Source organism: Micromys minutus (genome assembly GCF_963924665.1).
Source record: "Micromys minutus genome assembly, chromosome: 12".
Lineage (NCBI taxonomy): Eukaryota > Metazoa > Chordata > Mammalia > Rodentia > Muridae > Micromys > Micromys minutus.
Genome location: NC_137981.1, coordinates 666,901 through 738,989, shown reverse-complemented (window position 1 = coordinate 738,989; position 72,089 = coordinate 666,901). Strand labels below are relative to the sequence as shown.

General features: G+C 46.6%; 1 protein-coding gene across 1 annotated transcript; it reads left to right on the top strand.

The window, feature by feature from the left end:
* Nucleotides 1–27,015: 27,015 nt before the first annotated feature.
* FAM3D (FAM3 metabolism regulating signaling molecule D) lies at nucleotides 27,016–45,117 on the top strand (the record flags this gene model as incomplete). The annotated part of the gene is made up of 9 exons (XM_080926312.1): nucleotides 27,016–27,028; nucleotides 30,090–30,197; nucleotides 33,722–33,742; nucleotides 35,693–35,810; nucleotides 37,022–37,080; nucleotides 37,969–38,019; nucleotides 39,516–39,600; nucleotides 41,382–41,508; nucleotides 45,028–45,117. The coding sequence occupies 9 exons, from the start codon at nucleotides 27,016–27,018 to the stop codon at nucleotides 45,115–45,117; spliced, it is 672 nt and encodes a 223-aa protein (XP_080782438.1).
* Nucleotides 45,118–72,089: the final 26,972 nt, after the last annotated feature.

Sequence of the window (72,089 nt, the reverse complement as noted above, 5' to 3'; positions counted from 1 at the left end):
ACCTAGCCTTTAAAGACCTGAAGTGCCAGGGTGCGGGGGATACCCGTGGGGAGCTCCACCTGCTCAGAGGAGGAGAGGGAAGAAGAATTATGAGGAGGAAGTGACGGGGTAGGGGCAGTGAGTAGAATGCAAACTCAATGAGTAAAACGTAAATAAATAAAAATTAGTTAAATATAAAAAAATTATAATAATGGCTGCCTGGTCTGGCCTCAGCGGCACCTCGTCTGGCAAAGACTTGATGTGCCAGGGTAGGGAAATACTCAAGGGGACCCCACTCTCAGAGGGGAAGGGGTTGGGGCGAGAAACTCAGTGAGGGAGGGACTAGGAGGGGGGAAAATAGCATTTGGGAAATAAAAGAAAGGAAGGAAGGAAGGAACGAAGGGAGGAAGGAAGGAAGGAAGGAAGGAAGGAAGGAAGGAAGGAAGGAAGGAAGGAGAAGTAAGGAAGGAAAGAAGGAAGGAAGGAAAGAGAAGGAAGGAAGGAAAGAAAGAGAAGGAAAGAAGGAAGGAAAGAAGGATAACACAGCATCCCTCACCACTGCAGCTCTGTAAACACCCTTTTTCTGCTCAGAGCCAAGGGCTAAGTTTGTATATTCACACTGGTCTGTCAGACCTTGACAGAAAATCTACCTGCTCAACAGCCTGGGGAAGCGAAGCTGCGACTGACAGACCAGTCAGTGCTGAGGCAGTGGTGGGATGAGGGAAGTTTCATGAAAACTTGGAGACTCAGACATGCTCTCCCTGCGCTGTGCTGCTTGTCAGCCAGCTGAGGGGACCAGCTGTCTTACCAAGCTGCTTCGGAAACAAACTGAATGGGCTTCTCAGAACGGATGCTGCTGAGCCAGGATGTGTTTGTACATGAGCTGCAGGTGGAATTTGTTCCAAGGCTGACACTGGGAAGGTTTGACCAGGATGGCCCTGAAAGGAAAAGGCAAACACTGTGGTTAAGGCATTAAGAACTATCTCACAAAGGTCAGGCAGATTTATTATGGTCCTTGATATGAGAGTGAAAGGGAAGGTTTACCTTGCCAGCTGCACCCAACTGCCTGCCAAGGTGGCTTTCCATACCCACAGCATGGAAGTTAGTGCAAGCAGCCACTGTATGTGGGCCCCTGGGCAGGGTTTACAGACAAGCTAATGGATGGATGAATGTCTACTCAGTGAAATCACCCAGCAAGTAGAGTTTGTCTCCACTCACAGGCTGGCTGGTTGTTGATCATTCTTCAGTCTCCTTGCCATAGAAACACTGCCTTTGGGCAAAAAAGATGCCTCAGTGGGTAAGTGTTGATTGCACAAGTATGAAAGCCCAAGTTCAGGTCTCCAGAGCCCATATAAAACCTGGCTGGGTGTAGCAGCGACCTGTAATTCTGGCCCTCAGAAGGCAGAGACTAAAGATCAGAGGGACACCCTGGTTACCTAGACCAGCTGGGATTGGTGAGCTCCAGACTCAGTGAGAGGTCCTGCCTCAATAAATGAGATGGATGACAATAGCTGTGGATTTCAGGCCTTCACACATGTGCACACATGCATTTACACAGTGCATTTACAGTGTAAACATACATACACAGACACACATGAAAATAAAGATTATCTTCACCTGGAATGGGGAGATCCAAAAACACAGATTTTCAGAGCACACTGACAGGTCTGACTTAGAACACCTTGAAACTGAGGTCTCAAAATGGCATCAGCTGATGGAATCAGGAGGGTAAGCTGTGCAAAGACAACGTGTGAGCTACTCTCTGCTTACTCTACTGGGCTGAATTGCATTCTTTTCTGCTTCAGGTTCTGCTAGACATGCAGTCTAGATTAAGGTTTCTTATGACAGGCTGGTTTTCTGAATGATTTATAAAGACCAATCAATGTCATTGATATATCTATCAGCTTAGAGTGAGCTCTTAAGAAATAATTACACAACGGTCATTAAGCCTATGGAACAGTAAGCCCTAAGAACAGTCAGCAGAGGGAGGCTGGGTTTCCCCTTGTGGCTTCCACCTGAGGTGGCTTGTGGGATGGGCTAGAGAAGAAGCACTCAAGTGTCAGTGCCACCCTCTAGCCAGTGATCCCAAGACAGGATGTGCTGAGACCTTGTGATGGCTTTCTGTACGGGAGAGAGATCCTCTACTAGCTCACAATAACTGACTCCTCGGTATCATTGAGAATTGATCAGTGGCTTGGTATTGGCCACATGGAGAGTAATGGCAACAGAGGAATCAATAAATGCTACCAACAGGGCCTTTGAGAGAAATGAACAGGAGCTTACTTGTCAGCAAGCTGCTGGTTCTTACCAAAGGAAGGTTCTGGGGACATAAGGGTTTGCAGGCCATTCCAGTACCTGGAGGTTCTAGCCAGCTCTCAGGAGGTTATCTGAGTCATTTTTGATCAATAACTACCTTCCCTCATCTTCCCGGATCAGTTAACCAAATCTGAGCTCCTTCTCCCAAAGTCTACATGGTGACCCCTGGCCTCTTTCCTCATGGCTATGCCAGAACCAAGAATTTTCACAGTCTGTGATTTGGCATACTTTATCTTTGGTTCTAGAATGTTCTCTCTCTGCTCCATTAAGAGTAGCAGGAATCTTCGTATCTTTAGTTTCCAACCTCAAAGTTACTGCTTTTGAAGTCTTCCCTAAACTTTACTCTCTTTTGTGTGAGAGATCTGTGGAAGTAGATAAGGAGCCTCCTGCCTGCCCAGTACTACAGTGCGTACCGGAGAAGATCTGGACAAGCTCCTCTGTCTTGCACTGTGCCATCCTCCCACAACCTCCTCTTATCCCCAGATGAATCAAGAGGAATCAGCTGCCATTTGATCTTCGCTCCTGCCCTGAGACATATTTTTTAATCTCTCCTTTTCTATGGCTTCAAGAGGTCATAGAACACTCACTTTTGACTTGTCCAAAGAACAGAAAAGGCTTTTGGCCCTGCCAGACATTCTGGGCACCAGGGAAACCACTTGGCCTCTAGCATCAGGGTCAGAGAGACACTAGCACAGAGATCCCTCATCTAAGAACACATGGACATGCCTAGGAGGCTCTGCCAAGAACTAAACTACTGAGACCAAGTAATATGGCAGGTCTCAAGGTGTCTTCCTAAAGATTTCCATCACCTATCAAACATAATCCCCTCTTTTGAGCACAAGTGGAAACTTTGCTTTTAGTATAGGACAAAGTTGAAAGGATTTTTCTTATTAATACCTCATTTCAGCTTATTTGTATTTAACCATAAAAAGATATCATTCAGTGAGTATGAAATAATGTACTGAGTGCCCTTAAATATGGAACTTCACCTTCCCTAAGTTAAAAGATGTTTCTTATTGTTGGGTGAAGTGAACAGCCATGCCTCAGAGCCTACCTGTCAAAGAGTTATAGTCCCAGCCTCTCCGACCTGAACATAGTTTCCAGCTGACAGCAAGTAGACATCTGGGACCTTCAGTCACAGTGCAAGATATATGTTAGCCTGTCAGTAAATATGAATGAATTTGGAAATGAACTCTCCTCCAGGTGAGCCACCAGTGGGAGCTCAACCTAACTAATGCCGTGATTGCAACCTCGAGAGATGCTAAGTATAAGATCCAGTGAGAATGTGCCAGCCTGAAGAAACTGTGATGTGATAAATGTGTGACCCTCTGGACCACTGAGAACCATATATACATGAAATAGTTAAAAGAAGAAATAGTAAGTAATAGACTTGCTTTGTAACATCTTATTTGTGGTAGTGTGAAGCCGTCTCTGCTGCCATACAGAGAATTTTGGTTACTCCCTATACTATAAAACTTAGCCATTCATGAGTACATGAACAATCTACTATGTGGCAGGCCCTATGTTGAAGACTAAAAACTCACAACTGTGATGAAGCCCTTTAAGAGGTTACAAATGAGGAGGCAGACACCACACGGCAATGAACTGTTCTTCATTAGATATTAATTATTTGTCTGCAACTGGCTCTTCCATGGCCCCTGATTTTTCCATGAGTAGTTTGTGTGTGTAGAATGGTACTTCTCGTCTCTCTCTTGCCAACATGCTATGAATATGTTCTGTCTGAGGAATGGTGCCTCCCATCTCTTCCCAACTGGATGTGTAGAAACGTGACAATGGCAGCTGGAAACCATCTGCACTGTGTGTGTCTTCTGTGAGAACTGAGACTGGAACTCTGAGCTGGGCCCATTGCTGAGTGGTGGTCTGAACCTTCACACACCCGTAATCACAGAACTTGGGAGGTGGGAATAAGTAAGTAGAGTGATGAATTTGAACCCATTGTGGGATACACAGTGAAATCCTGTCTCTGAAAATGATGGCAAGAAAATTCAAAATCTGTTAACATGATTCAGCAAATGTCACTAGTGTCCTTGAGGATGAGATTTTGGCATATATACTGCTTTACTGTCCCCTGACTCATTAACATGAAAATAGCAATGTGTCAAGCATTAGATTCAGTCATTTTGGTGACTTGATAGATTTTGCTGAGTCAGAAACTAAGTTTGTACACGTTGGTGAAGATGAGAGAACAGCAAAGGGTCAGTTGTGAGTCAATTGGCTGTGTGCGGTTTACAGTGGAGAGTGTGAAGCTATAAATGTCACCTTTCATCATCTCTAAGGATGCGAGCTTCCCGTCTGCCATTTTTCACTGTGTATAGAAGACTGAGGCTCAGAGAGAGGAATTTTCAGACTCTGTGTCCCCAGATGACAGGTGAGGCCGAGGTCTTCCTGGGCATCTTGGGGAAGATGAAATGTGAGCACGGAGGGCTCCTGGAGAGTAAGTCCTCCTCCAAATGCTCACCAGAAACAAAGCCCTTCTTCATTTTTATATTTCCTAGGAAATAGACTATTTCCTTCAACTCTCAGGGAAATTTTGTTTTCAGAAAAATCTGAGTACCTATTATAGAAACCCCCTCTTATCTAGCAGAGTGACTTTCCAGGACCATCAGAGATTCCTAAATCATAGAGAGTAGCCCACCCTATCTATTGGGTTTTTGTCCCATAAGTGCATAGTATCCGGGCACAGATACTAAGAACAAGGAACAGTTATAATACACTATGATAAAATGTTATTTAAATGTGGTTCCTCTGTCCCTCTGCTCTAGTTCTTCTCTCTCCGTTCTTCTAGGCTTCCATGTAATATTTCAAGTTCAAGGTTGACTGTGGGTAACTGAAACCTCAGAAATAGAAACCACTGATGCAGGGGAAATAAAATACTATCAGCCTAAGTATGAAACCGAAGAGGAAAGGAGGGAGGGGAAGAAAAGAAACAAATAGCAGAGCCATCTGGTGGTGTCTACCCTGAGCAGTATCAGGAAATTGATGGTTATATTTTTCCTTTCCTCTGTGTTTTTATAGGCCCAGCCTGGTTTCTAGCCATGGGAACGTGCCCATTAAATATGTTTTATTGATAGTCAGACAGATGAATACTGTAGGGATTGGTCAAACCCGAGGGCTAGCCTCCTCTCCCAATTACTAGGGTGCCGAGAGAGAGCCAGAGAAGTAAACCTCAAATGGTGTGGTGTGGTACTTTCTCTCGGGTGCCCTGAAACAAGGCCTGCTGACCACATCCCTGATGGAGTCTCTACTCCAGGCCCGGTTTCTGAAACAGAAATTCTAGCTCATCCACCCTGTACCTCTGCCTACTGTAGGTTAGACTCCATTGCCTGAGGTTTAGATTCCAGCCAACCTAGCCACCTAGAAGCTAGGAAGGGCAAACACTCCCTGGTGCAATGAAAGAACAACAGTCATAAACTCCAATTTTAAAAAGCTATGTCGGTCATAAAGATGAGCTGTTTCCTCTTCAGGGCTTCAGGATGCCTGCCCTGCCCAGGGGCTCCCAACCCTGGAAAGGCACTGGTGACGTGGGAAGATCTTAGTTCAGTCCACACTCAAATAACATCTCTGCATGTTAAACTACATTCACACACAGGAGGACGTAGCCAATGGGGAGCCCGGAAGAGAGAGACAGGAGGGTAGAGAGGGAGCACAGTGCTGACAGCGATCTGATTATAACCTGATGTTTGTTAACTTAGCAGAGGGGAGAGAAATGTAAGAAAGAAAAGTAACAGTTCTGCCAGGGTATAGCAATAGGACACTTGTATACCAGCCACAGGACACTGGGTTCCACGCCCAGCATGAGAGAGAAGGCAGACACAAGAGCAGGTGGGAGAGAAAGAGAAGACACTGGCTAGACAGAAAAGATAAAATCACAACTCCACCTCCAAGAGACAATGATTTATGAACTGAGGTTCTCGGAGCTGGGAGGTCACAGGTCCAGAGATAAATTATATTGGGTCATCCAAGCCCCCTAGATAGCCACGTATTACCCACATCTGTGTTTGACCTGATAGCCTTGTGACCAACAGGTAAAAATTATCTTGAAATATGCTGACAGACCCCTAACCAGGCTAATGATATCTTCAGGTAAAATCCAAGGTTTATACAAGAGACTTTCCAGCTTTGCTGTAACCACAATTTTTTTTTCTTCAAACATGGTGCTTTCTCCTCATGGATTGGTCCAATGTGATAGTTTCTCTGCACTGTTGCTAACAGGTTTCAGAGCATTTAGCTTAAGGTATTGTTTTATTTTATTCTGTCTTACATGTATGGGTATTTTGTCTGCCTGTACCTGGTGAAGAAGAAGACACTGGATGCCCTGGAACTGGAGTTACAGGTGATTGTGAAACACTTGATGCAGGTGCTGGGAATCAAACCTCGGTTCTCTGGAAGAATGACTTGACACTCTCAACTGCTGAGTCATCTCTTCAGCCTGAAAGGTATCCATTCCATTTGCTCTCAACAAACAGTTTCAAAGAGTTTGGACGTCTTTGTGTGTGTGTGTGTGTGTGTGTGTGTGTGTTTTTGTGTGTGTGTGTGTTTATGTGTGTGTGTGTGTCTGTCTGTGTGTGTGTTTGTGTGTGTGTGTTTGTGTGCTTGTGTGTGTGTGTTTGTGTGTTTGTGCTTGTGTGTGTGTGTGTGTGTGTGTGTGTGTGTGTGTTGTGTGGTGGGGGGTTGTTTGTGTGTTCCTTTGTTTCCAGACTACCCAGTTGGTTAAACTGCAATCACTTGGCTTTTTCCTCTTGCCACTCACTCATTATTTATTTCAAGGAAGGAGGAAATGTTTAAACAACAACAGAAGTCTGCCATTTGATACTCCAACCAGCCTTGTGTTTGATAATGGCATTAAATAAGCTTATAAATATTTAGTATGGACAAGTCTAACTAAAGATAATTTGGCTTTACAATTCTCTCAGTGGAGAACATTTGATTCTAAATAGATTCTTCTTTGCACACCAAGTCTTTTATGACTTAGGCAACAGATTTAAAAAAGAAAAGAATTAAAAATGAATAGGTAACCTTTACCACAGTACATCTTGTAGGCGGTACAAATTGTAGGTCAGAGGTTTTGAGACTGTGTTGGTGTTTCAAACCCTCCACAGCAAGTCTTGCCCGGTTATAAAGATGGCCAGTTCAGGCTCTGTATCCTTTATTAGGCATATTAGTTAGGGTCACCCTAGTAGATTCCATGGAGTTTCCATTGCACTAGGTTTCTGGTGTGCCCTTAAGGTGCCCCCAATTCCAGCAGTCTCTTCCAGTATTTTCTCCCTCAGTCCTCCCCTAACCTAATCCCTCCTGTTCCCATCCCCACCAGTCCACCAGTGTTATCTATTTTATCTCTGCGTCCAAGGGAGATTCATGTGTCCCCTCTGAGCTCTCCTTGTTACTTAGCCTCTCTGGGTCTGTGGGTTGTAACATGGTTACCCTTTACTTGACAGATACTATCCACTTATAAGTGAATACACATGATATTTGTCTTTCTGGGTCTGGGTCACCTCACTCAGGATTATTTTTTCTAGTTCCATCAGTCTGCCTGAAAATTTGAGGCTGTTATTTTTTAACAGCTGAGCAATGAATATTCCATTGGTTATTTAACGATTTTTCAGTTTAGAGACATCTAGGTTGTTTCCAGTTTCTGGCTATTATGAATAAAGCTGCTGTAAACACGGGTGAGCAAGTGTCCTTGTGATAGGATGAGGCACCCTTTTGGTATATGCCCAGGAGTGGCATAGCCAGGTCTTGAGACAGATAGATTCCCAATTTTCTGAGAAACCTCAGAAATTAATGGAATGGCCAACCAATGACCAGTCCATATTGAGACCCATGCCATGAGAGGGAGTCAACCACCTGGCACTGCCTTGGAGAGTCAGGAGAGGGACAGCCCAGACGCCTTAGGGCAGAAGCAAACATCACTAGCAAAAGAAACCAATAAAACAAAATGATTCCTAATAATATTATGCTATACTTATAGACAGGAGCCTAGCATAATTCATGAGAAGAAACTGATACAGAGAACCACAGCCAAACATTAGGCAGAGATCAGAAAATCCTGAGGAAGAAGAGAAGAGAAGGATTGTAGTAAGAGCCAGAGAGGACAAGGACAGCACAAGAAAACCTACAGAATCAACTAAGCTGGGTCACAGGGGCTCACAGAGACTGACGCGACCATCACAGAGCCTGCATGGGACTGTCCTAAGCTCTTGCATATACACTAATGGTTGGGTAGCTTGGCCTTCTTGTGGGACACCCAACAGTGGAGTATGGCTTGTCTCTGACTCTCTTGCCTGCTTCTGGAACTCTTTTTCTCCTCCTGGACCACGTCTTCAGCCTTGATGTGAGAAATACCTACTTCATTGCAACTCGATATGCCATGTTTGGTTGATACGCCTGGGAAGCTTGTCCTTTTCTAAAGGGAAATGGAGGAAGAGTGGATAAGGGAGGGAAGGAGAAGAACTGGGAGGAGAGGAGGGAACTGTAGTCAGGATGTACTATATGAGAGAAAAAATGAAAAATGAAAAATACAAATATGCTGCCTACTTTGATTTTAAAATTTTGAACATCTAAAGAAAAATGAGAAAACTGATCATTTAAAAAATTACTAAGACTCAAGAAACTACATCTAAGTTAAAAGGAGATGTTAAAATGAATCGAAAAATTTAGAGATCATGTCAGAAGAAAGATAAACTACACACATGTGGACATGCATGCACATATGAACACACACATGCGCACATACACACACACACACACACACACACACACACACACACACCTATATTAGCTTTTCCCAACACTTCTACTCTCATCTTACATTGCCTCTTCCTTCTTTATCTCCAAAAGAAAACTCCATGTCAGGGGGGAATATTGCATGACCTTCTTCTGGAATAAAACTTAGAGGAAAAAAAGATCCTATACTGTATTAGCATTTCCCATCTGTGAACACAGTCTCTGTTCACTGTTAAGCCAGGTACAGTAGTGATCTAATTTCACATACCATGCTTCATCGTTGACCTTCCCTTTCATTAGCTCTTGCTTACATCTCAAAGATACTGACATGTGACATTTCTTTGTTTTACTGAGATGTAAACCCTGGTTGTATTATATGTACCTGTGATAGCTGTATTCATGTAAAACAAAACTCAGCCTGTACCTACAATCCCTAAAAGTAACCAAGAAACAAAACACAGAGTCATCCAACTGTAAATGTTTTTAAACTGGCTACTTACTACAACCACTCTCCTTGGCCTAATTTAAGACATGTATATATGAAATTACAGACATTGTAGGCTACATTTTACCAATACATTTAAATATCTGATAAGTTTGACTGTGCCATAAGCTTTTTAAGCATTTTTAATTTGTTGTATCTTAACATTTTCATATCAACAGAAGCATGGTAATAAACTGGTTGGGCCTAGTCAATATTTTCCCTCTTGTTCTTAGGGGAGAAAGTTCATTTGTTTTTTGGCTTTAAAAGTATAGGTTTAAAATATAGTTGCCCCTTGCCTCCGGTGAAATACATTTTGGTCTTCCTAATACTATATGTCATAAAACAATATTTGGCCTCCCATGTACAAAGTAGGTTGTGTGGTCAACAGAAGACACTGAACTAAAATACCCCCCCCAAATGAATTAAACCATGTCTCGGATAAATATTCTACAAAGCTAAATGGCTGATTAGAACTTCTGTGCTTAGAATGTCTTTGAATCCACCTGTTTCAGGCCCAGAGACAAATTCTCTTAGGCTATCTCAGCCCCCTACACAGTCATTCATTGTCCACCACTATCTATCCAAACATCCTGTGACTATCAAGAAAAAGTTGGAGTACACAAATAGACTGCACGTTTCCACCAATTCAAAGGCTAAGAATGTCATCAGATAGCATCTGAGACCTGTAACAGAGATGTCTCCATTTTGAAGTCACCTGTCTCTCTGATGTTTCCACCAATTTTATTTGAAAAGTGTCTTGATTCATGATTTTTTTTTTCAGTTCCCATGAAAACTTCATAAAACTGTTACATTGGAACATGGTATTTGAGAGAACCCAAATCTGTGTCCCTAGGTCGTGATCGCTTATGTTTTTAGAACTTGTCATTTTCTCAAAGAATTTTCTCACTGCATGTGTCATTTGCATTGCTCTAATTCTAATCCACAGATACTCTTCTGAAATTACTTTCTGTGTCAAAATGAAATACCAGTTCCCATTTCCACATCTCTAAGCCCCTCCCATTACACTTCCTTAACCAACCCCAGGAGATGGTGAGTTCTGATTGACATCTGAGTTTCTTCTAGAGAATAGAGACATTCTAGACACCCAGAAAAATGTAGTTCAAAGTGAAAATTATTTGATAAAGTTAAAGGAAAGCCAGGCTCTTAGATAGGTATTTCCCATGTGCTGCTCTGAATATTTCACTATAAACAATATTATTTCCATAATCCTTGAAACATCTGAAATGGTTTTTCCACTTCATATATTATGAATAGGTAATTGTTCCTGGGCAAAGGAGAATTACAGCTGTGTTAGTTTTAATCATCACTGTGTCAAACTCCTGAGAAAATTAACTTTAAATAGGAAAGAATTGCTGTGCTCATGTTTCCACCATGAGGAGGGCATGCTAGAGAAAAGCAGTTCACATCAACAGGCCTTAGCTTCAAAACTATGCAACAACTTCCTTAATGGCAAGAACCAACAGCCAATCCTGCAGGGACCACCTCATATTCAAACCATAACAAAGCCACAGATCAAGTCAAGATTGTTCCCCAGCTAATTTGAAGATAGGATGAGTACAGTATGCTTGGTTAGTGTGGGTAGGAAGGAGGGGGAATTGAGGAAGAATGGTCAGAAAGGCAACCATGTTTGGTTTAAAGATGAAGAAAGGATATTGATGCAAGCCTACATAGCATCTAGACATCATCTCAAAGCCAGAAAGCAACATCTTCCCCAGAGCTCCCAGAAAAGACTTGCAGCCTTAGTTCAGTGAGTTCTGTGTCAGACCTGGGATGTAAGCCATCTTCTCTCTTCCCTAGAGAGAACAGGACACTCACAACCTCTTGTTGAAAGGCTCTAGTCCTACCCTTCACTGTTGTCAAAGGTGCTGCAGGATCAGTGGGAGGGAGAATGTCACTGATCCTTTTAAGAGAAATTGCTAACTAGATTGGTAGTCTATCTCTGACAACGACTTTCATACCGAGTCACTGATTTAATTACAAAGATCATGGCATAAGACACCTGTGACCATACTAGATTCAATTAGTGAGGGTAAAGAAGTGTAAATCGTTGGCTTACTGGTGGTTCCATGTGGGGAGGCGGTGCTTTATATCTTCCCACACCTGGCTCCCCTTTGTTACCAAAGCCCACGGGTACTGTGAAAAATGATGCCAATTTGATGCTAAAGTGATCACAAAGAAACCCTGGCATAGATCCTGGCGATGTCCTCTCAAAGATTAGAATTAAAGTGACTGATCTAACAGACATTTACTTTATCGGTGAGCCAACTCCCCTTGCCTGTGCGCCCAGAAGGTCAGACACGGTCTGTAGACTCCCACACGTGTTCCTCCCTTGCATACACCCTAATGCTCAAGCACAAGTGCACACACACTATTCACTCCGTAAGCAGATACGCACAGAGTAACTGCTCTGTATTTGCTCTCTGACTAGCCAGGGGAGGGTGCGTTTGGTCCTCTGTGCTTTTCCCACGGAATGAAGCATTCTAATTCTAAAACACACCAGCTCTGGGGAAATAAACTTAATCTTCAGATTAGTGTTGCTGCTTTTCAGGAATGCGGGAATGCACAGGATTTTTTTTAAGCCCTCAATTCAGAAAATGCCTTGTGTATTCTGGGGCTCCAAGAAAGCATCTGTTAAAGGGGTCCTGACTGCTGGTGTCTACGATCTCAGAGAAGGGTTTATATGTAAGTGTTCACTGCTCCTACTTGTGAGCTGTCTCAACATGGTCAAATTGTCTTTAACTACTCTGTGCCTCAGGTTTTTCATTGCAAGTTATAGGTAACAACAGTTTTATGTAGAGGTTTTTAAGATGAATTACAAATATGTGTGTATTTAATTTAATAATGTCCTTTTGTTGCTATTTTCTTGGGACTGGGTTTCTGTCGTGAAGGCTAGCCTTTCGCTCACTGTGTAACCGAGGAAGACTGAATTCATTATCGTGATTACACCTCCAAGGGCTGGGATTATAAGCATGTACCACTACACTCAACTCTACAATACTGTTACTCCTGTTTCCACATGCATCTATCACCCACATCATCCACATTTGCACACACACACACTGGCATACTCATATACTCACACACTTGCACACTTACACATTCACATACTTACACCCTTACACAATCATACACTCATACACACATGCTCACACACTCACACTCACAAACATACAAACACTCACTCACCTACTCACTCATACTAACACACTGACACACTCACATACACATTCACATACTCAAACACTCACACACACTAACACTCATACACTCACACACTCACACACTTACACACATACTCACACTCACAAACACACATACACTCACTCACATACTCACACTAGCTCACTGACACACTCATATACTCACACACACTCACATACTCACACACACTCACAATCACACACTTACACACTCACACACTCACACATTCACATACTCATGCACAGGAGAGCTGTAAATACCTAGCTTTGGAGAGAGTAAATCAGGCATGACACTTTGTACAGTGCACACCGAGAAATCATCTGCACAGATTCCCATGGATGGAGGAAGTGACCAGAGACAATACAAACCCACACCACAACAGGGACAGGAAGCAAGCTAAACCTGTCCCAGTCCCGGGGGCATTGCTGGGTCATTTTCCTTCACACTAGTGCTGGGACTGTGTCTGCTTTATCAATGAAAAACAAGTGCATTTTTGCCCTGGAATAGCTTCCCTGAGACATGGGCTGCTGGTAACACTAAGGGATGTGACTTTTCTCACCGTCTTCTCACCACTGACAGCATTTTGGCAATAAGCAAGCAAGGCAGGAATGGGGAGTAAACACCCGAACGCCAATTGTTACCTTTTCAATATTTCCAGTTCTGAAAAACGTCATATCCAGACTTACACACAGACCCTGCTTACTCAATGTTGTCCTCCTCTGAAAGGGCGGTGGAGATGAAAATAAGCAGCTGCCTCTGTCCCTGGAAAAACCAAATGCATTAATGATATCGTGCCATGATCCCAAGTTGGGATTGACTGAGCATTTCAGTTCAGGTTGCAGACTTGGCCAACCTTTTGGCATTGCTATACAACCTTGGCATCTTCAAAGTTCATGCTTGAGAACCAATCAATCAAACCATAAAAATAAAAAAAGCAGATCAGAAGAATTTAAGGAAACATGGGATTTTATGTTGGGCTGTGTTCATGGCCATCTAGGGCTGCATGCAGCATGCGACCTGCAGCTGCAACTCACTAACCGGACACCCCGGGAAGGGTGTAATGTGGCCTCTGACTCTATCTCACAGCAACCTTTTAACAAAGGGATTGTCCTACTCATAGAAGACAATGTCACTATGAAAATTCATAGGATAAGCCCTAAAACCATGCAACTCCACAGGGTCACAGTTGGCGACCGCCCTGGTTCTCGCTAGTGCCAGCTGTGTGACCAGAATTCATGCTTCATTTGTTACTTGCAGTCGTCACCAGGCACTGAGGCCCAGACACTGTCAGTATCCCATGACTGTGTGTGTTGGCATCAGAAATCAGCTTTATGGTTGCAGATAGCCTCAATCCAGCAATGACGGTGATGTCACCCATAGGCAACAGGGACCTGAGCACCTGTTGCCATGGCAATCACCATATATCCCCAGAGTCCACTTCTGTGACCTCACCTGTGAGCCTAAATAAAAGGCAGACCTTTCCTGACCTTCGCCCCCTTTTTCCTCTCTGTGTCCTCTCCATCCCCCAATAACCCTCGCTCTCATGGAACTGAACTGGCCTAGTGTGGTCTGTCCAGATGTAGTTCGAGATTCCAACACAGCAGTGTGGAATACACTTTCCAGTACCACAGGACGGACAAGTGAAACCAGTGTTGGAGTCAGAAAACTGTACCCCAAAATGTAGCAGTCTTGCTGAGCTGAAGAGCAGCCTTAGAAACTGGATCCCTTTGACCTTGCTTCTTCCTGAAATACAGTGTGGCACCTCACTGGTATTCCCCTTCTGACACCGCTGCTTCTAAAGGAAACACGTCTACCTTAAACTCCTTGGGACTCTATCCCATAAAGGAATAATGCACCCTGGGAGAGGAGGCCAAAAGTTATCACTAAATCCAGCCTAGTGTTTCATGGACTCCTCATAGGACAGCATGCCTCAGGAGATTGCCTGGCAGACTATCTGTGTCTACAGGGCGGCCCCTCTTCATCTGTACCATCTGCCCCACCCCCATTTCCCTCTTCCCTGTGAGAACAGAACATTACATTCTGACCCTGCAATTTTTCAAATTGTGGCTAGCTTTGGTATGCATGTGCATGTTAATAAATGTTTTCTCTTGATAATCTGTCTTTGTTAAAAGGTGCCATGTCTTTTTATGAAGGGCAGGAAAGAGATTGCCCCCTTTTCTGCCCATACAATAGTTATATTTTCAGGATGTTGCAAAGGCAATACACAAAGTAAATTATGACTGTGCTTGTGTAGAATGGTTCCATAGATGCCCTTGCCTTAATTCTGCCACCCATAAATATGTAATGATTCCAAGAAAGTCATAGGTTAAATTTACTTATTCATCTGCTGGTCTAAGAGAGCCAGAATTATTCAGACTACCTATGTGGGCCAAGTATAATCCCAGGGGTAGTCCTCAACATGGAAGAGGGGACAGAGGGTGGCTGAGGAGAGAGAAGGAAGAAAGAATGCTCAGTGAGAGGCAACAGCTGGGGAGAAAGAAAAAAGTCCCCCTGCATAAGCCCCTGCCTGCTGGCACCTTGATCCTAGGTGAGCACTAAATACATGTTTGAATCCACCAGGCTTGCAAAAAGTCACTTGTCATAGCACCTCAAAGGCTTGGACCTTAAAGAAGCTGCCTCATATGTCACCTCTTGCTAGAAGAGTTTCCCAAGGTCACTGAAGCCAGAGCTTCCTGAATGCTAAACAAGTTTATAACTTTCCACCATTTTAAATGATTTGCTTGTTTGCTTTGGGGAAGGTGTCCCCACCCCCACCCCTGAGCTGTCTGGAGCAACAACATTCAGAACATGAACACACATAGCTTGCCCTACTCCACTGGACTCAGATACAACTCCCTCACCCCCAGGGACTGCTCCCTGCTTTTTCCTGCCACTATCTCCTGACCAACTGCTGTACCTTATGTCCCAAGATACTCATCCCAAAGGGTCTCACATCCTTGTGGGGAGAAATTGTGGTCAACTAATAGGGAAGTCCCAGCCCCACCTTGGTCCAGTTATATAAGGACCAAAAGTCCTTCTAGACGATAATGCATCTTAACAAGATATATAAAGAATGTAATTCTACATTGGTGACAAAAATGTTAACTCCCAATGAACCTGGGTGGCATATATTTCTTTCACTGTGCTTTTTCCTGCTTGCTCCATCCACCTCCAGCTTTAACCTACAATTCATTGTGCCTCAACCCAAAGCCAGAGTCATTCTCCTGTGTCTCCTCCTCTCCCTGTTGACCCTCGTTTTTAACCCGAGTCCCCCTTTCCCTAAGTGTCACCTGGGAAGGCTGGAGCAGCTGTATTCGGAAGAAAACAAGCACAGCCCTGCCCGTGCCCCTACCCAGCTTTAGCCTCATTTCCTCTGCAAAGAGCTCTAAATTAAACTTCCTCCTTCCTGGTAAGAATGTTTAATGAGGCAGGGAGGGTTTATGACAAATCTCTTCCAAGCAAAGTACAGCATGGGTAGGGCTGGGAGCAGCTACCCTCCCAAGGAGCCCAAGACCTTGCCTGTCACTCCCTCTAGGCAGCTGCATCCACAACTGGCTAGGGAGGGCCACAACACCCCCAGCTCCAGAAGCAGAAGGCCGCTCTTTAACATTCAGGCCAGGGAAGCAGTTGGCTGGGTCAAGACTCAAGACATCAACAGTTGATTCATCACCTCTTCAACAGGAAGGTAGTAAAGACTGAGCCTCAGGTATGTCTCTGCCAGACCAGAGGGGGCTTTACTTCTCTGTCCACATTTTTGAACTAATGATAGAGGCAGGGAGGGTGGGAGAAAAAGGAGCAACATGCCTAAGAAAGAAAGCAAGAGAAGAAAAGGGAAACTGCTTAACTGAAGAAACTTCTAAGGGTGCAGTGAGGAGACTTCATCTGAGGGGATCAAGTCCAACTGACTGAGGGTAAGGCTGGTTTATCACTCAGTGCGGATCATGCTGTGGTTGATTAGTTATGTCTTCTGTGGGAACAAAAATTAAATCTAAGGTTCAAAGGCCTGAGATTTGAGAATCTCCACATGTATTAATTCACCTGAGCACACGTGCTTTGAAACATATACACATTCTAGATGAACATCAAGTTCCATGAATATTTAAATAAAAAATAAATAAGGGCAGGATAATCTCTGGCCACAAATTTCATTTATCTTTGCAAAGGTTGAGCTGAAATGTTATGGCAAAGGTATGTAGTCTTGAGAGATTTCCTGATAACGTACTGTCCAGCTAGTTCCTCTCACCTGGAAAATAGAAATAAGGGGCGACCATCTGACTCAGTGTTGAAACATAGATAGTAACCGCTCCTAAGCAGTCTCCACGGTGGGGGGGGGGGGGGGTTCTCACCATTACTCTCCTCCTGAGAAGGGAAGCCAGAGGCTAGAGAGACTTCATTCTCCTGGGGACTATGCTACAATGAATGTCTGGTGACACAGCTGGCTCTGAAGTGTCACTCATGGAATATATATTAACTGAGCACTTCCTATGGAAACACAGGTAAACACGCCATTGTTTTGTCCAGAAAGCCAAAAGCAACCCGAGGAGGACCATCATTATCAAATCAGTTTTGTTGCGTGCTGTGCAGATGACCTCAGACTTAGAGACAACAGACTTCTCTCGAGAGGGTAAATTGGCTAAGACAGTGTAGAATTAGGTGGAAAGACAGGGGGTGAGCAGGATGGAGCTGGGAGGGTCCAGGAGGAACGATAGGAGTCCTGCAACCAGAGGTGAGATGGGATTTGTCACACCCACGTTCAGCACAGCTATAGGGAGAGTTTGGCTTTTCCAGTTGATTCACCCGTGTCTGCTGACCTACACCTAGAGACCTGGAGTCTGCTCTCTCCTATTTATCATTTGAACAGCCCTTTTTGATCTATGACTTGTCAGCAAGCAGCCCAGTTACTTACTGTATTCCAGTAGGACTTTGGGATCTACAGAGCTAAGTAGCCTGACCTGCTCGCTGACTCTGGTACTTTTCCATGATGGAGGATATTTGAAGTCACTGCTTGGCAACACTTCCTTAGGCTGAAGCAGCTACTTCTCCAGGGATCAAAGCAGTCTGTCTAATGGAGGTTCAGACAGCCAGTAGGAGGACTGTTCTGTGGAGAAGATTATAAAACCTCCAATGACTGATACTAATCTTTTTTTTTTAGAAGGCAGGTGGGAACTTTGGGGCTTTCCTCCCCATAAACCAGACAAGACATCCAAAGTCTGAGAGAGCGCCCATGCCCTCAGCACTTGGGTCACAGCTCTGCCTTTTGTTCAGCTGCATCTCTTTGGGCCAGTTGCTTGTCTTGTCTGTATTTGTCTAAGCCTCTCTCTCTCTCTCTCTCTCTCTCTCTCTCTCTCTCTCTCTCTCTCTCTCTCTCTCTCTCTCTCTCTCTCTCTCTAGTTTTGAGCACCTCCCACGGGGCTGGCATGAAGCAGGCAAACTCACAGGTCAGTGCTCTTGTCAGTGTTCAGCACCTGCTGTACCCTAGGTACTGTGCAAGCTGCCAGGCTTTTAGAAATGACAAAATGCTATCTCAGGAAGTTCACAGTCCATCAGAAGAGTCATACAGAAGACTGGGAGTAAAATAAGCCATGACCCTACAAGAGATGTTTTGTATGGGTCAGTTTTCTGTCCATGTAACAAAATAGCCAAGAAAGTCAACGTAGAAGAGACGTTTCTTTGGGTTGATGTTTCATCCCACTGTTATCCGTTGGACAGGGCCCGTGGTGTGGAGCATACAGAGAAGCACAGATGCTGGTTTTGTGGGGACTAGAAAGTGAAGCCAAAGCATGGCATTGGGGATTCAAACACCATGAACCCTTCAAGATTGACCTCCATTAACTGCACCTTGCAACTAGGCTCCACCTCTTACAGTAAATACTACTTTGTAATAGCTCATTAAACTATGAACTCAAAAGATTAGTCCAGGCCTGAGGTTAGAACTCTCATGCTCCATTCACTCCCAGAGGACCCACCTCTGAACACTACTACATAGGACCCAAGCCTTCAACACATGAGCTTTTGGAGGATATCTCACAGGCAAACCACATCAGATCGGTGCAGATTCTGTGTGATAACACAAGCAACAATCACAGAATGACAGGTGTGCACACAGTAGGTTGACTCCCTCGCCCAGCATGGCCTTGAGCATTACATACAACTTTTCATGGTGGGTCTTAGTTCCATTTTACAGGAGAACTATTGAAGTCTAAAGAGAAAAGGCATCTGCCAAAGGTGGAAAGGCTGGGGATGGTGGTGACAGACATCACAGAGGTGGAAGATTCTCAAAGACTGAAAAAATGGGAGACTACACATAGGAGGCTACATTCCACAGATCAGAGGGTCCCAAGCAAAAGGAAGTTGAGGCACCTGAAAGACACCACTGCAAAGTGAAATGTGGTGACAGGAGCTAGAGTCAACACAGGCAGCCTGCCTGCCCATGGTCACCATGCCAAGGACTTAGTTCTTACATAGTCTTCCAGTGAAGGTAGTGGCAGCAAGGTGGCTTCAGTAGAAATGACAGCAGGAAGGAAGCTGTTTCTGAAGACACCAGGATCTGGCCTGATTCATTAGCCCTGTTGGGGATTATAGTGATCAAACTCTGGAGGGAACAGACAGAGAAGGAGTTTAACTTGAAACTTTCCCAACTATATAAATGGGAAACCTTTGTGTTTCAGACAGGTAGAATAAAATGAGACATATTTGGCATGTAGAATAGAGAAGTCTGGGGATGACTGTGAGACTTCTAGGATTCTGTCTCCAGGTTGCCTTATTCTCCTGGAGCTGTCCATTCAGGAGAGTTGTCCCTACAGGGGAGCAGAGAGGTCCTCAAACCCTCTAGTTCCAGGCTGGGTGTGATAGGCAAACCTTTAATCCCCAGCACTTGGTAGATACAGGCAGGTAGGTCTGTGAGTTCAAGGCCAGCTTGGCCCAGGACAGCCAGGGATGTTATACAAAGAAACCTTTGGGGGCCAGTTGTGGGACCTTACCAAGTTTCCTGAAGTATCAGGGACCCAGACCTCTACCTTACCAAGTTTCCTGAGGTCCATTGTACCACAGAAACCCCATCTTGAAGACAACAGCAACCAAAACACACACACACACACACACACACACACACACACACACACACACACACACACCAAAAAAACAAAAACAAAAACCAAAAAACAAAAAAACAAAAAAAAACACCTCTAATTCATCTGGACTCAAAACCAAGAGAAAGGCAGCTTTTATTTTATTTGCTGGAACATTCTTCATGGAACTCTGATCTGCCCATGGATGATCTCATTTCTGTGACCAATGGATGGCATATACTACCTTCGTCAAGGCCTGGACCATATGGCCATAATGGAGTCATAAATTAGGGTCAAGCCTATCCAAATGAGTAGAAAACACAGATCTTTTCCCAAATGATCATCAGAATGCTCATCAGTAAAACAGAGACTAGATTCTGGGTGTTAGGCAGATGGCCATGGCAACAGATGTCCAACACTACCTCACTTCCACAACGCTGTGCTGCCCAGGCATTCTACCTAACTGTCACCAGGCATATGCTTAAACCTGGAAGGTCACAACTTCTTAACTGGTATAAATGTAGTTCATAAAAACGAAAACTGACAAGATAGTTGGGAAGTTAAGTGGTGACATGAAGTTCAAAATTGGCAAAGCGATTGTGCTTATTAAAATGAGTGTCATGATTATGTCTTCTTTGGTCAGATACCTTACACCTTTCTAGATAAAATATATCCAAGCCCATTCCCAAGTGACAGCCATTTTGAATGATCTGCCTTTACAGAAACTGCCTATGAATGAGTAAATTCATCATGCTTGATCTGAAATGACTCACATTATTGGCAGGCCAGCTGTGACGAGGGAATGAACCCTGGCAGTCCAGGCAGCCCCACCCTGACTCAGACTGTCAGCAGAGAGAATTCTAGTGACTCAAACTGCCTACCAGAAGATGTCCAGCCCTGGAAGTTGCCCCTGGTCACTCAGCCAGCTGAGGAAAAGGGAAGGAGTGTGTGAGCAGATGCCTTCACTTTCCTCCTGCTGCTCAGAGGAGATCTGAGCCCTGGGATTATAGGGTCCTGGGGAGTTGGGAGTACATGTGGCATTCCCAGAGACAAGAGGGAAGAGGCACTTCATCACCTACACTGTACTGACTCAGATGTCTGGGTGCATCCTTGTACTTAATTCCCATTAGGTTAGGCATGACGATGAAATGTACAGACAGAAAAATAGAGGTTGAGAGATGGTTATAAGAGAGATACCATGGTGAAGCCCAAAGCAGTCTCCACCATGACCCATACATTAACCATGCTGCATTACAGACTTCCGGCTTTATTGGAGTGAATGGGACTAAAGCAGCCATTTTACTGACGGCCTTCCCGGGCAGACATCAGGGGGAGGAAGTACTGAGCAAAGAGCACCATGACCTCAGTCAGGTGAGGGGAATGACCTCCAAAAAGCCGTGTAAGGAGACACAGCTAGCAGCTGGCTACCAAAGTGACCAGGCTCTCACGGATCTGCTTCCTGGAGAGACTAGCCTGCCAGTCAGGAAAAGGAAGGTAAAGACAGAACCTTAGAAGCTTCCCTTCATCCCAAACACATCTCCATTCTCCATCACCTCAGCTGAGCCAAACTTCAGCCCAGGGAGCTCCCAAGCTCATGTGCAAACTTTAGCTAACAGAACTACACATAGAGAAAACTGGCTAACTAGGCCCACATGCAGCAGCCCAACATCTTTTACTGGCACACATCCATGTTCACGTCCACATCCACGTCCACGTCGTGTCCACGTCCACATTCATGTCCACGTCCACGTCATGTCCACGTCATGTCCACAGTCACTTCCACATCCACATCCATGTCCACATTCATGTCTATGTCCACGACCACATCCACAGTCACATCCACGTCCACGTTCATGTCCACGTCATGTCCACATCCACACCCACAGTCACTTCCACATCCACACCCACATCCACACCCATGTCCATATCCACGTCCACAGTCACATCCACATCCACATCCACGTTCATGTCCACATCCACAGTCACATCCATGGTCACATACATCCACAGTCACATCCACGATCACATACATCCACTGTCACATCCACAGTCACATACATCCACGGTCACATCCACAGTCACATCCACGTCCACATCCACGGTCACATCCACAATCACATACATCCACAGTCACATCCACGATCACATACATCCACTGTCACATCCACGCTCACATACATCCACGATCACATCCACAGTCACATCCATGTCCACATCCACGGTCACATCCACAGTCACATTCACCTACATCTGCAGTTTCCATCCTATTCATGCAGCAAGACTGAATTGCCATCTCTGGGGATAAACATCCTGTCGAACTGGTCCAATCTACAAGAGCTAATTAAGCAGGGGGCTCCCAGAAGGGCATAGTGGCTCCTGCCTGTAATCCAAGCCTTCCAGGGGTTGAGGCAGGAGGACTGTAAGACCATCCTAGGCTGTGTATAAAGTTAGAGGCCAATCTGGGACCTTGCCTTAAGTTTGAAGAAGAAAAAGTGGCCTCTTGAGACAAAAGTCCTCATCTGAAATCTTTTCTTGCTACGACTCTTAGCTATATCACATGAATACTCTGTGACTCGGTTTCCCCAGAATCATCACTAAACTGAAGCACAGGCCATAGTTATGCTCTTTGCCTTCTTTATGTGCCCCAGGACCACCTGCCCTACTGTAGCAAGAGCCACTATGGACAGGGGTCTTTCCTATCAATCACTAATTAAGAAAAAGCCCCCATAGGCTTGCCTACAGGCTGATCTTAGGGACACCTCTTCTGAATCATGGTTCCCTCTTCTCAGACATGTTTAGGTTTGTGTCAGTTTGATAGAAATCAGCCAGTACCTACGTAATTTTAAAAAATACAATGCTGAATATAAGATATTATGAGAACAAACTATTTCCTTTTTAAAATAAATGTCACTAAAACAGTTTTCTCTCTAGCAGCCTATTTATGGACTTATTCGATGTGTATCTCTCTGTTTTGTGATATCATTAATAATGTCTTTTAGATACCAGGGCTTTGGGGGCAGATCCCAGGGATGAGTGGGAAGCTCACACAGGCCGGGTATTCAGGGCAGACAGGACTAAAATATGAGGAAACAGACAACTGGACTGAGCAGGTCCTCCCACAGCCTCTGGTTCCAGGCTGATCCACAGCAGGACTGTCAGCATGTGCTCCACAGGCTCTTAAGAGTCTTCAGTTTTACTCTTAATCGTGTCTCTACCTCGGTCTTGTCTTCTTCCCCATGAACTGTGTTCCTCGCACCCCATCACTACCCTCGTGGTACTTTCGTCTCCCGAAGTGTGGGCTCCAACTATGCTTCTGCCCTTGGGCATTCAGGCACCATTGTGACCAGAATGAAGGGAACACACAGTTTTGCTGGATCTCTGCATGTCCGAGTGAGTGCGGTTTGTGAGGGGTGTGTGTGTGTGTGTGTGTGTGTGTGTGAGTAACAGCTCTTCTAGACAGTATTCAGTGAAACACCTTGCTGAGATGACATTCAGTGAAACAGCTCTCTTTATTCTGGGTGGTGGGTAACAAGGTTTATAAACCTTGGGGAGTGGGCAGGGTTTCCAAAGACATTTACTGGCCCAGACTGTGCTGCTGGGAGTGCTTTATTTGTATAAAGAGGAATTCCAGGTGCTTAACCCTGTAAACTGGACAAGAGGCTAACTGACTCCCCAAGAGGTGAGGATGGACTGACCATAGGACTACATGTCCCAGGGCTTGCAGAGAATAGGGAGGGGGATCTTTACTCCTGATCTCAGGATGAGACTTTTCTGGGTTTTGGGCGCTTGCTCCAGGCATGTTCTCCCAGGTTGCCCCCGCCCCTGCCAAAGTATTCGTCCTTAGTAAAGTGTCTAAGAATGATGTGGAAATAAGCAGGGCTTAAATTGTCAGAAGTCACGTGGATTCTAAGAACCAGGTGTGTCCTCTGTGGATCTAGTTTGAGGGGAGAAAATTATACAAAATAAAGAGTGCTGTGTTGGCGCAGGTAGAAAGCCAGTTTACAGAAAGCCTTTTCTTCATTCTCCCTACACCCTCTAGTGTACACATGCCTAGTGCCCATCCTCAGACCTAAGTATACGTGCTGTCTTGAGGGCCTGCAGGTAGCAGGGAAGATGGTCAAAAGCTCAGAACCATCCACAAAGCAGTACAAGTGTTTTGATGAAGGGGTCCTTGTGATGTCAGAGAATATCCAAGAGCTTCAGGAATAAAATCCAGTTTGCTGTGTGACCTTAGAAATGACTTGGCCTCTCTGAAGTTCCATCTCCTCCTTCATGTGGTAGCTTAATTATCATACCCTTCCAGGGCTGTGCTGGGTTCAACTCATTCCATCCCTGTATATGTGCTGAGCATCCTCAATGCTCCTGTAATCCTGGACCTGCAGGACACAAAGGCCTGCTGGGAAGAAGAAAGTGTCAGAGCTTTCTAAACTGACCTGGAGAAAGAAATCGTCAGAGAGTGGGGGAGGGACAGGCCAGATGGACAGGCCAAAGACAGAGAGGGCTTAAATGGCTCTGCTGGTCAAGGAGAGAAAGCACAGCTCACAGCAGCTGGGGGCCTCCTCACAACCTTTCCTTTATTCCTTCCCCCACACCCTCCCTACCTGTTGGGTATTGTAGAAACCGCTACAATTGGGTGAGCATCATCCTGCAGTTATAACAATGCCCCAGGCCTCCAGGCCTGGCTGCATCTAGAACAAGGAGACCTCTCCACTGAAACTTTGCGACCTGAATGACCGGTTGTGGAAACTTTTTTCACGTATTGATGGCTGCAGAAAGAACACTCCCTCCCCACATGTCACCTACTCCTGGTGCCTTTTTCCACCCCACCCCACCCCCAAGCAACATACCAGCCCTAAGCTCTGGCCCCACAGTACCCCCTCGGCTGCCAAGGTGAGCACATTGGGGACTCTGGAGGCCAAGGATCTCCTTGGGTGTCAGGTAGGCAGCCAGGGACACAAGAAGGTGGGATTTCAGGCTGGAGAACCCGTGACCAAGGCAGTACTGTGTGTTGCTCCTCACCCCAACCCTGAAACCAGATCCTGCCAAGCTTTGCTACCCAGCCAGAGTCCTCTGTGTGTCCTGGTCCTCTCTCCTCCCTTAAATAATATTGTCTGGTTCTTAGGTGTCTGCGTTTCTGTGTATCACTCTTCATCTCCGCCTCCCTCAAACCCTCTACCCATCACCCTCCACCTCTGTTTCATTCTTAATCTTTCCTCCCTCAGCCCTGGGTCAGCTCTGCCCTTGTACCTTGTCTGCCCCCACATGTGCACAGTAGTGGAAGAGAATGCACAGAATGTACTCCAGTTCTCAACTGGGAGGCCCTGAACCACAGGCCATGTTCGAAGAACCCCATGATATTACAATATATATATTGTGTCTGGAAACAATGCCATTTGAATCTGAGACGTTGAAGGGTCTGTAAGAGCTTTCTTGAGAGGAGGTATAGGTGGAAGGGAGAGGGTACACAACCAGGTCACCACTCAGATTCCTGACTCTGAAGGCCCTGTGGAAGGTTATGACAATAGGTCCTCCCACTAGCAGGTTCAGTAGCTGCTGCCCCTATTTAAATGTGAAGGGCAGATCCTGCCTCAGTACTCCCCCGCAGACAGGGGCAGGCCAGCAATGCTTGACCTGATGCAGTTCGGGCCCTTGTGGGTGTGTAGTCCTGTCTCCTGCCTTACCCGAGCCCTTGGCAGTTGGATGCTGGAGACTGTTGAGAGGATGTCTGTTAAAATAGATTCTGGGAGAAAAAAAAAATCTAGAAGGGAGAGGACGAGGGGAATGAAATCACTACAGACCAAAAAGGTCACTTTGCCCAGGTTACACCCAGCCCTCCCCTCTCCTAAACACCAGCTGGCCTCCTCGGGGCAATACAGAAGGTTTAAAAAGGATGACCCAGACCCTGCCTGGGACACAAAAAGGGAGAAAACTCTGGTTTAAGCCCTCCTCTAAAACAAAAAAGTACAAGAAGTCAACCCCTGAGGGGGGACGCCGAGGACTCTGTAGCCTCAGATATGTCCAAATCTGTCCTCTTGCTTCTACATGCTGAGGGGCCTTGGGCTTAACCATGGTGAGTTGTCTGTCCTTACTGGTCCCTGAAAAGCATTGTTCATAAGGCACCTGGCAGGAGCTTGCTTGCGGGACACCAGTCCTGCCTACTCATGTCTCCACACATCAACAAAAGCCACTTCCTTTTACTGATGCTTTGAGTGGCTGACAGCTCTAGACAGGTGGACAGGCAGGAGTGGGGAAGTGATGGAGAAAGGGAGAGAGGAAGGAAGAAAGAAAGGGGAGAAGGGAGATATGTTTTGTAGAGCATGGTATGGTGTGGTGGGAGGGAGTGCCTCAATGGGCCAAACTGAGGCATCCCTCCCCTCTGAGGTACCAGCCATTCAATGGGTCTAGTATAGAACAGAGTTTATTTGGGGCATGGGAATGGGGGTTAAGAAGGAAGTTGAGACATAGAGAGAGAGGAGGTGAGGAAAGAAAAAAAAGGAAGAAAGAAAGAAAGAAAGAAAGAAAGGAAGAAAGAAAGAAAGAAAGAAAAAGAAAGAAAGGGAGGAAGAAAGAAAGAAAGAAAGAAAGGAAGGAAGAAAGAAAGAAAGAAAGAAAGGGAGGAAGAAAGAAAGAAAGAAAGAAAGAAAGAAAGAAAGAAAGAAAGGAGGAAGAAAGGAGGAAGAAAGAAAAAGAAAGGGAAGAAGAAAGAAAGGAGAGAAGGAAAGAAAGAAAGAAAGAAAGAAAGATGGAAAGGAGAGAGAGAAAGAGAGTGAGGGATTGAGAGAGGGGGCTAGAAATGCAGGGAGAGAGGGGGAGGGGAAAGGAGAAAGAGTGAGAAAAAAGTCAGAAAGAGAGCAGAGGGAGACCAACAGTTCTTTTTATAGCAAGCCAGGCCTACCTAGTTGTTGCTAGGTAACTCTTAGGCGGAGCCTAAACGGAATGCTGCCTGCTAACAAAGAATGAAGGAAAATCAACCCTTTGAAAATGCACCTTCCTCTACTTGCTAGTCTCTGCATTGATTAGGTGATATACAGGAGCCCTCGAGATGTTGAGGTAGAAGGGACAAAAGCTGCTCTCCTACTCACAGAGCAGGTGAGAGGAACCTGGGCATCCTCTGATCTTCAGACCCCAGAGGTCAGTTTCTGACTGGCTTTTCTTCTCTCCACAGGATAAGGCTGACCCCAAGCCATTCTTCACTTCGACAGGATGAGAGTGGCAGGTACGAGGGGTCTGCGGCTTCTTGGTGTGGGGGGCTCTAAAATTTGCTTTGGGCTCACGTTGCTATCTTCAGTGTCTACGAATCCCAGCCTCAGAGATGGTTCAGTATCTCTTGTCAAAGGCCCCAGCAAGAACTCCAGGAGGACATCGTGCACGACAGCCTGGGAGAATGGAGGACTAGACCCTACTGATGTGTCCAGCCTTTGGATACTGTGACATAACCTTCTCATCTAATAAGTTACTATAAATAGATTCATACATAAAGCTCTGTATGTGTGTGTATGTGCTCCAGGTGTGTGCACAGGTGATTGCACAGGTGTGTGTACAGGTGTGTGCACAGGTGTGTACAGGTGTGTGCACAGGTGATTGCACAGGTGTGTGCATAGATGTTAGAGGGAATGTCAGTTTTCTTCTCAGTCTCTTTTTTGAGACAAGGTCTCTCTCTTATTGAACTTGGAATTCCCCAGATCTGAAATCCCTGGGACATGGTTGTCTCTATCCCCCTTTTCTGGTAGTGCTGCAGTTACAGACAGAGATCCCTGGACTGACTCTGTCTGACGTGTATGCTGGGAACCTGAGCTTAGGTCTTCGTGCCTGTGAAGCCAGTTCTTTACCCACTAAGCCATCTCTCCACTTACTTAAAAACAAAAACAAAAACAAAAAAAACAAAAAAAAAAACAAAAAACTTTGAATTTTTTTAAGTTTATGGTTTTTGTAATTTTTTTTTCTGGTGTGGAGGGGTCATATTTGTAGCTTTCCTAGGCTTCCTGTGTCCCATAGGATATACCTCCAGGCTGGGGGAGCTGAACAACGGCTGTCTCCAGTGGCCCCATCTACCTAGAAAGCCAGCTTAGAAGAAGCACCCGGCTCTGGCCAGAAGTCAGAGGCCACATACCAACCTCAAGAATGGCTTTTCAGGGTCCTCGCATAACAGGGAGCCTGGTGACACAGAGGTCTTCAGGGCATGCCCTCAAAATTGGCAGGCATTGAAATGCAGAGTGCCTGCAATAAATACACACCCCATTCATATTCCTGTGCAATACACACCCCATTCATACTCCTGTGCATTACACACACCATTCATACTCCTGTACATTACACACACCATTCATACTCCTGTGCATTACACACCCCATTCATACTCCTGTGCATTACACACACCATTCATACTCCTGTACATTACACACACCATTCATACTCCTGTGCATTACACACCCCATTCATACTCCTGTGCATTACACACACCATTCATACTCCTGTGCATTACACACACCATTCATACTCCTGTGCATTACACACACCAATCATACTCCTGTGCATTACACACACCATTCATACTCCTGTGCATTACACACACCAATCATACTCCTGTGCATTACACACACCATTCATATTCCTGTACATTACACACACCATTCATACTCCTGTGCATTACACACACCATTCATACTCCTGTGCATTACACACACCATTCATACTCCTGTGCATTACACACCCCATTCATACTCCTGTGCATTGCACACACCATTCATACTCCTGTACATTACACACACCATTCATACTCCTGTGCATTACACACACCATTCATACTCCTGTACATTACACACACCATTCATACTCCTGTGCATTACACACCCCATTCATACTCCTGTGCATTACACACACCATTCATACTCCTGTGCATTACACACACCATTCATACTCCTGTGCATTACACACACCATTCATACTCCTGTGCATTACACACACCATTCATACTCTTGGTTTCCTCATGGGTGAAATAATGCATTACCAAACACAAAGCTTTAGTAGATCAAGTGTGATAATCTGTTTTGAGCCTATCAGTATAGTACTTAGCACAGAATGGGTGCTGCCAAGTGTGGACTGCTGCCCGAGGAAAATTCCACTTTGCACCAGAAGACAAAGAGTATCCCCTAAACCAAGTGAGATCTTGTGGTTATGCTTTCTGTCCTTGCAAGGGAAAACTCTTGGTACTCATCCCATGCATGGGAATGCTCCTCAGTGTAGAAGCCAGAGTCACTTCTGCCTTGAAGGCAGGGAGGCTGAAGAGCCATGTCCTGTTCTGAAAATGCTGAATAAGTTCACTGGGTGGTTATTTGTGGTGGTTTTGAGCTGATTAAAAATATGGAGAATACCCCTAGGTCCTACTACTATGATGATAATACCAAAAATGTGGGCCATTCATCTACCGATTCATTCATCTATTCATTGACCCATCAATCCATCTATCCATCCATCTATCCATCCATCATCTATCCATCCATCCATCTACGCATTCATCCATCCACCCATCTATCCATCCATCCTCCCACCCATCTATCCATCCATCCATTCATCTACCCATCTATCCATCCATCCATCTATCCATCCATCCATCTATCCATCCATCCATCTATCCATCCACCCATCTATCCATCTACCCATCCATCTACTCTTGTACTCATTATCTATCCATCTACCATCCCATGCACACACACACACACACACACACACACACACACATACATACATACATATAGATCTGTTTTTCTTTCATTCATCAAATACATATGAATACATGCTCTGCATGCAAAATGTAGCCCTTTTCTTCAAAAACATCCTGTTCCAGGAAGTAGAGTTAGTTAATAGCAAGTAGCATGATGGTAATTTAACAAACATAGCATGATGAGAGACTGAATGAGGAGAGGTCACAGCTGGAGCTATAGAGGCCACTGCAACAGACGTTATTATGTCTGTTCTTTAGGACTCTCTCTGGGCAGCTAACTGGAGCCCAAGGAGGAACACTTTAAACTCATTCACAGTGGCAGCTTGGGAAGTGTTCACAACATCTGATTACTGATCTCACTGTCTGATTCCAGCATGGTTTTTTATGTGGTCTCAGCACAGTCTCATGTTGTGAACATGATCTGTGCCCATTCCAAGCATCTCCCCATCATGTTGGAATTTAGTAAGAATTCACATATGAACTTTCTACGGGGCCCTGCACCTCAGAGTCCTGTTGGGATATGGCACATGATCTAACAGAACTTCCCTACTTGCAGGGCTGATTCGTGTTGTGGTCTTCATCTTCACCGTGGCCACCATGTGCGTCTTCCTCCGCAGCTACACCAGCTTCAGCAGGAAAACCATCCGTCTGCCACGCTGGCTGGGTGAGTGGGGCTCATGGCCATCATCTGCAGAGCAGGAATTGGGGTGCTGAGGTCCTCTCTTCTGAGGTGACCCAGGTGGCAGCCAGAGGTGGTGAGACTGGCATTGTGGGACATGGCATAAGATTTCTGAACTGCCAGGAAGCTATGGGGAGCAGAGAGATATTCTAAAGCCCTTATCTAAGACAGGGCAGAAGGAAGTGAAGAAGAAATGATATTGTCTGAGTTGTGAGTGGAGAAGAAGTAATGCTATCTGAGTTGTCAGTGGCTTCTTCTGCCTGTACCCTCTGCTTCAAACCTCTGAGCAGGGCCTGCATGTCTGCTCCACTTCACCATCAGCTCCCTGCTCAAATATTACCACCTCAAAGGCCTTCCTGATGCCCCCAACTTCAGCTAGAGCTTATCCTCCTCATTAACCTTTTGCATGTCATCCTGTTTGTTTCCAAATCCCCACATCATGGTCTCTGTTTTTCTAGTTAGTGCCTGACTTCTACCTCCTAGAATGTAACTTTTTGGATGGCAAGGATTTTGTGTATAGGGCAGTGCCAAAAAGTATTGGATGAATGGGTGGGTGGGTGGGTGGATAGATGGATGGGTGGGTGGGTGGGTGGATGAATGGATGGACAGACAGATGGATGGATGGTTAGTTGCTTGGAAGTATTTGAAGATGGGTAGATAAATGAAAAGATGAATGAATGAATGAATGAATAATGAATATATTAGAGTGGATAAATGGGCAGAGAAGAATGGGTAAACAGAATGACAGGTAGATGTGTGGGTGAATAGATGGTGGACAGATCAATAAGTGAGTCAATACATAAATAGAATGGCAGGTGGGCAGGTGGGCATATCAGTAAGTACATTGATAAACTGATGAATGGATGGCAAGTAGCTGAGTTGGTAGGGAGATAGTTAAGTGAATGGATGAGTGGATTGGATAGGTAAATAAATGGATGGATAAACAGGTAGACGAACACGCTCTTACTACTTTACCTATGCAATCTCATTTAAGCTGAAAACACCCTCAGGAAGTGGTCTGTCTTCCCAGGAAACTGAGAACCACCAATACTGACAGAGTTCAACATAATCTGCAAGGACCAAGATGGCTCCCAACTTACCACGACAGAAAGAAAGCAGAAACCCCACCTTTAACACGACTCCACAGTGGAGGGGTTGATAGCCTCGTGTCAGCTGAGACACTGAGCCCACGCCGGGATGTCATTATATAGACATCTGGTGGCTGCCATGTCCCTGATCCAGAAATGAATCTGCTGGCCTCAAAGAGATGTGATGCAGAGCAGTACAGGAGGGTCACAGTGACAGGAGGGTACAGGACAGAGCCACAGTACAAATGCGGTGGGCAACTGCTGTAGAGAACCTGTCCAGTTACTCTCTCAAACCAGGCAGGCCAACAGTTCCATCCCACAAGCATCAGGGCTCTAGCTCTGTGTGAGGTCACGGGGACCCCAAGAGATACCAACAGACTGAGCTACAATGTTTAAAAGGACAGAGTTCATTCTGTCTTTTTAGCAGAGACTCCAATAACCCAGAGTCTCCAGAAATGCAGACGTGTGCCCAGAGGGGAAGTCATAAAAACCCACCAGTAGCCCAGATTCGTCAGCCAACTTCCCCTCACTTCACAGGCTTTTGCTCTGAGGGCACACACCCTAGTTTATGATTTTACTGTGCTGACGTTAAACCCTATATTTACCACAGCACAAATGTATGCTTATCATTATTATACAGAAAGATGATAATAACAGTTAGCTTTCTTGGTGACTCCATTAGGCTTATTTTATGCACTTAATAACTTACAACTCTTCTGGAGAAGAGCTACTAAGTATCCCAAGAGAGTGAGGACAAACTCACTCTGAGAGAACGTATGGACTTTTCTAGGCCACCAAGGCCCAGGGCACGGGATGAGGAAGTAAGAAATTCCTACCTTACCTGACAACCTAGACCGGAGAGACAGGATCGACTGAACTAGTCTGACAGCATCTCTGGAGCCTTGTAACTGAGAAGTCAGGTGTGGCTAGTTCCAGGGGTACCCAAAGCCCCTAGGGCATGCTGTGGCTGCTTTTGTTGTTGCTCTGTTCTGTTCTGTTTTCAGAACAGTCCCATGTAGCCAGCCTATTGGCCTCAAACTGACTATGTACCAGAGAATGACACTGAACTTCTGATCATCCTGTCTCTGCCCCTTGAGTGTTGGGATCACAGTTAGGCACCAGTATGCCTAGTTTATAGGATGCCAGAAGTTGAATCCCGGTCTTTGTGCATACTAGGCAACTGAACAAAACATCCAGTCTACTAGTAGCTGTTTTCCTTCAACAGGGTAGAAGCTCCACCCATGGTCAGCTTTGCTCTAGGATGGCTACCAGCTATCCAGATGCCCACATTATAACTGAAAGGGCCTCTCTTTCTCCCTCCCTCCCTCTCTCTCTCCCCTCTTCCCTCTCTCCCTCTCTCCCTTTCCTCCCTCTCTTCCTCTCTCCCTTCCCTCCCTTCCTTTCCTCCCTCTCTCCCTCTCTCCCTCCCTCCCTCTCTCTCTCCCCTCTTCTCTCTCTCCCTCTCTCCCTTCCCTCCCTCTCTTCCTCTCTCCTTTCCCTCCCTTCCCTCCCTCCCTCTCTCCCTCCCTCCTTCTCTTCCTCTCTCTCTCTCCCTTTCTCCCTATCTCCTTCCCTCCCCCCCTCTCTCCCTCCCCCTCTTTCTCTCTGCTCCATCCCTCTCCCTCTCTCCCCTTTACTCCCTTTCTCTCAAACACACACAAGCAAGCCAAGGGAATACTTTAACTCAGAGAAGGGCTCTCTTTCCAGAGGACTGTAGTATTATGGTTGACTCAGCCTTGGTCATTTGCTATAGCTAGGGCCCAGAAAAGGCATGCTCCTTCCCTAACATTTTACACCCACTGAAGGAACCTGTTCTCCAGGACTTAGAGCAATATGGTGAACACCTGCTCTAGAAACCTGGAAACAAGTAAGACAAAATAAGACAATATGCCAGGCAGTGACCATGATAAAGCGGGCTTAGCAGACAGGCATTCCAGAAAGAGATGGCTCAGGGACCAGAACAATTTTTTTCTTCACTGAGGCCTCCAGATCTCACTGGATCCTCTCAACAGCCCAGTGAGCATTGTCATGATGCCTTTCTGTATGTTGTTAAGTAAACTGAGTCCAAGGGGTCAGGGCTCAACCTCCAGGCTTCTCACATCATAGCACATCTTGATTTTAAACATGAATAATTTGTGTGCATGCATATATATGTTTACGTATATGTGTGTTGACTATGCATGTATGTGCCTTTCCTGAGTGTGTATGTGCATGTATGTAAATGAGTATATATGCATGTGTACATATTTATGAGTGGGTGGGATCAACAAGTAATAAAAGGCTCCCACTCGTACTGAGGGGGTCCCCTATTTCTTGTCAGTGGAAGCACATCATGTTCTCCTGTTCCCACTGCCCATCCCCCCGTCCTACCAAAGGATGATGAAGTATTGTTTCACTAAAAAGATTCTTTCTCTCAAACAGGCATACCCCCCAAGGAGATCCGTGAGTATCTACACTGCCCCTGCCCCTCATCTGCCCTTGGGTAGGATGTCCCAGTGCTGCAGGCTCCAAGGTCTCCCCAGCCCACTCTTCTGTGACAGCGGCAGTGTGGGCAGCCCCTCTCAGCCATTCAGACTACGGGAGTTCTTAACTCTCTCCTTCTACGGTTCCTTCTGGCTAGTCTAGACCACAAGGAACCTCACCTTCTCTCTCTAGACCCTCTCACCCTGTTATGAGTCAAAATTGAAAGACAGCTCCAGCAAGGTCCAGGGCTCCAGAGAGACAAAGATGGAGGGAGAGAGCCAGATGCTCCTGGTGTTAGCTCATGCTGAGCCAGATGCTGCACTCCGTCCTCATAGGCAGCCCATACAAAGCTAACACACTCCGCGTAGGTTCCAGTATTGTTTCCTTTCTATAGGTGGGGAAACCAACTTGGAGAAGTGAGATCTCCTAGCTAAGGCCAAACAGTTTAAGTAGCAAGTAGGGGGTCAACACCCCCACCCTTCCTGCTAGACCAGAGCTTTTTACATCAGGTCTCCCAGCCAGGTCCTTCATCCCCTAACCCCACACTCGGGTGACTCCAGAGAGAGCTGATCCCTCAGGGTTAGGATTTTATTGACCAAGAAGACATGGGAGCCCAGTACACACAGGATTGCAGAGAGCAGACTACAGGAATGGATGATTTACACACTTGAACACATCCCTCTGCAGCCTCCTCAGTCCAGTTATGAACCAGACACAAAGAGTTAAGACATCTTGCAGATATCTGCTGGGAGAGTAGAAAGCTCAACCATGTACACTACATCCTACAACTCCCTGCTTTCTGATCCCATGGCAGACATTGCTAATCAATTCCCACATTCCCCACTCTCCAAGCCCATAGCCAGCTTCTGGAGTTTTATCATTAAGTCTTTTACAGTAAGTCTAAACTGAATTTAAGAGAAAACCTGCTAATCTATTCTGATCAAAACCAACTCCCTGGTTTGACAATTAGCAAAGATAATTGGAGAAGCTTCTACAAAACCACATAGCAGATTGGTGGAAGAGTAGTTCATAGTTCCTGATGTACCTCCTACCACCACACAGGGGAGGGAGAGGGGGAGAGGGAGGGAGGGGGAGGGAGGGAGGGAAGGAGGGGGAAGGGGGAGGGAGGGAAGGAGAGGGAAGGGGGAGGGAAGGAAGGAGGGGGAAGGGGGAGGGAAGGAAGGAGGGGGAAGGGGGAAGGGAGGGAGAGAGTGCTCATGACAGTACACCAGCTTCAGGCCCAGAGCAATGGCACCAAGGTCCCTGGAGTTTGGAAGAGCTATGGAGATAACCCTTTCAGGCACAGTCCAGAAAGCAGATCCTAGCTCCCTGTGGCTAGGGTCTCCCCATGGGCATCATTTCCCTTCATCCAGCAGCCTGGTGGTAAAGGCTGGATGCTCAGAAAATCAATTCCTGAAAAGCCTGGTTAAGCTGGTCTGTTGACATCAAGCTTGTCAGACTTAGCTGCAGCTGATCAAGCAGGCTCTGGGGACTCCAGCTGCAGTGGGGGGCGGGGAGTACAGGGGCAGGGGGAGGGGGGTACAGGGGCCAGGGCTAGAATCTTCTTCACCAGTGACAGCCAGGGAGACCCTCTGTTGCTCTTTATCGCATCCCTCCCAGCCCAAAGCCAAGCGAAACCAAGAGGCTCAATGTTCACCCAGCAAAGGAGGACCAAGCATCCACAAATGCCCAGACACGGGGTCTACCAGGTGATCCAACAAGGCACTGTACCAGGCTCTCAGCAAGCTCTGCAGGATCAACCTCTCTTAGAAACCCCAGATTAATTCTAGGGGTGTCGAGACCCTCAGCCAGAGTTCTGTACATTTTGATGCAGTTGCCGGAAGCCTGACAGCGCCCAGAAATGAAAACTCCAAGTTCAGTCCCCTCCCCAGATGCTGCCCCTATGAAAATGCTGTGTTCCCTTCCCAGAGACCCCGAAGACCAAGTGTGGGCTCAGCAAGACCTGCACAAACAACTTCTTCGCATTTAAAATCAGCAGTGGAGCTGCCAATGTCGTGGGTCCCTCCATGTGCTTTGAAGATGAAATGTAAGTACCCAGGGTGGCTGTGTTTCTTTGCTTGCAATTCATTCATTTAGTCAATCATTCATCCATCCATTTGGAGAGTCAAGCTTCAAGGCAGGCCTGTGAGGAAGCCCCTGCCTTTCCCAGGCACAAAGTGTGTGTGCCCCACATAGCAATCAGCCAATGAGCTCCCGCCTCAGCTATACCCTTACCAACCCTTACCAGCACCGGTGCTTGAGCTGTTATTGCCTCCATGGTAAAAGAAAGCAAAGTGAGGCTCAGACAGGGCCACCTACCAAGCTGAAGGAAGGTCTGCCTAACAGACAAGTTGCTAAGCTTCTGGTGAAAGGGATGCCACGTGGGGAAAACTGTTTGCCACTTCCCAGACTAGAACGTCACACTTACGCGCCACGGAAGATAGGGTAACAGGAAAACGAGAGCAGACCACTGCTTCCATTGGGATGGTGAACCTGAACACAGTTTGCTTGGGCAAAACAGGAATGGTGCTCTGTGTAGTTCCAGTGCCAAAGGTCCCAAGCTTCAGGGTGAGCAGAATCCAGCGGCTCAAACGCACCATCAGGCCTTCTCACAGCATCCTGAGCTCTGTTTCCTTTTGCTGGCTGCCCTTTCCTCCACTGAAGATGGGACTTCTCTGAGGATGGGGGAAGCCACAACTCTGACATATTAACACCACCTCAGTACATCACCAGGCCCAGAGCAATCCCAAGATTGTACCTCCTTGCTGTCTTGGGACCTACGTCCGGTCCTGGTCTAATCATCATGGCCAAACAGCACAGTCTGCTTGCTGCCCTAAAACCTGAGAGTGGGGACGCACCGCAGTCTAAGGAGTGGGTGGCAGAGCATGTAGGATGCTGGGAGTCCGGCTGAGCTCCACAAGGAACCAACCGAACTAGGATGGCAAAATTTTATTTTCTGTCTTCACATCCTAGAATGGGGAGCACCCTACCCTGACACCTCAAAAATCCCAGGCAGGGATTCTCCCTCTTTCTCTGTGCAGACTGGCCCAAGTGTATCATAGACAAATGGGCTACAGCATAAAGAACACAGCCCACCACAGGCTTTCGGAAGCCAAAGCCACTACATGTGTTTCCTAGTGCTTCTGCCATGCCCCCCCCCCCCCCGAGGTAGTCTCTCTGAAGGTCCCCAACACTAAAGCAGAACTTTCCTTGTGCTCCTGGGACACCGGCCTGGTTCACTTCCTCCTTCATCTGCAGTATCATGAGCCCTGTGCGGAACAACGTGGGCAGAGGCCTGAACATCGCCCTGGTGAACGGTGAGTGACCCAGGAAGAAGACCAGTCACCTGCTGAGTCATCCTGTAGAACTCAGAACAGGGTGAGGCTGGACTAGGGACAACAGATCTTACAGGCCTGATAGCCGTAGGCTCCTGCCCAAGAATTCACAGCTGTACCCACAGCTCCACCCTCAGAGCCGGTTCACATGCAGTCGTGGTGGGCAGATGGAAGCAGAGTGAGGTCACATGATGAGTACACATCATTCTTAACTTCCCGTTTGCAGAGAGAGTTGTTACTGGCCATGGCTTCAAGGAGCCGCAGCGCTACCATATCCTCTGCAATACCGCCATCTAGTGGTGGAGATTGAGACCTTTGGCTTTCCTCCAGAATGCCAAGGGGTTTTGCCCCAAAACCACAAAAGCCATTCAGACCCTGAAAATCCAAGGACCATAATCACTGAAAATTCCATGGCTTCCAAAAGTTAGAATATTTGGCTTGCAGATTTCCCATTTATGTAGAAATAGTGATAACAATGCCCTTATAATAGTTTTTGCAGAAAACATACCTAGTAAACTTACTGTTTCAGATACATCCCGTTTCAAACCAACACCTCGTTGAATTTGTACTAAAATTGAGGATGAAATGCTGACTTGTGTGTGAGCAGCTGTCGTGACAGAACACAGATCCTGAGTGGGTAGATTCTGTTGTATTATGGATGTTCAGCCAGTGTATTCTACCTCTCAAGAAGCCTAAGCTTCAGTTCGGGAATTCTTAGGCCCATATTGTGACCCTGCTGATTCTCACAGGACTTGGTTTGGCTCAGTTCTCACTCTGCTTTGAGGTTTTACACTACCCATGGGCTAGAGTCAGCTAAATGACAAGTGGGGTGACTCACATTATGGGAAGTAATAACTCTCTTTTCACTAGGAACTAACGGACATGTGATGAGAAAGGGCAGCTTTGACATGTACTCTGGAGGTAGGTACTGTTGTTGGCACTGATGTCATGGGGGCTGGGCCCTTTATGAGGCAGGGACCTTGTGGGCACAGGATGGGAGGGTTGAGGGTCATCCTGCTCCATTGAACACCTTCCTGGAGTCTGGGTTGGACTTCGGCACAGATCTTAGATGACAGCTTGAGTATTATTGTTTATTTAGGTGCTGATCTCAAGAAATGTCCATGGTAGGTCAAAGGAGTGGGACAGGAGAAAAGAAACGAAGCCAACCTGTGGCATTAGAGAGCTGGCACGCGCCATGTCAGGCACAGCCCAGAGGATATTGATGTTCCACACCACTTCCTAGCAATTCTGGCTTACCCTCGGGAGCAGGAGGGCTCTTAGAGGCCAGGCGGAACTCCAGACCAAGAAATGTCATGGTTAGCATTGGTTCCAAACACTCGTGCACCAACTGTTGTGCTGAGGGTGAGGAAATGAGGCCCTGATGCTACTCGAGCCCTGCTAGGGAGACTGCTCTATAAGACTTGAGGAGATGGTGATCTCTAGTGGACCCAAGCGTAGCACATGACCTCCTAAAGTCTGGCAGGACCTCTGAGAGGCGCCTCCCTCCCCATCTCTCTGCAGATATTGCTTCTTTACATAAATGTGTGTTTTGTTTTGTTTTTTAACCCCTGTGCATGTGGCTGACCCTTAGGACATCACTGCACTCTTCCTTCATTAGCACAACAGAGCAGGTCTCCTTGGGCTGGAACCCAGGCATCTGAGTCCCATGAACAATTTGGCTGCCAGTCTGATGCAGTCTTGACATTCTTAATCCTTGGTTTTTTAATCAGTGGTCCTACATTTTTATTTTGTGGTGAACCCCACAAATGATGTAGCCAGTTCTGTTAACAATTTGTGGTCTCATGTGGGGCCATGTATTGCATGCCCCAAATTATCACATGTAAACTTCACAACCATGCTATGTGAGGAGTTACTGCTCAACCTTGTACATATGTCAAAAGAGGGCTGTTTTGTTCTGTTTTGAAGCAGAGACTCATGAAGCCCAGGCTTCCTGTGTAACCAAGGATTACCGGCAGTCTATAGTAATTTAGAAGGTGCTATGTGGTCTTGGACTGTAGAGATCTACAAATTCTGACCCTCCTACCTCTACCTCCCAAGTGTTGGGACTACAGGCATATACCATCACCCTAGGTCTACATGGTGCCAGGAGTCCAACTCAGGGCTTTGTGCATGCTAGGCAAGTATCCTAGCGACTGAGCTATATACCCAGCCCCACCCCAGGAACTTTAAAATGCCAGTGTCTTGTCACCACTCCAAATCACATGAGTGAAATCCCCTTGTTATGTGCTCTCATTTTTCTGCCCTTGGACAAATGCAGCAAGAACTCCCACTACCGTCATACTGCGTCCCATCACCCTGGTCCAGGTCCTCCCTGGGGCATGACAGTAGTAAAAGAGAAAAAGGATGACCAGCAGTCATTTCTCCTAAAGACCACGCCTCTTTTCTTCCTCCCCCAGAACCCCAACTCCTGCTGAACTTCCTTGCAGAAATTCCAGATAGCACCCTGGTGCTGGTAGCCTCCTATGATGACCCAGGGACCAAGTAAGTGAAACATTTCACCTTCTATGCCACAGAAGGATAACACTTCCTAACACTTCCACACCTGCATGCACTTCCCCACTTTCCTGAAAACTCCACGGTCCAGCAAACTATCCTGAGAAAAGAGTCAGGAAAGTATGGGAAATGTTCTGGTGGTATGACTTGTCCTTCATTACAGTGGTGGTAGTGAAAGACCCCCGCAGAGGGGAGACACTCACTCAAGTCTTGGGATAACACGACCCTCCAAGAACTCACAAGAGACCATTCTTGCTGTAATTACACAAGGTTTATTGATAAACCAGTGCACTGGGGTCAAGACTCATATCCCATGCAGGGGTAGAAGAATCTGACCCCAAGTGGCTGGGAGAAGGGGTTTTAAAAGGAAAAAACCACAACCCAAGAGGGTTGGGAGTACATCATTGGACAATGCCAAAAATACCAGTGAAAAATCGTAAGGGAAACACTCGGTTTCTCAAGAATGTTTATAAGGTGTTATTTTAACTTTTATGGTTTTATGGTCTGTCAGATCCTGAAACAGAGTCACTGAACCAGCTATCCTACATTGTTGGCTCTACTCTACCTGCTAGGGGTCTTCTACTTTACCTGTTAGAGGGTCAGGATTTATCCTGGTCTTTCAGTAGACTCTCCCCATCCAGTAGCAACCAGCTGGTTACAGAAATTATAGCACAATGACATATATCACTGCATGTATACATAAGAACACACATTGCAAATGATGGTGTGAGAAATATTAAGGACTTGCAAGAATGCTCACTGTCTTAATGTTCTATTGCTATATAGAGACGCCATAACCAGAGCTACTTTTACAATAATTAAAAAAAAAAAACATTTAATTGGGGTTCTGCTTGCCCATTTCAGAAGTTGAGTCCATTATCATCAGGGCAGAAAGCATGGCAGCAGACAGGCAGGCATGGTACTGGGGACATAGCTGAGAGCTACTTCCTACATCTCCACAGGTAGGAAGGGAGAAAAAACAAGACTGAGTCTAGCATGGGCTTTATCTCTCATGACACACTTCCTCCAACAGGGTCACACCTCCTAATCCTTGTAATCCTTTCAGTTTCACTCCCTGGTGACAAAGCATTCAAGTACATGAGCCTATGAGTACCATTCTTATTCAAACCATGGCACTCAACTTCAGACCTACATCAGTGAGAAGTAGACATTCATAGCCAGCCTCCAATTCTAGCCTCTTAAGGCCAAGACAAAGGGTTATCCGAGCAAGCAGGCCAGCCAAACTAGCCATATCAGTGAGCTCTGTATTTGACTGAGAAAACCTGACTCAAAAAAATAAACTGGAAGAATAATTGAGAAATATCCTTGGGCCACCACAACACATACACATGTGTGGGTATATATGTACAACTAATTGTATACATGTGTACATACATTTGGGAGGGAAAAATCCACTTGTGCTACATAGCTTGTTCTAAGTGCACACTGTATGACCCATTAAAAACAGATCATTTAATGAATGTTGGAGCCTGACGTGTGTAAACATTCTCCGGGTGTTCATAGCTAACAACACTTTTCTTGGAATGGATCTCATTATTAAACAACTCATGACCATGTTAAAATAAAGAGTGTGCTCCACCTTTAGTGGAGTTGGTTCTTCACAATGTCCCATGTTTCCTAGATAAACATGTAGTACCTATAAACAGGTGCTCCAGATGAAGATGAGAGTGGGGTCAGTCACTGGGAACCTCACCCTGATGTCACCTCCCACCAGTGTTTTCTGCCTCACCCGAACTGTTCTCTGGCAGAATGAATGACAAGATCAGGACACTCTTCTCCAACCTGGGGAGTTTCTACGCCAAGGAGCTGGGCTTCCGGGACAGCTGGGTCTTTGTGGGCGCTAAACACCTCAAGAGTAGGAGCCCATATGAGCAGGTAGGTTCCTGGCTGCCTCCCTGTCTGAGTGAGTGGTAGGTGGACAAGTAGCTGCAGAGGATGGAAGGACCGTAACTCACTTGTGCTGTCCTGTTGGTCAGAGACTCTACAAGAACCAGCATGCAACACTGCCCAACCGCTCAAAATTCACCGCAGTTTTGGGTGGTCCAACTGGCCAAATCCCAGCACGAAGCTACCTTGCAGGAGGTGGCCCATATTTACTAGTGCTCAAAGAGTAAGGACAAAGGGAGAAAAGAAGGAAAAAGACACTAAGTTGAAGTAGAAGAAAGGAAGAAATGTACTAAAGCCATGTTGGGGTATGGAAGGGTAGGGAGCTGAACGGCTGACTTCTGGGCCCACCTGCCACCGGGTAAAGCCATGTTCCCCAGGCCTCTCATGTCACCAGTAAAGGGAAGAATTGGGGAGCTGTCAGGCTTTGGGTGCTCTTGGAAGCTCCCGATGAAGATTATAATCATGTACCAGGAAGGGGACAACAGCACCCCAGCATGTGAAAAGAAATACTGAACTTGTGGCCATGGCCTGAGGGTAGCCCTGAGCATGGGCAATTGGAAACTCCAGTGTGGAGTTTAGAACACCCTCAGGATGGAAGGCAATAATCAAAGTCTGAAGGCTCCAGAGAAATATTAGACCTTCTCCCCTGTTCTGTACACCACAGCCTGGAGCAATCCTAGAAACCTAAGGGAGCTAAGGGTTAATGATTCTACTCAAAAGACTCTGTAGACGCAACAGGAACGTGCTGGGGACCCATGAGGGACATATGCAAGAGAGTGGCAGAATCCAACCCATAATAAGTGCTTGTTCTGCTCAGGCACATGCCAAGCAAATTGCTGGCCAGGACCCCTCTAACATACACAGTGAAGCAGATATGATTATCATCTTAGCACGTGTGAGATAGCACAGGCTTGTAGAGCTCAGGTCTCAGAACAACTCTGAGAGGCAGCACACTTCTCAAAGAGGTTCACTCAGCAACACAAAGATGTCCTTGTCTCTCGGAAGCCTCGCTGGCCAAGCACAAAAAGCACCAAGGAAGAGAGCCAGGAGGCAGAGAGGATTCCTATGTGATAATGAGGCAGGGTACAGCAACCCAGATGTGTAGACACTGTGAGGTGCAGGCAGGGCAGAGGGGCAGTGCAGGAGTGAGGCTGAACTCTGGAAGGAGGGATGCTGGGGCCGTTCCCTTGACTGGACAGTGACGGCCCATATTTGTGATTCTATAAGGACGATCCACATTAGAAAGTGTGATATGTTCTTACGTCTTTGCTATGATGATTTGAGAGAAAGAATCTAAAGGACAGATTGACTTTGGCCCCTGCTCTCAGAGGCATAAACCCAACATGGCAAGGGAAAACAGCACACCTTGTGGAGGCCAGAAAGCAGTGAGCAAATCCCTGGGCTAACAGCTCTCCCTCCTCCCCCTTTATCCTGGCCCCAAGCCTATGCATAGTGAGGCTGAAATTAATAACTTCCTCCTTCATTTATCCTCTCACGAAACACACACACAGATATATCCAGAGAAGTATTTTACCCTCCTAGACACTTCTCAGTCCAGCTAATGGGCAATGATTTATTTTTTATTAGATTTTCTGTATTTACATTTGAGATGTTATCCCTTTACCCCACCCCAGTCCCATCCACCCTCCCCCTCCATTTGCCTTCACAAAGGTGCACTCCTTCCTGATCCCCCTCTCCACCCCATTGCCCTGGCAACCCCTACATTGGGAAAACAAGCCCTCCCTGGAACAGAAGCCTCTTCTCACATAGATGCCAACACTGCTGTCTTTAGCTGCATATGCAACTGGATCAATAGGTCTCTCAATGTGTACATAGTGGTTGGTGTTTTACTCCATGGGAGTTTGGGAGGGCTTGGTTGGTTGATTCTTCCCATGAGGTTGCAACCCCTTTCAGCTCCTTAGGCCCTTTCTTTAGCAACTTCACTGGGGTCCCCGAGTTCAAACCAATGGTTAGCTGCAAGCATGCTCAAATATATCTATATGACTCCAGCATAGTCCCTGAGGGGGCATCTCTGTCTGATTCCTGCCAGTAAGTACTTTTTGGGATCAGCTGTACTGCTTGGATTTGGTGACTGCATATGTAGTGGGTTCCAAGGTGAGGCAGCTTCTGGGTGATCTTTTCTTCAATCCCTGCTCCTCTATTTGACCTTGCATTTCCTCCCATGAGAGTTTTGTTCTCCCTTCTAAGAAGGATTAAGGCATCCCCGTTTTGACCTTCCTTCTTTTTGAGCTTTATAATGTCTTCGAATTGTTTCTTGCATATAGGGTATTCAGAACTTTCTGGGTCTACTATCTGCTCATTAGTGAGTGCATACCATGTGTGTTCTTTTGTGACTGGGTCACCTCACTCAGGATTAAAGTTCTCTAGTTCCATCTATTTGCCTAGGAATTTCATAAAGTCATTGTTTCTAATAGCTGAGTACTACTGCATTATGTAAATGTACCACACTTTCTGTATTCATTCATCTGTTGAAGGACATCTGGGTTCATTCCAGCTTTTGGCTATTATAAATAAGACTGCTATGAACATAGTGGAGCATGTGTCCTTGTTATATGTTGGAGCATCTTTAGAGTATATGCCCAGGAATGGAGTAGCTGGGTTTTCAGGTAGTACGATGTCCAATTTTCTGAGGAACTGCCAAACTGATTTCCAGAGTGGTTGTACCAGCTTACAACCCCACCAACAGTGGAGTTCTCTGCATCATCGCCAGCATCTGCTGTCACCTGAGTTTTTGATCTTAGACATTCTAACCGGTGCATCACCCAAATTTAGAAATCAGACATAGTTTAAGATGGCCTAAGCTAGGAAAAGAGCAGGAAGAATGTCCATGGCCTCTGGGTAAGAATGCAGGGCCTGGACTTTGCTCCAGCGCACAGGAGAGTGGGTGGAGCTAAGGCTGCACTGTCTTCTTGTAAGGAAGAGCCGATATCCATCAAAAGCAGATGACCTTAAAGCAAGCCCCCATGATGTTTTATGTCCCATACTGGTGACACATTAGAGAAATCACATGAAGAATTTCCCCCACACGGTGACATTACCTCTTCATGCCTCAGTTTTTTTCCACTCAATGGAACCATGACATATGCACTGCCCAGGGCTCTTGCACAGATTAGGTACAAAAAGCAGCTTGGCACAGTGCCAAGCATGCAGCGCATGCTCAGTAACTTTTTGGCCCTCCTTTTCCACACTGTTCCTATCATGATTTGGGGCTTTATGGGAGGTGAGTGGGGGCTTTGGAGAAGAGATACATCACCCCAAGCTCTTTCAATTCCTGATGACCCTATTGGGTATAATAGGCGCCAATCCCATTGCTGTGACCTTGAGCAAGTTGTGGTCCTCCCCTGAGCTTCTGACCTCACCTGTAAAACAAGGCTGTGGCAGAGGTTACATGAGTCCTCTGAGAGCCAAGGGACAATGCACGCGCTTTCTCCATGAGTAGACAGCCTTGACCACTCACTGTCTGAAACATCTCTCTTCTCTCCCCAGTTCTTAAAGAACAACCCAGAAACAAACAAATATGAAGGGTGGCCGGAGTTACTAGAGCTGGAGGGCTGTGTACCACGGAAAGTATTTTAGGACGGCTATGGCTCTCTGGCCTAGGGAGCCAAAGAAACACCCATCTGACTTGAGAGCAGAACCCAGGAGTGCTGGGTCTATGCTGGCGGGAGCTGATGGAGAGGAAGAAAGAAGAAGCCATATGGGATGCTCTGGTCATCCCCTGAACAATGTGACTCACGTCCCCTCTAAGGAAGCACAGCCTGCCACTGCCCCATGGTGACCAGCTTGAGGACGGGCAGCATGGGACCTGTGGAACCAGCTGTAGTGGATAGAACAAGACCTTCCAAGACTGCCCATGATTGTCTCTAGAAGGACTGACTGCCTACTTGAGCAGGATTAAATTCTATTTTTGCTGATTTTGAACGTTTCCAATCTCTCCCATTGCTGCGGTTCTCCCTGGGAACGTTGTGGTCTAGCATCAGTTAACGTGGGTCCTGATCTGGACAGATAGGGGACAGCTCATTTGGCAACTGGGATGGAGCCTAGTTTCCTGGGATTTCAGTTGAGCAGGAAAGAACTTAGTTCCCAAGATAGATAGGAGCAAGGTAGCCTAGAAGACAGGGCACAGAGACCGCCATCTTGACGTGCCCTTTTAATTAAGGCAAGCCCAAACTGGAACAAAAGAGAAAAGGAAAGTGTCTACAGTACTGAACAGTCATCTAAACATCTGCCTGGATTTGGGGTCCCCAGAGGCAGGATCTGAAATAAACACACAAGGACAGGCATTGTGTCTAGAGTAGAGGGTAGCCAATAAGGGGTATTGTCCACCCTACTACCAGAGACTAGAGTGAGCTCCCACCAGGAACTTTGGGACTCTATAGAGCACACACTGCAGCGATGGCATCCTTCAGATCATATTCCAACGCCACCCAACCATTTGGTAATGGTGGTGGGCATCCCTAGGCACAAGAGGCCATCTGTGCCTTCACAGGGAGTCAGTGGCCAAAAGATGCCAGTAGACAAGCGGGTGCAAAAAGAAGAATTAAAAGGCATGCGTGGTGAGAAGACCATGGGTCAGGATCCCTGAGAGGACCCAGTGCCCAGGTGCTAGACCCAAAGGGGTTGTAAATATCCTGAACATCAGATGTTTGCATTTTGATTCATAACATTAGCAAAATTATAACTGTGAAGTCTCAGCAAAATAATTTTGTGGTTGGGGGGCAATCAGGCCGGAGGAATTGTATTAAAGGGTCAGGCCACAGCATCGGGAAGGTTGAGACCCACTGCTCGGGATCAGATCCCAGAGGGGCTCATAGAATTGTGTGCTGAGTGGAAAGTTTCTACGTCCTCGGCACAGGGAATGACAAAGGCCTGGTGAAGAGGAGAATTTGGGAACCCTGGACCAGGGGTTGTGGTAGTGTGAGACAAGCCCCAGTGTGAGAGCCCTGAGCAAGCAAGAAGATGCCACTCATCCATTCCAATAAGTCCCTGTGTTCCAGACCACCCTATAATGTCTTCAGACCTCTGTACCCACACCAGTATAATGAGTCACAAACCCACCATGGGAGTAACATGCGGGTAGTTTTTATGAACACCTTCATAAACACGTTCCTGAAAATGTTTATTTCCAAGAGCAGAGATTCCCTATAAGATTTTAAAGGCGCCAATAAAGTCCTCAAAAAGCGAGTTCATGGCCAGAGTATAGGACTTGGCAGACAGCTCTTAGTGTTGGCCACTGTTTTCAAAGGACCTAGGTAGCCATCTGGCTGTATGCAAAGACACTGTGCTCACTACACCGTGTACCAGACAAGGTTGAGACCATGTAACCAGCTCAGAACTGAGAAAAGAGACTCCCGGGGATGAAGGGAGGGGCTTGGCGGGGCATCAGGGGAGGGGGGGACAGCAATAAATAGCGTACCCAGGTCCCCTCACCTATGATGGCTTCGAATGGTAGCATCCACCGGAGCCCCGCGGTGGACAGAGAGGTTAGTGGGATTGAATGGGGTAGAACTGTGAGCAAGGCCTGTGTGGGCTACAGGGTGAGTGGCTGAGCTGAGCACCAGTTTTCCGTGCCAGACAGAGAGCTTGGACCTGGGACAGTGGTAATATGGATGTTGAAGCTAAACATGAAACGGTTAGGTCTGCAGTATTTTTTTTAAACTCCATGTCAACACGTCAGGTGGCGGCAAGGAGGCGGGGAAGCGGCAGAAGATGATGGGCTAAGTCAGGACGGGTCTAATTCAAAAGGGAAAATGTACGAGACTTGGGGTTGATTTGCTCGTAGCTGTAGACCAGCCTCCAAGAATTTCTGCATGCTGGTGGTGGGCTTCGAGATTTAAGGTTTTTGTATGGGCTTCCTGAATCCCTGCCAGTGATTGGCTGGCTGGGTGCCCTAAGAGTGATGCTTAGGCCGAAATGTGGCGAGGGCGCTCCTACAGCTGCAATTCTGATTCGTACCAGCAGATGGCAGCGCAGGAATGGCAGGGAGGACAACTGTTGGAAAGCAGTTGAATTGGCTCTCTTGGTCTCAGCACAATGCAAAGGACTCACCCTTATTGGCATCGTGGTAACAGCAGCACCTCACCACTGGAGAACTGCAGACTCCTAGAAGCTCTGCCCAGTGCCAAACATCAGTACCTACCTTAGTTCATCCTCAGGGATCATGAAACAGGAACCACAGTATTTCCTTACACACAAGAAGGTTCAGAAAGGTCTTCGAATAAAACCTGAAATCCCACTGTCTCTGTCACCACTTAATATGATCACCCTGTCTTCACTCTGAGGTTCTCTCTGCTCCTCTCCATTGACTCTCCTCTCCCTGGTGTGTTCCTCAATGCCTCTGATGACATTCTGCACAGAACCTTGGGGTTAACATTCCAGCCCTATGCCATCATAACTTTGGGAAGAACAGAAACCAGTTGGTTACGTGCTTTGTAGTGTCTCTTTCCAAAGCTCAACCCCCCCATACCGCACCCCCACTCCCCCCTTGTGATCCTGGCGACCTCCCACTGGTTACTGGGGAGGAGTAGCTATTTACTTCCATCTTGCAGATGAAAAGCAAGAGGCTAGGGGGTGCTAATCCACCCAATGAGAAAGTACAAAGAGGACCAAAAATATCTGATCCCTGACCCTCCCTTTCCCTGGGGCCCGTCCTGTCCCTCCTGCTCATGTCGTGTGGTCTGGACATACCGTGGGTCCTTCTGCCCAGAGCTGGGCTTCAAAGACCAAGAGAAATCTCCGTGACTAGGCTCCGTGGAGCTCACAAACCCTACTTCAGCAGGAGTCCAGAGAGATGATGGAAATGTAATGACAGTGTGAGACTTCTGCTTCACCAAGAGCCAGGTTAACAAGGGGTGTGACTGCAGGTTGACTGCTCCAGCACATGGCCATTTGGGCCCTTTGCAGCCTCTCTCCCAGCAGGAAGGATGAGCCTATGGCCACATGGTACTGGAGGAAAGAAGGAGTGCAGAGAAAAGGCATTCGTGTGGCCAAAATACAGCACAGGAACTGTGGGATTAAAAGTTGGTGTGTGTGTGTGTGTGTGTGTGTGTGTGTGTGTGTGTGTGTGTGTACGTGTGTGTGATTGTATGAGTGTGTAAGAATGTTTATGTGAGTGTATGAGTGTGTGTGGCTGTGTATGTGAGTGCGTGTGAGCGTGTGTGGGTATGATGTGCATATATATCCCCCAGATGTACGAATATGGAGGGCAGATGTTAGTAAGATAGGGTCTGTCACTGGTTTAGGGTTAGAGAAACAAAAGTGATAAGATGAATCTCTCATAGAATGATATATATCAAATCAGGATTCATTATAATGGCTTACAGGCTGTCGTGGTGGCTATTCTTGGTTGTCAACCTGATTACATCTAGAACTATCCAAAGCCCCAAAATGGAGCGTCAGACCTGTGATGGAGTTTTGCTTAATTTGAAGTGAAATGATCCTCTTCTAATTCAGATCTTGAGGTTGGAAGACAAACCTTTAATGCAGATCTTTTGATCTGAGAAAGCCCATGTCGGATCTGGGCCATGCCTACTGTTAGAAACCCACACAAAGACAGGAAGAAGGGAGTGCGCTCACCTGCCCTCACTAGCAGGGCCATTCCTTCACTGGCATTAGCACCTACTTCAGGAACCTGGTGTCTCCTGAAGACCAACTAAGACATCCAGCCTCGTGGACTGACAGGATTAGCTGGACCACAGTCTGCAGGTCATTCTAATAAATCCCTTCCTGTACACAGGGAGATATTCACTCTACACATTCTGTTATTCTAGAAAACAATACAGCTGAGATCTGGCAATGGCTGAGATACAGCAATGGCTGTCTCCCAATGGAAAGACCAAGAACATAGTAGTTGTTCAGTCCATGAGGCTGGACATCTCAGCTGGTCTTGAAGTAGGTTCAAACCCAAAGGAATGCCTCAGCAGCAGGACAGATGAACTTGTCATCAAGAGTGAGGGCAAGCAGGCAAAAGCAAAAGGCTTCTTTCTTCCATGACCTTGTCGGCAGCCTGCCATATGAAATGAGGGTGGAGGCACATTTAGGGTGGCTCTTCTAGCCTCAGATGATCCAGACTATAGGTATCTTCCCACCTCAAATGATCCAATAGGAAAGATGTGTCTAGCTGCTTAAGTTTAGCCGATTTCAGAAGTGATGCAGTGGAAAGTTGAGAATAGCCACCACACTGAACCAGGAGCTTTACTCCTCCAGCCCCCAGGACCCTCCTGCCTCTGCATCTTATCACTTAGGTTTTAAGTTTCATACTTGTATAGAAAGCACTTTACCCACTGGACCCCGCCCCAGCCCCTGTCGTGACCTCTTCCGGAGATGAGGCTATGCAGAGCCCCGACCATACTTAGACTGTTTCAGTAACTCCACCATCACTGGGTGGCACTTGAGCTACTACAGTGGGACCAACACTGTTCTCAAGCTAGGGAGAAACTATTAAACAAGACAGGACAAATCCACTCCAGATGAGAGAGGTGAGTAAAGCCCTCCGTTGCTAAATACTATGAGAAAATATTGACCAGGGAACCCAGGAGGCGACTTTGCATGGGAGGCCAAAGAAGGCTTCTCTCAGGAGATGATGCCTGACAGTCAGGGGTCAAAAGGAGAGAATCGGGCAGAAACCAAAAGGGGGAGGAGGAGGGAGTACGCAGGCGGAGTGAGAACAGCAAACACAAAGACCCTGTGGTATGGAAGGGGTGACTGTGGACCAGACTCTTGGGTTGGGGAAGGAATGAGGGTAGGAAACAAGGTTCTGGAAACAAACATGGCTTGATCACTCTTCCCTGTAAACCAGTGGGGGAGGGGTATTTTTTTTCTTTATGTTCTCAGTTGATTTATTTTTGCCTCATATTTTCTCTTTGTTTTAAACTTAGAATGGCATTCTTAGCTTATACACCAAGAACCAGCTGTATTTGACTATTGACTTAAAACTTCATTACATCCTATTGATCCTACCTAAATTATTTTCTTACTTTTTTACAACTTTATTTTTTAAAAAAATAGATACATGTACAGATTATTAAAAGCATTTTAGTGTAAATGTATACAAATATATTTTTGTCAGTACTTGTTTTTTTATAGGTTTGATAGTGTGCATTGAAATCTTACTAGTTACAAAGATCATAAAGTACATGTAAAACAAAACGTAACATGGAAATAGTCAAAGATTTTGGTATGTAAAGATTAAACATAATGATTTTTAACTACCAAAAATTGCCACAAGGCTATCTTCTTAGTTCTTGAGTTATTAATGATTTAAGTTCTAGATGTACCCTACTCTGAGAGGCTACTCTACACTTTTTTTTTTTTCCTAAAAAGGACTAAGGCTTCCACTTTGGGCCTTTTTTTTTTTTTTTTTTTTTTTTTTTTTTTTTTTTTTTTTTGAGCTTCATATGGCCTGAGTTGTTTCTTGGATATTCGGAGCTCTGGGGCTAGTATCCAATTATCAGTGACTGCATATTATGTCTGTTCTTTTGTGACTGGGTTACTTCACTCAGGATGATATTCTCTAGATGCATCTATTTTCTTAAGAATTTCATAAAGTCATTGTTTGTGATAGCTGAGTAGTACTCCATTGTGTAAATGTACCACAATTTTTGTATCCATTCATCCATTGAAGTACATCTGGGCTCTTTCCAACCTCTGGCTATTATAAATAAGGCTGCTATGAACATGGTGGAGCTTGTGTCCTTATTGTATGTTGGAGCGTCTCTGAGGTAAATGCCCAGAAGTGGAATAACTGGGTCTTCAGGTAGGACTATGTCCAATTTTCTGAGGAACCGCCAGACTGATTTCCAGAGTGGTTGTACCAACTTACAACCGGGGGCTATTTTATACAGTTGGCCCTCTGCCACCAAATGCTACTGTAAAATCACCTCCATGTACTTCATACTACGCCAAGCTCTGTTCTCTAGGAAATGCAGTGGCAGCAGGGAGACCCACTGCAGTTAAGGTGTGGTCAGCACGACCTGATGTTCCTGCCTCTACTTCCTGCGTGCTCAGGTGGCAAGCACACCCCGCACATCGCTTTCTCTCCTAACTAAGCTTCAGCCGAAGCCCAAAGAATAAGCTGGTAAGTGGCAGGATTCAGCCGATATCTTAGTGAAACAGAGGCTTTAGCTAACGTGGAGGCACCCACCTGTATGGGTGGGTGAATGGGGACCAGTGTCAGGAAAAGTTAAATCATCCCCCAAGGCTACAGAGCTGTGAAGGGCAGACCCCAAGGTGACCCCTGCCTTAATCTCCACCCCAGGCTGGTGTGAGAGAAGAGCCTAGTGGTAGAAAAAGGAAAGTGAAGGCTGGGGGCACTTTGAGAACGTGGCCTCTGGCCAGGAATCCAGCCTCCGGGCATTTTCCTGGCCCAAGCCCAGCCTGCTGCCCTCCAGCCGTCTCAGGGCACCATCCTAGTGAATGATAAAGTCTGCTCTCAGAGTTTCCGCTCCAGAAGAGCCCCAACCCCGATTGTCTTCAGAGATGTCCTATCAATAAGACTGTCCAGCCTGACAGTGACGTCCCTACACAGACCCACCCTGCACCCCACCCCACCCCCACTGCCCTGGGAAGCTCAACCACTGGCTCTCTGCTAAACAGTCTGTGGCCAGAGAGAGGCCAAGTCCTGTGGCCAAGCCAGCCAGAGTTCACCTTCCGCACTCCAACGCTGCCTTGCCCCATCTTCGAGGTTGCCTTCAAGAAGCTGGGAGATTAGGGTCCATAGGAACCCCCCAGAGGGCCTTAAACGCCCAGGAATGTGCAGCTCCACAGCCTGGCCTAAGAGCTCCTGGCTTTGGTGCAGCTCTGAAAGCCACTTTTGTGCATGCAAGCCTGAGCTGTAAAACTCATCGGCCTCAACATGAAGAGCCTGGACATAACCCTGAAGCCCACCCAAGCCTGGTACACACTTGTGCATGTGGATAAAGGGACTGGATCCTCCAGATGGGGACCCTAACCACACCCAGGAGCCTCAGCCAGTCATGCCCTCAAAGCTGTTTCCAGTTCACAGCCAGGATTTGCTCTGGAGAGCTAGCTGGGGTTCAAGGCAAAGCCTGTGTCTGATTTCATTTCTGCAGTGAGAGAACCGAGGTCCTCTGGCTCCTAACGGGTGTCCGGCACAGGCAGACGGGTATAAAGAAACACCAAGCGTGATGACAATTTCAGACTGACCAGCCTGCTGTCACCAGATACAGGGATGTGGACAGGTCACTTAAGCTTTCTGCTCATTTCCTTGTGTGTAAGAGTTACTATCTAAAAGACTCACTGCGGGAATGAAAGAGAAAACCAGGAAGAAGAAGACAGAGGAGGAAGAGGAGGAGGAGGAGGAGGAGAGCTACAGAGCAGAGACTACCAGCTTCAGTTTTATGCTCTCCTCCCCATGACATATGTATTCACTTGGCAGCTAAAGCCACCATCTCCATACCTGCTGAGGCTTACTTGTCTGGCCTTTGGTGCTGAGCTTTTGAGACTCTACCTGCCTAGCACAGAGCCATGTGGTCCGCCCACTTTTCCTCAGTTTTCACCACCCTTAGCCCTATTTTACAAGTCAGAACATTGAGGCTCAGGCCTCATCAATGAGAAACGACAAGGTCAGGCTGCACTGAGATCTTCCCAGGCAGGAAGCACTGTGTGGGCCAGATACATTGTATCCTCAGCTTACATCTTCCCCAGCACCAGCCCCGAGAGCAGAGGAGGAAATAGACCTAGGGTAGGAGTTGATATTCCTTGGAAATCAGGTGATATGATGGGGCCAAACAGAGGCTCCGGCCTTGCATGTAAAGTGGTGATAAAAAGTACACATTAGAGTTAATCCCAGCACTCAGAAGGCACAAGCAGGCGGATCTCTGAGTTCGAGACCAGCCTGGTCTACAAAGAAGTTCCGGGACATCCAGAACTACACAGAGGAACTCCCAGAAAAACAAACAGAATCACATTTGCTGTTGTCACTCATGAGAATCGGTATCTTGGATGTACCCCTCCCCCTTCCGGTCTCCCTCTGAGAACTGAAAAGGGGCAAATGAATTCCCTCTCATACCCCCAGCCCTGGTAAAAACCAAAAAAAACTCCCAAGTACGCTCCGAGAGGGTGGCTACCTTTCTGGGGCTTCCCTTGGAGGTCATGGAGGATGGTCAGACCAGTGACCTTGCTGCTATGCTTAGCAGGACCCCATGCTAAGTGACAAAGTTTACCAAGAGTCTCAGTGGGGGATCAGTCAGCTGGCCACAGACCCTTTCCAGGATGCAGCAGAGCCCGTGCACCTGTGCAGGTCACTTGCCAAGAAAGCAAGCTAGTTTAGTGCCAAGAAGACTGAGTGCGAGGACCAAACCCCAGGCTAGGGAGTGAGCGGACACCTTCAGACTCCGGACTTTGCCATCTATCCCAGGATCCTTTGCTACTACATCTGCTCAGTCTCTGGCTCTGGCAGCCCCTAGATGTTTTTCTCCTTGACCTGAGCACACTGGTCAACACGTTATTGTCTCTTCACTGTGACTGATCTTCCCACGTCAACTCCCACCTTCAGAATGGCCCCAAACTGTAACTCTTAGAAAACGGAAATGTTTCTTGGGGAAGCCTGGGGTCAGAAGACAGTGGCTCTTGGCAGTCACTGAAAGGCTCATTTGAAAGCAGATAGGAGATAGGAAACTGAAGTTTGCTCTCAAGGTTTCTCAGTGTGGCTTTTCTTATCTCTGTCCCTGGCCTTCTTCAACCTGGGGTCAGAAGTTGAATTCCCAAGCCTGCTTCAAACAGAGTATGGATTGGGCTCTGTACGTGGGATCCAATCCAGCTGCTCCCTGCTGTCAGAGGCCTATGCCCCGAAGCTGACTTGCCTGCTGGAGGAAGGAAAAAGTACTGCTCGGTGCATACATGCACAACTTTGTGATGACCTCTTGACCCCAAAATTTCTCCTGGGTTGCCTTATGAATGCCCCCAACCCCAGTAAAAATCACACACAGACATACTCTCTGTCTCTCTGTTTCTCTCTCTCTCTTACACACACACACACACACACACACACACACACACACACAACAACAACAACCACAGGTTGTGATCTGGGGAAAAGTTGCTCCCTTAGCTGATGCTTCCACTAGGACACCTTACCTAGGAGACTCTAGAATATCTGCAAGAGCTTCCAGAGCAAAAGCAGACATTTGTCTTAAAGAAGCACCAATAGAACCAGTCCTAGTGTGAAGGCAGCCTCGAACTCTCCGACCATTCCCCTAAGCCAAGACCAACCACAGCATTTCCCAAAGCACTCTGGGATCCACAGGGCTGACGGTAGTTGTGACTTCATCTATGTAATTTATCATAGAAGAAAGAGAGACTGTGTTTGAATCATAGCCTACCACTGTGTCCCCAGCTCCTAGCACACACAAGCCCAATAAATTGAGCAAGAGAAGAGAGGGAGAGAGAACTCATTTCCTATGAAGGAACTTAAGGGTAGATGGAAGATCAAGTTCTCATAGGAGCCAGGATGAAATTTGCAGGTTCCCTACTACATCTGCTACTGTAAGGAAACACCAAATAAAAGCAACTTCAGGAAGAAAGAGTTTATCTTGGTACAAAATTGACCAGCCAGGATCCTCATGGTGAGAAAGCCACAGCAGCAGGTACAGGAGGCAGCTGGTCACATTGCACCTACAGTAGAGAAAGACAAATGTCTCTACTCAACTCGACTTCTTTTGTTTTAATTCTGGGGTCCCATCCCATGGCATAATGCCACCTTTACTTAAGGTCAGGCTTTTAAGCTGAGCTACCCCAACATAGAATCTCCATCATAGACAGGTTTGTTTCTTAGATGATTCTTAATCCAGTCAAGTTGACAAAAGGGATAAGCCCCTGGGAAGAAGTAGGTGCAGAGCCCAGTGGGAGAGGAATAAACCCCACACCTCTGTGGGTTTATCACCCTGGTAAGTGCTGGGGACCCTGAGGAGAGCAATGGGGAGTATTAAACACTACAGGGGCCCCAGGAGGAGGCCCTGGTATAGTGGTTCATCTGGATGTAAAGAATGACCAGGTAGGGAAGGAATCAGATTCAAGAGAATCTCACCAGGTCTGTAGCATGAGATTCTACACCCTGTGCCAGGAGCCAGAGGAACAAGGACTGGGATAAATGACCTTGTTGGAGTAGATATGGCCTTGTTGGAGGAAGTATGTCACTGGGGTTAAGGGGGGCGACTTTGAGGTTTCAAATGTTCAAGCAAGGCCCAGTGTCTCTCTTCCTGCTGCCTGCTGATCCTGATGTAGAACCCTCAGCATCTTCTCTAGCACTGTGTCTGCCTGCATACCACAATGCTTTCCACCACGAGGATAACAGACTAAGCCTGTGAACAGTAAGCCAGCCCCAATTAAATGTATTCCTTTATAAGAATTGACGTGGTCATGGTGTCTGTTCACAGCAACAGAACATTGACTAACACAGGAGTAAAGTGAGGGTAGGGAGAAGATAAGAAGATAAAAAGACAGAAACAAATCATTCTTTAAGAACTAACCCTGCCCAAGGTACACAGCCAGGGCCTGTGAAGTAGATCAAACAGCCCTGACCCCAGTCTGGAACTCAGGTTTCTCCCGCAGACAACAAAGTCAAAGGTCTAGAAACATGCACAGCCCAGCCGGCCTATACCTGCACTCTGGCTGTGGGGTTCACTCTTCTCACTCGTAGCATGGGTACTGTGGGAAGACAGATTAATGGTGCCTTCTCCGAGTTAGAGAATGGTTAGCTGGTGAAGTGAAGCTCTGAGCTTTTGCCCCAGAATCCACATGGAAAAGCTAGTCATGGTGGTGTGGTGGTGAGCTTGTAACCCCAGTGTAGGGAACAAATTGTCTCTGGGGCTTTCTGGGACAGCCAGCCTGGCCTGACAGAAATCTTATCTCAAAAGAAAGAGAGAGGGAGGAGGAGGAGGAAGAGGGAGGGAGGGAGAGAGAGAAAGAGAGAAGAGAGAAAAATGAAGTGGATAATACCCAAAGAACAGTAGCTGAGGTAGGAGGTCTCTAGCCTACACACACACCACACATATGTACCTCGTGCAAACGTGCACACATGTATACACGTGCACACCACACACATGTACCAGTTGTACACACACATACATGTACCTGTTGCATATCTACAGCACACAAATGTACCTGCTGTACACACACTGCACACACACAGCATAAACACACACACACAGGGTTTGAGGGAGACATGTAAAAATCCCTCCTAACTATTGGACTGCCACAAAATAGGTCCACATGACAAAGAACCCAAGCCCACATTTCATCAAAGCCAAAGTGTGGACTCTGAGGGATGAAATTTGCTGTTCAGGATCACACTTCCAGTTCAGGACTAAATCCGAGCTACAGGTAACCCCCGCCTAAAGACCACATTTTCAGTTTTCCAAGCATCAGGATCAAAGCTATGCTAGAGTCAAAATAAATCTTCACTGCCAGGAAAGATAACAGCATCCCCTCCCCCTGGGAGCCTCAGAAAACAGGGTCCTAAAGTTCAGAAGCATCATATTTCTTTCTGGGAGGTGGAACAAGAGAGGCCAAATCAAAGGGAAGCTTTCCTGCAGGCTGCGACCCAAATCACAGCTCCCTGGCTGGGCCAGGACCAGCTCTCAGATAACAGGGAGTCTACCATAGTGCCTGAATAAAGTGGCTTTGTTCAGGGAGAAATCAGATCATGATGTTTGGGGCCTGGGGAAGAACTAAGCCTGGAAACTTCTTTTGCCATCTACTATCTAAGGAGACTGAAGACAGAGCAGCCTGGGAAGCCGGATAAGCCTCACTCTGTCACAGTGATATCTTGCTCCTGAGAAACCATGAAATAGGGCCTGAGGTGTCCTCAGGGAATGGCACACCTGAACTCTGAAGGACTGGGCCAGAATGGGGGCTGGGAATACCCTCCATCATTCAGAGAGACAAGAAAAGGTTTTCTCTGTCTGCCTGGCCTCTTAGAAATGCCTTGGGTCATTTGGGGTGTATGATGTGACAAATGTTTATGGAGGGCCCTGAATCCTGAAGCAACCAGCTTCTGCACCCAGCTGGTGGTGATGCTCTAACTTCAGCTAGGCACTGGTGGCGAAGCCTTAGTTTTCTGAGGCTGCTGTCAAAAACAACAGGCAAGTGGCCAGATGTAGACAACAGAAAGATTTTTTCCCAGGTCTAGAGTGGAAGCCAAATGTTAACAGGGCACTTCCCAGGGAGACTCTAGGAATCTGTTCTATGCCTTTCCCTACTTCTGCTATGGCCAATAATAGAGGTTCCCGGCTGACACATGCCCAGATCAATCCAGTCTCATCCCAGACTCCCCTTCTTTAGAGTAGAATGTCCTTTCATGACCCTGTCTCAAAGGGGTTTTGGAGATGCCCAACCAGCAAGGTGCCTGCTGTGCACACAAGACCAAAGTTTGGATCCCAAATACTACATAAAAGCCAAGGTGAGAGGCATGTATCTGAAACCCCAGGCCTGGAGCTCACTGATCCGCCATCCAGGTCAATCAGTGAGCCAACTGTAGTTCAGTGAGAAAGAAATAGCAGAAGATACTTGATATGACACTTGGTCTCTAAGCACTATTCTCCACAAACACCATATGCATTCATATTCATATATATGTGAATATGAATACATATATGTATATATACATATATACACATATATACATATATATATATATATATATATGCCACACACAATATGTCAGACCAGGACCCACTCTAGAGATCAGACAGTAGACATGAATGAGTGAATGAGCCTGAAAAAACATACATTCATTTATTCTGAAAATAGTTCTGAAGCATAGAAAAGACTCCAGTGCAGCCTCGGGGCCACCTTGGTGGTCAAGCTTTGCTCAGGAAGATGCATAGTATAAGCAGAGTCCCTAGCACTGAAAGAGCATGCTTTTCCTTAGCCTTCCTGACTTTGCAGAATATTCTAACTCTCCTGGTTACCATAGCAATGCCGGTATGAACATGCCTCAAAGAACCAGCTGGCCTTCTGGGTATCTGAGCTCATTTTCTAGGACCTTCATTCTCTAGTAATCCTGGAGCAAGGGAGACAGAAAGATCTTATAATGATGTAGATGGAGTTTCTGCCACTCTTTGGGGACTTGAGTTGAGATTTAGGGTCTATGAGAAAGAAGATGTAATCATTTGAATATGCTTGACTCACAGGGAGTGGTACTCTTAAGAGATGTGGCCTTGTGAGAGGAAGTGTGTCACTGTGGAGGTGGGTCTCCTCCTATGCTCAGGCTTCACCCATTCTAAAAGAGAGCTTCCTCCTGGCTGCCTGAAGAAGCCTTTGGAACAAGATGTCGAACTCTCAGCTCCTTCGCCAGTGCTATGCCTACCTGGACACTGCATGCTTCCCACCTTGATGATAATGAACTAAACTCTGAACCTGTAAGCCAGACACAGTTAAATGTCCTTTATAAGATTTGTCTATGGTTCTTTTCAGAGCATTGTGATGTCCCTAAGACAGGAGATCAAGAAGAAACTTCAGGCTCTCGGGAAGTTACGTCCCAGGAGCTCATACCTCCAGAAATACTGTCACCAAAAAGAACAAATCTAGTCCAAGACTCTGTTCCCCTTGGGTCTGAGAGTCAGCATGTGCCCTGCCAAGTATGCTCTAAACACCACAGCTATCCTGCCTTTAGAAGCCTCATTTAGAATGAGACTTTCTCACCGGTCATCCTGAGGCCAAGGAAAGATTCCTAGAGCCCCCAACCTCAGCCCTTCCTCTAGAAGGTCAATTATTTCCTTTCTGCTAATATCCCTACTTGGCCCCTTCTTGGTAATTAGATGCAAGATTTTGTGACCAGAAGATGCCCAGAGGATTCACAGCACACTGCTTCAGGAAAGTCTGTTTCTTTTTTCCTCAAAGACCCAACCATAACTTAAAGCAAAGAGTTGCCTGTGGCCTGAAAAAACATCTGCTCCTAATGGCCTTTCTTCCCCACCCCTGTCAAGGTGTCACCATGCTCCTCCTGGTCATTGTCACTCAATCCCAGAGTCCTAAGCACTTTCTATTCCAAATTAACATGAACACAACCAGTGGGTAGGTACTATCTGCCACAATTTGCTTTTTTCACTTAACACCATGTTCCTCAGATTCATCAGTGTTGTCCTGTGTGTGAGGGACAGATCTTTACGTATCCCACTGTGTAACTTGTCCATACCATGGTTGACTGACATTCCAGTGTTCTCCACATGGAGACAGGAGGATTTAGTGACCAGCCAGTCTATTCGAAAGCTCCAGGGTCCAGTGAGAAACTCTGTCTCAAAAAAGAGAACTCAAGCTGAATGGCTCCTGAGATTGGTCTCTGACCTAAACACACATACACATACACCACAAACAAAACAACAACAAAAAAGAACACAAAGCAGTACCCCTGAACTCCAGCAAAAAGAACTGGTACAGAAATCACTTCTAACCCAGGTCCCCGTCACCTACTCAGTCTCTCTGCTTGTCCCCACCAAGTAGCATGCTCAGCTTTGAAGTACAGGGATCTCTTTGTCCTTGGAAGCCAGTGGTACTTTACCCAGGGATGTCCTTCAGTGAGTTCATCCCTTAGGAGACGAGAAAGCCACGGGATACTTCTCAGGTTTGGGCCTACCACTGCACGGCACTCCTCTGTCTGTGCCACTCTAGAGACCCAAGCTACAGGGAGTCATAGCACCGCAAGCAAAGGCTGAGGGTATCTGTGACTGTGGACATTAAGCAGGCTGCAAGAATCAATGCTTTCCTCTGGCTAGCCAGATCTCTGTATGATTCCAAAGCAGACTTGCCAGCCTCAGATCAACCCTCCCATGGAGGCAATGACCTTTATAGTTCTTACTTAGTCTTAGGGAGAGGACATCAAGGAAAGGTTTCTGAAGAGTGCCTACATCAGAGTTCTGTAGGATTAGGCCAGGCAAAGTGACATCACTCCAAGTTGGGATAGTTTTCTGGAGCAAAGGTGAGGAAAGAAGCCTTGATAGCATTCTGGGTACCCTGAGCTGCTCAGCCAGGCAGAAGGCACAGGCAGGAGACAGAGGCTGTAGGAGAGTGCACAGGGGTCAGAACTGGACAGAATCTGGGGCACAGACCAGGAGCTGACATGGAAACCCCAAGGCCAGAGACTAGACTTGGTTCCAGCATCAGGTCAGGAACCTGGTCACATCAGGCACACTTCCCCTATGGAAGCCCTTGTCTACCTCCCTGGCTTCTCGGCCTCACTCACCTTCCTCCTCTGTGTGTGGTTTCATAGAACCCACCAAGCACTGACCAAGGCACAGAGCATGAACTCCACAGACAGCTGCTCTTTTGTTACTTTTATCTGGCCAAGCAGCTCACTGGCTAGAGTTCCAGGAGGATCCTGGCTGTGTAAAGAACAATGACCACAACTCAGTACTAAGAGCAATGGAGAGAGTGCGTGAAAAGTTTGTTTTACACTTTGTTTTACTATTGCAAAGCCAGGCATCTGCTCACAGTGGTGAGTGTGCTGACTGAGCACAGAGTAAGGTTTTTCTAGTCCTTAATAACAGTCTCTTCCTCCCTTTACTCATTGGCTAAGTCGTCAGGAGGCTACCACCTTCCTCATCATCAAGGTCTTACGTTTTCCTCTGAAATGTACATGTGCAAATTCCCAGCAAGGACTATCCATGGGTTCATCTCTTTACAGCCTGTTCATTTTAAAGCTTACCAAGCATATGGCCTGGTCACATCTGTAGGTCATTAGACAAGCCTGCTGGGTAGTCATTTTCTGCTGTCAACTTCTGGTTGGGAAAGTGGGTAGCTTGATTGAGTGAGGGTGGCTAATTCAGTGGGCTACCACCAGGGTTCCACTTGTCTTACATTTGAAAATGAACAGATTTTATTGCTTACAGCAGCAATGAAGCCCCACCAACCCACACTGGATGCTCATCTTCTAGAGAGAGGACCACCAAGAATGAGGAGATGGTTTAGTCAGTAACGTGCTCTCCCCACAAGCGTAAGAACCTATGGACCTATGTTAAGTACTGAGCACAGGGCTGTGATGCGTACTTATAATCTCAGCACTGAGAAGGTAGAGACAGGAGGAGTCAATGACCAACCAGTCTAGTCTAACTGACAAACTCCATGCCGGGGAGAGACCCTGTCTCAAAGGATGTAGGAATAATCATACAAGGAGATGTCTAGGGTGGGTACACATCTTCCTGACTGGGCTTGTCCTGCTAAAGCCATACTAGGAGCACCCCACCTGTTCAGTGACATCCTCTCCACACATACAATGACAACCTGTTTTCAAAGTTTTTCTGAGCCCACTCCTACCACTTCACACAAGGCCTGAGTCATAGCCTGGGTCTGGGCAGCATTACCTGATATAGAAGAATGTGCTAAGTACCAAACAAAGCCAAAACTTCCTAGATACTACTAGCCCCACCCCTGACTGTTGGAAAGCAGGCTAGACTTAGGAAACATACCAGTCCTCTACCCATGGAAATAACTTTCTAAAGCTTGTTTCCAGTGCACTTTCTGCAAACCAGTACTTTGAGAAGAGAGTCTCGTTGGTACCACTGAATTAGCCCATTTTACAGATGGGCTACTGAGGTCTGCCTGGAGAAATGAAGAAGATGACAGAGCTAGAAATGGTCCTGTCATGATCTGCACTAATGCAAGTGGAGCTCAGAGTCGCAAACTCCTCCCTAGACTTTGGAACCCTGAGGATTTCAGAAAGTTGCAAAATGTAATCTCTCAGAGGACAGGGCTCTGGAGATAGGGCTGCCCCTTTGGCATCTCAGCAGACCTGACTTTATGGACAGCATCAGACATCCCATGAGGATGAACCTACGATCAAGTTTCCACATTCAGCTGCAGCTGGGTGGCCTTGGGAAGGTCATGTAGGTCCTCTGAGCCTCAAATTTATTCCGTAAGGAAGGAGCTGAGGGGGTGAGCTACTGCTCAGAGATCAGCACTGTTAGTCTTGCCTGCTGGGGACTCAGCATCTGCCCCCTAGGGCTCATTGTAATTTGGACTCCAAACCAGAGTAGTCTCGGGCTGTGAACCCCAGTTAGTGGCCACCACAATGTCTGGGACCCATGTATAATCCACGTGCTGCCAGTCAGCATGGCAGTCTTCCACACATTAACTAGTCCCAGGGTGACCTGAGAGAGTTTTCCTGGGAGCAGAGGTGGGCTACAGCTGCCTAGGCCAGTTTGCAGTGAGGGGGGTGGGGCACAGATACCCTGTCATCGGGTCCCCATCCCTGAATTGGCCCATGCCCGGAGCTCACTAAATAGCTTTATTTCACCCTGTCCTCTCGATGACTCTGAGTGAAGCCAAAGGTTGGAGGATGCTACAGAAACTGGACTGGAAAAAGAGGTATATCTATCCTGAAGCTGAGAATGGGCTCACTGAGGAATCCCTGTGGGCTGCAAGCACTGGCTCACCACACAGCATAGCAGCTGTCTGGTTCTGACCTGGCCACTCCCCATGTGTGTCTAGAGCTGCAGTTCCTCCATCTGTGGGTTGTAACCCCTTTAGGTATCCTGCACATCAGATGTTTACATTATTATTCATAACAGTATCAAAATTACAGTTATGGAGTAGCAGTGAGGTAATTTTGTGGCTTCGATACACACTAGGAGCTGTATTAAAGGACCACAGCATGAGGAAGGTTGAGAGCAGCTGGTCTAGAGGAAATTTGGATTGTGCCCCTTGACCTTAACCCCTTGGCTCTTTAACTGAAAAAGAGCAGGGGGCCAGAACCGAAAGCTCATTTGGTATTCTTCTATTCCTTCATTGTCTTCAAAGAGTGAGTGTTAATATCTCAGTCAAGAGAAAGGGTTTTCTGTGAGTTTAGGATTATTTTTTATTTTTTATTTTTTTACAAAAGACGTGAATGCCCACAGAGGTTAAAACCATTTGCCCCAGGCTACATAGCTGGAAGGTTGGCAGTGCCTCTGCACCCGACCTGTTGGAATCAGGGGCCTCATTTTCTTGTAGAGTGAGGCCATGCCTCGCCTTTCTCTAGGACCCGGCCCTGAAGGTGCACCCGCTCCAGCCTTGCCAACCGCCCCAGCTCTTCAGAGAACTCGGAGGCATAGGTCCCTACAGACTTCGGAAAAGCAGCCAGTGGAAAGCGGTACAGGCAGCGCCGCCCCCACGCCAGCTCCACCAGCTCCCTGCTTAGTCATTAATAAAAGAATGCCCAGGTATTTGGGGCACCTGTAATTTTCTACTTGAATAACCAGGGAAGTGGCTGCCTGCCCGTGCCTCTGCCCTGCTCATGGTGCCAGAATGGAGGAAACGCGATCTTGCCTAATGTAACGGGATCTGAGCCGGCTTCGCAGATGATTTCCCTGCCTTTGCCCCATTCTAGAGATCCCAGTGCCACCCCCGCAAAGGACCCTTGAGGTAAAATCCAATCCAAGTTTGGATGCTGGGTAAAAGGTGGCTTCTTCTAGGTGCAAGAATCCAGTGCAGGTTGTCCAGTTGCCGAGAGTCAGCCTCTGGGCACGTGACACAACCTCTGAGCCCCAGGCTCTCCCTCTGGACAATGGAAATAATTCCCCGTGGCAGATCCAAAGAGCTACTTAGTGTTTGGGATGAGTGATCGGTTACTGCTACTGCCCATTTCAAGGATAAGAAAGGACTTCTTCTGGAATATTGTGGGCTCAAAGAGATTGTATGACCCAGGTTAAGACTCTGCAGCTGGTAAATGAGGCAAAAAACAGAGCTGATCTGGGATAATAGTTCCCTTGCTAAGGATCAGCTCCACAACCAGTTCAATCTCCAGAATCCATTTTTCTGTTTAAATCTTGTCATACAGGTATACATTTGTAATCCCAAGAGAAAAAGATGGATCCCAGGGGTTCACTAGCCAGACAGCCTAGACTCCTCGGTGAGTTCCAGACCAAGAAATATCAAAAATGTAAAATGATAATAATGATGATGATGATGATGATAACAACTATTATTATTATTATTATTATTATTATTATTATTATTATTATTATTATTATTAGCTGGTGCCTGTGGGATGGCACCTGAAGTTGTCCTCTGGCCTCCACATGCACATTCACATACATGTACCCACACACATACATGGACATTAGTTAAAAATACAGGAAAGGAGGCAGCCCAAGAATCTATAGGGTGCCCACAGACCCACAAAGTCTTGCGGAGGGTGCAAGTGAAAGCAGCTGAGAGTTAGGAAGGTAAAGTCACGCAGCGAAGGTAGATAGCAGGACATTCCTCCCAGACACCCAGCTGAGCCACTAGAAAGCCTCTCCTTAGAAACAAGGGTATGAGGCACAAACACCCCCCTCCTTCCCTGCTGAGATCAAATCCCTCAGTTTTCAGAGGAAAGTTTGCCAGGAGCCAGCCACATGGGAAGGACTTGGGAACTACCCAGTGCATTCACACAAATCCTTCCCTAAGAAAAAGCAAAACCAGCTCCTGTATCCCATTGGACATGTGGAAAAGCAGACCCATAGAACCACAAAGAGTTGCTTCAGGATTTTACCACCTGCTAAGACAATATATAACACTTCTCAGGAAGAGAACAGAGTCCAGAATCCAAACAACGTCCAGAATAAGATCCGCCTTTTGTAGGCAGACAAGGAAGTAGGATTATGTGAAATTTCATTTAAAAAAAAAAAAAAAGAAAAAAGAAAGAAACACTGATAACCAAATGACCCTGGGCCAGAGTTAGCATATGCAGAACCTAAAAATATGTTCCAGAGACTGGCTCAGTCATTAAAGGCTGGGCTCACAAGACGTAGCTGGTGTTTGACACATCATAGATTCCCAATAAACGTCAGCTGTTCATTTTCACATGAATAAAATAATTTTCTGTTCCTCTAATGATTTTGAACCCCCTCACATACTGAGTTACTACCAAGTGTACAGTAGGGCCTACGGGACGCCACCACGGGCAATGATAAAAGAGAAACCATCCTCTGCAGCTGACTCGAAGTCCCTCAGCTCCCTCCCCTGCTTTCCTCGGGCGAGGGGGTGGGCAGGGGGGCGGGGGTGCAGGCCGATCACCTCAAAGGGCCCTTTCTCTTGAGTCTGAATGTGTTTAGCCTAGCCCAAGATAAGGTCTAAGCTAGACCCAGAAAGAGGCAGTTAGAGAAGGAATCAGATCTGCCCCCCACACCTCGTGGAGAACCCATCCTCAGATGTTCTCCTGGTATAACAATGCTGGGCTGCAGGCGGGACCTAAGCTCATTTTCCGAAGGAAACTTTCTGAAGAAACGTCTCCTAGCAACCGGCTGCACAAAGGCTTGCGGTGGCTTCCTTCCTTGAAAGCCTTCTGGCAAGCACTTATCTTCTGAGGTGCTGGTGGGAAGAGAGCTAGCTAGCGTACCTGGTAGCTTGTAACACCGGGAGGACCTCCACCCACACCCGCCATTTTTGTCTTCTTAATCAGATCTGAACTCTACACCCTGTTCTCATTAGTTGAGTGATAAGTTACTTCAACCTCTCTGAGCCACCCTGAGCCACATCCTACAATCCCACTTGTAAAATGGGAGTGCTAACTGTAGATATATGGTGCGCTCAGATCCGGTTGGCAAAGCCAGAACACCCATCCATCCCACTGCTGGCTCCCCTCACAGAGAAACTAGTCATGGCTGGTAGAGAGGTGCTGCACACAGCGGTGTCTGGGCTGGGCACACATTCAGGGGACGCTCTTTCCACTGATTGAAGCACGTCCACACTGTGTCAAGGAGCATCAGGGCTGTGCCATACCTCTCTAGACTCCCCATGACTGAGGCTGTACTCACAGGACCACACATCATTGCTCCACCACTTCCCCTGACATATCTGGTACCCTAATTCTTTAGAGGAGCTGTCCCAAGAATTCCTATTCCAGATTCCTTCTGGGATCTCCAAAGATGTGATAGTACCTGTCTCCTCCAAGCTACAGAGAGGACCCAGCAAAGAACGCCAATGGTTACACATGGTAGACAACTAGTAAGTTGACATCATTACAATCCTTCCTCCCGTTATTGTCATAGGTAAGGGGCTTGAGGCTCAGGACAGCCTTGGTGTGCAGGAAGCACTGCGCTTGGACTGCCTGAGGGAAATTAGCAGCCTCCCTTTATTCCTTACTTAATAGTAGTGGGTTATCTTTCAATAAAAGCAACAGAAGTTCAATCTAAAGAAAAAAAACTCAAAGAATGCAAAGAGATAAAAAATGAATGAATAAAAATAAATAAATAAAAGAATAAAATCGTCCTACCACTTAAGTATAATCTCTGGAAAAAGTTTGAAATTATATCCTTCCAAATGCTTTCCACAGATATTTATATAATGCTTATATATAGACACATATATGTACACATAAGCATGTATAACTGATACATATAATTATATGCAGATATATGTGCAAATATATAAGCAATACCAAAATATAGTATAACACTACAAATGTCATACACAATTTTAGCCCCAACTGTACACTGTATACACGGTCCATTTAACCATTCTCTACCTCAGAGTATTTACTTTATTGACTATCTTTTTTGGGGGGTGGGTATACATTGCACATGTTTATGTATGTGCGTGCTTATGTCTGGGTACGTGTGTATACACTTGTACAAAGACCAGAGGTCAACAAGCTTCAGAGATTAGCCTGTCCCGGCCCCTGGGGCTACAGATGCATTCCTGCCTTTTGTTAAAGTGCTGGAGAGCTAAACTCAAATCCTCACGCTTGCATTGAAGATACTTTACCAAGATTGAGCAGGCTTCCCAGCCTCAATCTCGTTCTTATGAACAATGCTAGCTGGTGAACATCCTTGACCATATGTCTCTGAACATAGTTCAAACCATTAAACCAAATTCTTAGAAATAGAACAGCACAGGTATTGGGGTGCTGGCTGGTGGAGCCACACCTCCAGCCTCCAGTAGGATGGTCACAATCCAGCATTCTCTCCTGGAGGGGAGCAGAGTGTCCACGTCCCCACACACTCTCCAACAGTAGTGTCATTGTGTTTTCCTTCTTTGCCAGTCTGACAGGAGAGAAAGAATGGGCGATTGTTGTTTCGGTGTGTATATTTCCTTGGTTTCTGGAAAGGTCAAGCATCTCTTCTTACGCTTGTAGGCTGTTTTAGGTTTTGCCTGCTGAGAACTGCCCTTGTTCTGCATTGGCAAGGCCAAGAGAGGTATCTCCTCTCTTCCCTTCTCCCTGTCCAGAATCACAGGCTCAGTGGCTCCCTGGGGTGTTGTTTCATAACTTTGCAAAGCTCTGCTTGCTGCTGGATAGGTGCCCAGGCAAGCAGTTTTAGCCCTCTGCCCTGAAGCCCCTGAGCTAGGATTAGTGCAGATCCAGTTGCTTGGACTCCAAGCACCTCACACCAAGTATCCCACCCCCATCCACATGCCCACCCCAAAGGGACAGCAGAAACCAAATCAGGTTTCTCCCAAATCCACCCAACAAATACATTCCAGGGGTGATTATTAGCGTCACTTGAGGAATCTTTTCAGAACTTACCAGAACATTGCTTTTAAGTCCAGTGCTCCTAAGAGGTTTAAAGTAAGCCTATACTTAGGTCAAGGTCTATCATAGTTGAAAACCTTCCAGCCCAAGAATTCCACTGGGTAAAGTCCAGCTCCGGGTGCAGTTGCCTGTATACAAAAAGATACATGTCAGGTCCATGACTGAAAAAGAAGTAAAAGGCCAGTCTCCTCCAGGTCTTGTGTGAGGCCCCAGGAGTCCGCCAGGCCAGCATTGGTTGTGGACTTTGCTTGCAGAGGTGCAGCTCTGTTCTAAGTACATATATAACCCTGCCTGCCAGTGACATGAACCTACCCAGCCCCAGGCTCAGGGTTGGGTCACTGGGCAGAGATTTAGTGCAGGAGTCTGAATCTGGTGCTTCCTTAAACCGGGGTCACCCAGCCAACCAGCTCCTTCCAGTGAGGTTTCAGACGCGTTAAAGGAATTGCTGAGATCCACAAAGTACTTGCCAAAAGGGCGAAAAAAGTAGAAACCCTTGAAAGGCTGAAAAGAGGTGGCGTTTCTGCCTTTCCAAAGGCCACTCTGGACTTTAAGAGACTAGCCAAGCATGAGTAAGGGAGTCCAGGAGGAGACAGTGGGTGTGGAAGGGAGAAACTGCAGAAGGAGGAGGGGGAGGGGATGGAAGTGTATGAGGGGAGGGAGTGACCGTGGAAGAGGAGGAGGAGGAACAGGAAGAAGTAGAGAAGGAAGTTGGAGGGGAAGAGTAAAGTGCACAGAAGTTGAAATGCAAGAAGAGTTGGAGAGGAGGAGGTAGAGGAAGGAGAAATTGGGATCAAAGAGGAAGTGGAGGAGGAGAAGGAAGGCAACATCTCTGAAGGACAAAGTGAGTCTCTCCACAACCCCCAAAGAACAGAATACAGCACTGTTCTGTTCCCTCTGGAGTCACAAGTGAGCCAGATGGAGGGAAGGAAGAAAGGGAGGGAGGGAAGGAGGAAGGAGGGAGTCTAAACACCCATCAGAAAGAATCTACAAAACAAATCATGAATGACTCTTTTCTCTAAATGTCACCCAAACCATGAAGAGCACGATGGTGGTGAATTGTCAGTGTAGACTGACACCCTTGGCACATCACTTGGTGACAAAGGCTGCTTGGAGCAACATGCATAGTGTGAACCCGCTTGCACGTTTCTGAAGAATGGATCAAAATCTTTCCATTGGCTTATAGAAGCAGAGACAATTCCTAGGCCAACATGTAAGAAAGTATTTACAATGGAGTCATCTGGGAGTGTGGGGTTGAGTACAGAGCTGTTGTTATTATTGGCTGTGCTATGTACACATCAGCATCAGTTAAATCATTAGCTGCTTTGCCTGTCTGTCAAAACTCCCTGGAAAGTGAAGTCAAGCTGGTAATGAAGGTGATAATGAAGCGATTATTAAGTGGCCTCATGGGGTCTTATTAGAGGCCGCCTGCTGTGTGTTCTGCCATGTGATCTTAAAGCCAGTCTGAACTGGTTACCCATTATATATGTGAAAAACTGAGTCCGAGGTTAGGAAGCTTGTTAAGGCTATATCTGATCATAAAACCCTGTATCTTTCTACAGGGCGTAGCTAAGGCTCAAGAGAGGTTGGTCCCCGTGGTGAACTGGCTTCTGTCCTTCGTGGTGGCTGCTCTACCATTTATACTCATGTCTGCAGCTTTTGTCCTCTGGGCTCACAATTCCCCAGAGCTGCACAGTCCAGTGTGACCTACTTCAATTAAAATGAGTTCAAAGTAAGGTTTCAGGCCCTCCACAGCACTGACCGCCTGTGAGAGATGAGCAGCACCTGTGGCCAGCAGTGGCATCCTGACAGCACAGAAGCACACGCTGTAGCAAGGGGCACCTCATCCCTCACAAGCAGAGCACTTAATGAGTCTGTGTGCTGAGAATCCGAGAGCATGTCAGATCAGGAAGCTGAACATCCTCCTATAAGCCCCTCAGTTCCTCTCCATGCACCACTGTGGCCCCCAGCAGCACACTTTACCGTAACTTATAACACCATAGAAGATAAACTAAGCACCCGGGTGTGTTTGTGCGGGAGCAATAGTCATTGTGGGTATGGTTTGTGTTGTAACCATTTTGGACGGGTAATTTGGTGGCATCTGCTAATTTTTGAGATGCATGTCCTTCTTGGCCGACCATCTCGGTTTCATAGTATCCACCCATAGAAGCCAGCATGTGGGCAGGGAGGCAAGCGTGGGGCATGTGGCGCAAAAGCATTTGTAAAAGCCAAAGATTGAGACAAACTACATGTCCAACTAAAGGAAATTGTTTTAACAACACAAAACCGCAAAAGTATAGCGGGCATCACACTGCACACAGCTTCGTGTCGAGCGAGTGGCCGGAACATTGGCTGGCGTAGAAACAGCTCAGACAAGCATGGAGCCCCGAGTGCTATCCCCAGCAGCTGTTTCAGAGAGCGAGGTGTGGTGGCGCTCAGTGGTCAGCCAGTCCTGCCTAATCAGCAATGGTGGCCAGGCAGGTGGGAGATGCTGTGTCTAAATGCAAGGTGGGCAGCACCAAATACTGTCCTACAACCTCACACAAGCATGAGTACATGGAGAGACAGACAGACACAGAGACGGCAGAGACAGAAAGACAAGGACAAGCAGAGACAAAGACAGAGAGATAATAAAAAATAAATAAAAATGAAAACCCTATGACATCAAAGGTAAACTGCCAAGCTGGGCACTGTGCTCACAGTCATCTGAGTGCTTGGTACACTGTCAGGATTCTGAATTCTAGGGCAGCCTAGGCTACACAATGAGATACTGTTTCAAACTCCCTAAACCCCTCAAAAGAATACCTTGAAAACAAAACCAAACCCTACCAAGACCCTCATGAAACTCCAAAGAGTAATTGTGCTGGGACAGTGGCGAGCTCAGGACTCTCTGAGATGGTGAAGAAAAATAGACTTCCACAGCTCTGAGTGCTCCTGGACTGCCCCTTGTTACCTGTGATGACTGTTTTGCAAGCTTTTGAGAGGCTAAAACATCCTAATCATGGAGACCAGGTGTGGAAAGGAATGGAGGCTCTCAAACTCTGACTCAGGCAGGCATTCTCAGCCTGGACCCTGGAGGGCAGGTTTCTGGGCCTGAGAAGGTGAGCTCCAAGCCATCCTGAGCTACATGGTGAAATCTACCTCAAAAAGGAATAAGACCAGAGAAGCAGGATCTGTGGCACTTTCCTTCCCTGCTGTTTACCTAGAATACAAAGCCCCCCCCCCATGAGCTGGGGCTCCCTCTCTTGCCGATTGCAGTCTAGTGAAGAATGGCAGTTTAAAAAAGAAAGTGCACCCAGAGGCATAGTACCCCCAGGTTCAAGGAAAACAACATCCTGAAGAAGTCATACCCTCGTCTCCAAGTTCAGGACTGACACCCACTTGTGTTTATCTAAGGTGCGGTCTGCTCATTTCTGTGATAAATTTCAGTGCTCAATTTGAAATGGTGTGGTATCACCCAGGAATAATATCAGGAACAGATTGTCTGGGTCTTGATTACATTACTTGATGTGAAAACACCCTACTCCCCTACGGTGAGCTGAGGTGTGAGCAGTCACTTGTTACCTCCTGTCCCTGCTTTATGGATTTGTGTGCCTGACTCCTTCAGGCTCCTGCCTCTGCAGCTTCCCTGCCACTGGGGTATCACAACCTGAGACTGTGAGCTGAAATAAACCCTTCCTCCCCTGAACTGCTTTTGTCAGAATATTTTATCACAATAACAGGAAAGGAAACTAGGGCAGACTCCCTCTGCCCAGCAATTCAGAGCATTATGCACAGACTCCTGCTCAAAGGTAAAAACATTTACCTGGTTGCCTTGTCAAAGCATAGCCAATACGTAACTGCAATCACTTTTGGCAGTGTCTCACTTACAGGCCAACAGCTCCTCAGCCATGTGTCTACATGATCATTGTGTACACTTGAAAGACCAGGATAAAGCCTGACACCCTAACAGGTAAAGTAGAAGACCCCTAGCAGGTAGAGTAGAGCCAAAAATGTAGGCTAGCCAGTTCTGCAATACTATCCTTCTATTCTAGGAACTGGTTGACCATAAAAGAATTTATGGCCCTAAGGTCAGGGTGACTCTGTTTCAGAAACTGACTGACCATAA